At 41.1% G+C, this 70,684-nt stretch overlaps 1 protein-coding gene across 1 annotated transcript; it reads right to left on the minus strand.

Annotated features, from left to right (window-relative positions):
* Positions 1 to 23,111: 23,111 nt before the first annotated feature.
* Positions 23,112 to 60,728, minus strand: LOC126407752 (F-actin-capping protein subunit alpha-2). The gene is made up of 10 exons (XM_050072938.1): positions 60,630 to 60,728; positions 41,211 to 41,274; positions 35,742 to 35,793; positions 34,540 to 34,603; positions 31,889 to 32,095; positions 29,833 to 29,912; positions 27,834 to 27,912; positions 27,069 to 27,140; positions 25,298 to 25,360; positions 23,112 to 23,309 (listed from the first exon to the last, which is right to left on the minus strand). Exons 1-10 carry the CDS (start codon positions 60,711 to 60,713, stop codon positions 23,169 to 23,171), a joined length of 906 nt encoding a protein of 301 aa, XP_049928895.1. The 5' UTR covers positions 60,714 to 60,728; the 3' UTR covers positions 23,112 to 23,168.
* Positions 60,729 to 70,684: the final 9,956 nt, after the last annotated feature.

Here is a 70,684-nt window from a genome sequence, read left to right on the forward strand (position 1 = left end):
CATGGCAGCTCTACTTGTGAACACAAATCGTGGTACGTATGGCTGCTGTATTTAAGACATCTGAATCCTTTTCAGAGCACTAAATCTAAATGATTCAAGTTTTTCTGACTCTTTCAGGATGCGTGGACACTCTGATGTGCATGTCACCAACATGCTGCAAGTGACAAGTCTCATTATTGATGCATACTGTAAAACTTTCATGAAGACCGGAGTATGGAGCCTTCAAATGTAGTAGAGTGCACACACAGCCCAGTAACTGCAGCAGTGGTGCACACTGGGCCAGCTTTGAGCATATGAATGGGTACAGTGGTGAGTCTTTACAACAGCCTGCTAACCTAAATAGATGGGAGGTCAGCCGGACGTCCTTGTGGCCCCCACTGTGAATGGGGTGATGCTAGCTAGCATGTGGATTAGCTCAGCTGCTGAATAGAGGAGCATGTACCGACGGAGGCCTCTGTTCTTTTGTGTCTCACACCCAGTCACCCTCCTCCTCCTCTCCTCCTCCTTACGTCTTTGTCCTTAGAGCACAGGGAAGAGACCCCTTCTCTCCTCCCCTACTCCTGCTGCACACCAGAAAATGTCTGTCTGGCAGAATATTCCAAATATAGAAATCAGGGATGTCTACATCAAGATTTGGCCACAATCTGAGTCCTTTAATAGTGTTTATCTGCCAATATTTAGATTCAATTAAATGCTGATTAAATACAATAATACATTTTATTTATAGAGCTCTTTTCGTAGTACTCAAACACATTTTGCATAAGTTAAAAACGGTCATAAAATAAAATACACTAAAATACACACAATATTATTCACACATAAATATGTATCCAACACGCTGAAATAAAAGCTGTGGCCTACTTAATCTGACACACCATATTTTCCATGAGTTACATGACCCAAATACTGAAGGTCCTGGTTCAAAAATCTTAAATTCATAGCCTTAAATTATTGACATATTATGAATGCAAGATTAACTGGGAAAATGTAACTCCTGAAATTGACGTGACACGATTGGCTAGACAGGAGACGTCTCACTCTGAGGGAGGTGTAGGAACTACAGGAACACTCAGGAGTGTACAGACGCATGTTACAGAGCCGAGGGTCTTCCCTCACAAATGATTTTTGGGGAGGACAGACACGGGCTTGCAGAGAGCACTTTAACCAGACTGAACCAAAGTGTAATTTGAGGCTGCTTTAAAGTTACTCACAGAACTGACATTACTTAGTGACAGCTGATTTGACCTGCTGCTAGTGATGTTTGTGTTAAGGACTTAGCGGGATTTATACTTCTGCAACTTATCAATGCCGTACCTATGGCACAACCTCTGCACAGACGCATACCCTTCGCCATAATGCAGATTTGTAGTTGTGTGTGGGCTCTGCGCAGAGCCTACGCCTACTCTGTAGAGTTTCTATGAAGTGCTGTAAAGTTTAGCTGATTCAAAACACACAAACACACATTAAACACACACTAAACATGGCTTAATGGCGACAATATCAAACACAAGTACACAAATCAGCTTCATTATGAGGACCAAGATACACAGAAAAAACAATTATCTTTTACTGGACACATTTTTCCCCCGAATCCAACATGCTAACATAATTAGCACAAGCCTATGGCATATTACATTGTATAAGTTAGCCTAGGGGCTAGCGGAACTTTCCTCTACTCATACAAAGGTAGGAAAAACGGAAACATTTAACAAAGGTAACTTTACAAAAAATTTGGCTCCATTATAAAGCACAAGGTTCACTATCAAAGCAGCTGTGTTACTATACATATTTCTCCCACAAATACAACATGCTAACGTTATTAGCACAACCCTATGACATTTTGCGTGACCTTTATCAGCCTAGCAGCTAGCAGAGTTTTTCTTCACTCGTATGAAGCCGGGATAAATCACACTCATTTTGTCATCTTCACAATTTACTGTTTCCTAACTGTGAAATAAAGCTTCGTTTTCCACTGAGGGAAGTGGTTTTCATTCAATAAAAAAAACAGGAGGTCTACGTCGCCATGACTTGTGATTACATTTCTGGGGGCTACAGGCTACAACGGAGCTTATACTTCTATGTCAGATTGAGGCCGTACCTACAGCGTAGGCTAGAGCGACACTCTCAATGACTAAAAGTGAGAAGCTGAACATTTTGTTCATTCCTTAAAAAGTTCTCTGAAAGTTAAGCTGAACTGGAATCAAGTGTGACCGTCTGATCCAGCTCAGCTGTTAAGATTTTAAGGCTGAACAAGACTTGTAAAGATTAATGTTCTTTGCAGCGCTGTGTCTCACTCTCCATCCTTACTGAAGACGTCTCCTGAGGTCATGTTAATTACACGAGGGGGCTCTATCTCAAACACCCCCGAGAGGTGAGGAGGAGGTGAGATGGGATCTGCGCGATACACTGCCATCTGTGATCTCATTCAGTGTGATCTGCTCTGATGTCAGCTTTACACAGTCTCTGCCCCTGACTGGCGTTGGTATGATCTGACTGGGGATCAGTAGTTCAGGAGGGAGCTGGGCTAGGCACGAGTCATTTCTCCCAATCAGTGATGTCCCAATCAGGTTTGTTTGGCCCCAAACCCAATTCAGTCATTTAATATTGGGTTTCCGCCGATACCAGGACGGATCTGATGCTTATATTACCTAAATGACATCGCTGTGTTGTGCTGTAACACTCACTCTTGTGTGGTGTTACTGAGCTGGGTCTGCTTGAGTCTGGCTGTCACAAAGGAAAGCAGCTCTGAAACACCAGCAAGCTGAGGAGGACAAAACAAAGTAAAGATAAAATAACAGATTTTGGCTTTATCTTAGCCGAAATGATCCATTAAAATATCTGAATCAGTCCTGACAGTGATGCCTAGGATCCATTTGGGACATCTCTCCTTCCAGAGGTTTGCAAAATCCAGCTTTACACCCACCTAGTTTTCTAGCACCTGGATAAATACACTGAAAAATGCACCACAATATTTTACTCTGTATCTGGACTGCAGCTACTCTACCTGTCAATGCATCTCCTGCCAAAACATCACATGCTTCACTGAGGAAACACACACAGTCACAACCTGTGCTCTGAACTGTTCAAATTACTTAATTTGATTCATAAATCTGAAGCCTCAACAAACTCCCACACAGCACCGCGTTTCGATACAAGTCTTTTTCTGATCCAAACTAATTTAGTAACTAAATAAACTGACTGGGCATCTGGCAGTACAGAGTAAGCTTCCCAATTCTGTGTATTCAGAGGTTTGAACAGTAGAGACCACCACACACAGTTAACAGTACGAATCCTGCATCAATGTCACCTTTAACTAGCTGTGTGTTTATTGTATTTGTTCTATAAAACAACTCTCATGTGTCAGAGTCAGAGCGAAGAGAAAGCAATTTGCCAAACACTGACGAGGCTGCGAGTGAAGAACCTCTCACTGTCACCTTCAGCCTCCTTCTCTTGAGTCAAAGCGTGTTTGAGTCACACATGACCTATAGTTACACGCCCTGGCACCAGGCCCTGCTCTCACTGCCACACTGATAATTAGGATACAGACCCATTGTCACGGCAGCGGTGAAGCCCAGGTGAATAGGGCTGCTAATTGAGTCAGACACTGAGTAATGGAACAATGCAGTCGCTCAGTGGATGCTTTACTTAAAACAGTGCTCTTCACCTCCTCTCTGTCCCCGGTGGAAGTGCATTCATGAGCCATTTATTCCTGAACAATGCACACCTCACCCCGCCCCCGCTTCCATCACTAAATACCACCCCGAAAAAGCATCTCCTCCTGGTTGCTAGGCAACTGAAAATAAGCGTGAGAGGAGTGTGGCCATCCTTCAGTAAGAGGAAAAATGAGGAGAAGGATAAAAGGAGGAGGAGAGGGCAGTCTATTAGACAAGGCTAAGCTGAGGTGCTCCACGAGACTTGATGTTGATGTTGAGGTGAGAAGAGGTGAGAGATCCAGCAAAACATCCCAAAGAACCAAAATGTTCAGATTTGCCATCTGGCTGATGTGTCCTCAGCAACATTTCCTCACATGCTTGACTCATGTTACAAAGACCTACAGGGGTGTAATGATCCACTGATCAGGATCGATATAAAAATTTAATGATCAACAATCCAATATCAGCGAGGCAAGGTGAAAATACGGATCCATATCATCACCTATAGGTTACGCCTTTACGCCTTGTGTCACAGTCAAACAGCAGCAGGCAGATGGCGAGCAGCCAAGAGAAAGACGATTAGGATAAAGTTATTGAGTCAGGAATAAATCAGCAGCGAGGAAACATTTTTGATTTCGGAGAAAATACAGTTCATCAGACAGAGAACACATCAGAGTTTTCCAAACATACATTTATTTGTGGCAGCTCGCCACCATTAAAACATCTGCTGTCAAAAATAGAATTTCTATTTTTAGAGCTGGACTGTTCATTAGGACGCCACTGGAATATATAAATCATCCAGACACACTATCAGAGGCTTACTGAGGGCAGAGACGGAGCAGCAGAACATCAGGTGCATTCAAAGTGAAACGTAGCCGTTCATTCTGCTGGGTCTAAAGTTTGCCTCTGCAGCAGCTGCTCCTCTTAAGCCCAGTTCAGACCAAAGATTCAGACAATACGAGTTGAAACAGGCAGCTACTGTCAACGCTCCGTTCTGCAACGTTCTAAAAACCTGCTGATTCACACAAAGTGACCACAATGAGACGGTACTTTACTCTGCAACGTTCTAAAATGGTTTCATTTTGTTACGAATCTTTGTTCTGAACTGGACTTTATCAATCGATCTGATCTGATCAGCTCTGAACAGATCTACAGATAATTTACTGACCCCGCTGCAAGTCACAAACTACTGCTGTGGAAAAAGGACTCATGGAGAGCTCAGGCTGCACTGCATTCACAGACCCAAAAAACCTCAGAATTTAGAAATGGGACACAGATTGATATCTTATCGTGATGAAACTAGTGATTAGGGCTGCCACGATTAGTCGACTAATCAATGACTAATCGACTATTAAAATAATCGGTGACTATTTTAGTAGTCGACTAATCGGTTTGAGTCATTTTTCATAGAAAAGTACTATAAAAGTACCCCAAAATACTCTTACTGCAGCTTCTTACGTTCAGATATTGGCAGCTTTACACACTCTCCCGTGACAGTGAAATAAAACCCTTTGGCGTGAGTATGAAACAAGACATTAGATGACGTAACTTTGGGGTTTGGGAGAGACAGACCGACATTTTTCAACATTTTAACACATTTTTCGATGAAATGATTAGTCGACTAATCGAAGAAATAATCGACAGATTAGTCGACAATGGAAATAATCGTTAGTGGCAGCCCTACTAGTGATTCACACACCTTAAGACTGAGCACGTTCCAGCATCAATCACAAATGTTCTAAAGAAAACCAATGGGTACATATGTCGACATGTTCTAAGGAAGAATCAGTGAAGAAAAACCCTTTTGCCCTCTCACAACTCCTAAACCACCCAACCAGAGGTGTATGTGCTGGTGGTCAGATTGAGCATTTAACTGGTGGTGATTTCCTGATCTGATGAGAATAAATTTACAGCACTCCAAACCAGCTGCTGTGAAAAATGGATTGTGCCCAACAACATCCACCGAGCAGACAACAGCAGGAACTGGCAGTCCTTTGATTACCAGACAATCATCCCCCCACGTTAGCCTTTCAGAGGAACCAGACTCCACCACAAAAGGAAGGTCGGCGAGGCTTTCATTACCTCCACTGGGTCACAATTCAAACGCAACGGCATCATTCAGCTAACTGGGTCAGGCGCGCTGTGACTGTCACTGCTGACACCAACTGGTCAGAACGGAGAACTGTGTTTCTCCAGCCAGCCAGAGCTGCAATTACCAGCCCACTGATGCATGGGGAACCAATAAAATCAAATTAATTACAGTCTACTGCTTTGATACAGATACATTTAAGCATAAATGTTCAAACATTAAAGCACAACCCTCCAATCTGCTGCAGCTGAAACCCAAGACTAAATTTCCTTTATGAAAAATGTGCTTTAACAGTCATATAACTGCATTAGTGCCTAAAACATTCCCTGCACCGTCAGTAAATTGCTCCACAGACAGAAACCCACTGAAGTGAATGCACAAAGAAAGAAAAGGCTTGATAAGAGACAGGGGCAGTGGGCTGTCACTTCTTCTTCAGCACGTCCTTTGAATGGAACTAATCTGAATTGGTCCAGACAAGCTCAGCTCAGTCAGAGAGGATGATGCAGGAAGGGTGGATTCATTTCTTTTAAACTTCTGTCCAGGACACATTTGCTAAGCACATATTCTCCTTTTCTAGCAGTGTCCCACTTCATTAGGGTGACTCAGAATTATGTCAGTTGAATCATATTCGGGTGTTCAATACGAATAGTCAACAATTCTCATAAAGTTTTAAAGTTTGAGCAATCTCAGCAGCACGTTCAGTGTGACAGCGACATTCATGTAAAATAGTAAACTAGCTAACAGCGCGAACGACGGATCGAAAATGTGCAACAACACTTTTTGCTGACACCAGATATCAACCACAAACCAGAGACTGTGTCGTATTTAATTGCTGTGAACTGTAAATTCATCTCCAAGCAGAAGAGAGAAGACAATGTTCACTTGGAGCCCTATGGTGGAAAGTTTCTCCTCCTCTGTGCTGCTGCATCATGTCAGTACTGAAGAGTGACGTTAAGTCAAGAGCGCTCACTCTGCAGCTAAATCTGGAGACCAAATCGTCCCCAGAAGTACACTGCACAGCACACTGACTAGAAGAAAAACCTGAGTGCTCAACTTGAAACAATCTCAGTTGACTGAGGGGGTCTGAATTGAAAATGTTGATGTTGATAGGAAGGAGTAATCTCTCCATTCATGAACCGTCTTCTTCGTGGTTTATTAGCTGTAACTCAGGACAGCCAGAGCTTATGTTGTCACCACATGACCAAACTGCACCTTCTGTTTAGAAGGTCTGACCTACAGCGACAGTGAACATACTGGCATTTGCACAAAGCGCCACAGCCTCTGATAACACGCCAAATTTGATTTTATAATGACTGCCCTCACACCCATTCACACCTGGGACTGTCCAGTACAACCAGCTTTTGGCTTTAAATTAATACGTCTCCAAAAAAAAAAAGACCATTTGTATATTAAAAGTCATGTTATGTTAACATGAATTTGTAAAAAAAAAAATGCATGCCTTTGTGGAAAATGGCGAACATACTGATATATTGATTGATTAGGGACCGTGTTTAACACCAGCAAAAATACACCAAAACATCCATTTACAAACCCTCACCAAGTCTAATTTATTCAGTCGTATGCTCAGTACCTCCCAAACACGTCAGAGTTTCCCAAACATTCAATTATTTGCAGGGATCCGCCACGATTTAAACATCCGCTGCCACGTTTTGATTTTCTATTTTAGGAGCAGGACCATTCATTAGGAGCGCTGCTGGAATACTGTTTGGTTGTTCATAGCTCCACACCTTCACAGCGCACAGCGTATTCTGGTCACAGACAGAACAGCAGAACGTCAGGTAAAGTGAAAGGGAAACTCAACTCTTCATTGCACTGGGGATGCAGGATAAATATCGGCACATGATGGGTATCGGCTGATATCTGCTTTAAAATGAACAGAATCGTCCAACATGCTTTTTCTTTTGCACAATGAATGAATATTACATATATTGAACAGTATTATATCTCATGTCTCCATCTGCTGGTGGGCCGTCACAATAAGAGTATGCATGTATAATAAGATTCACCTACAGAAGAGACTTGATGATCACTAAAATTAGGTGGGGAAAAGTGAATATATTGATTATATATCGGTTGTCGACCACGTAAGTTGTTACATTTTGGCATACAGGCAAAAAAATCTAATATCGTGCATCCCTACATTCCACTGGTTCTATAAGTTTGCCTCTGCAGCAGCTGCTCCTCTCATCCATCCATCTGATCTGATCAGCTCTGATCGGATCGACTGATCAATAATTCACCCCGCCATTCAAATTCCACAACTGCTGCTGAGGGAAAAATAACCTTATGAAACATTCTGCCCATGCTGCGTTCACAGGCCCACAAAAACCTCCAGATTTAGCGAGGGGACACAGACTGATACACAAGGACACAGACAAGAAATACATTTTCACTAAAACCTTCACTATTTAAAACTGAAATGAAAGTAAAATGTATCTTTTCTCTTTTTAATAGTAGACTCCAACACAGAGGGGTTTTGCTCAGTATTCCTTTTCATACAGTTAAATGTCTTGTATGAGGAAAAACAAACTGATAGATTTGCTGTATTTTGCCATTTTAACAGCAGAACTTCCCCTTCCTTTTCCCCTCTGTATATCCTCTCTGTCCCACTATGAACAACATATTGTACTTAGAACAGAGGCCACTTTTAAACCAAACGTCCAACATACTGGACTGCAGCTTGGCTCAAGTTAAACTGCACAGAGCCTGAGGGTATGCCAACCACTGTGAACCAGAAGTGTGGAAATCCCCTACAGCTGGACACAAAATTACATACTCTATAAAGATATATCCCATATTGTGACTATGGGTCTAAGATGGCAGGACGACTGATGCAGAAGCAAACAAAAAGTGTTAACCACCAGCTGCAGCACAGACAGACAACTCCAAGTCAAAGATGAAATCTAGTGCTACTACAAAACGTAATATTTTGATAAATGTAACAGGACTTATCTGCTCAGAGCTTCAGGCAGACTGAGTCACGTATTAGTAAGGTTAATTGTGTAATCTAGTTTGCATAGATTCAAATATATACGGGCAGTCAAATCTGGAGAATCTTAGGTGTATTTAAATACAGGCCATCAGGCGGGTGATTCATCAAACTGTCTCTGGATGCAAAGTAGAAAGTCAGGATGAAAAGAGGGTAGTGAAACAACAACCACCTGGCTGTGGCTGGTTAACTTATCACTGTACAGAGCTGATTTTCCTATTTGTTACTGGGGCCAACACCTGACATCATTCTTCTGTTGTGGTGGAACGACAAAGGTTAAGCTTTCATTATTCAGCCAGACTCACTGCAAAAGTACATTCGTCCTCCTCAGGTACAGAGTATCAGAACCCCAGCTCCTATAATAGTCCCCACCACAAATGTTTCTGTGAATAAGGGTTACAGCATTGGTTTTAAGGTATACCATGGTTTGAAAACTGACGGTTATTGTACCGTGTACATTTGCTTATTTTAGGGCGGCAAGCTGACCACTCATCTGTCTTGTAATAAAAGCACCAAATCTGGTACATATATACCTTAACACATGTAGAAGACATCTGGATATCGGGGCATCGCAGATTGGCTTTCTGATGACAATGGCGGAAAAATCCAATATAGCCGCCACCTGAGAACCAGATGAGCTGCAAATACAAGCTTGGTGTCTACTTAATGTTTTTTGACCCTGAGAAACACACTGGAATGCTTATTTTTATGACTGGATGCATCAAGACCTCATCCATACAACTCAATCTGGGTGAAAATGTGTGTAAATTAAATTTTTTGGGATAGTGGTCATATTGGTAATATGCAAATTAGAGATCATAAATAAAATATGATTTAAAAATAAATCATAACTGAGTATCCGAATGTGTTTCTAAAGCTTAATATTATGAAATATACACCAAGTTTTCCAATAGAATTTAAAAAAAAAAAAAAAAAAAAAGACTTATTGTAGGTAACCACCATCTTGGAAATATGCAAATTAGAGATGTGTTTTCTTATGGTCAAAAACCATAAAATAGACACCAAGCTTGCATTAGTTGCTCATCTGGTTCAAAAGATATAGCCGAAACGGTTTCAGGTGGCAGTCGCATTGGATTTTGCCCCCATGGTCATCATAATGCCAGTCTGCGATGCCCCAACATCCAGATGTCCTTACATATATGAAGCTGTAGATGAACCAAATTTGGTGCTTTTATCACAAACTCAATGATTGTCTTGATATTATGAGCTATGCCGCGCAACTGTGATTTACAATATTGAGAAAAATAAATAAATAATGCAACTGGACAGAAAATCTCACATTTATTTTACTTATTTTCAAAGATGAGACTTTTTACACAAACGTCCATTAAAAAATGGTTTCAGTTATAGTAATAATACATTTGTTCAAAAAAAAAAAATACTGTAATGCTGTGAAACCGCGGTATTTTCTGGGACAGTTAAAATACCCAGTTTTGGTGGCTAAAAAGACGGTGAAAATACAGCAATGTGTTGGTAAAAAAAAAAATCAATAGCTTTTTGTGGCACTAAACCAGCAGGTAGATCAATGTTTAAGTAAAAAAAAATATCGTTTTCGTGGCTCTCCCCCAAATGGAAACACGGATGCCTCAGTTATAAGCAACCATGTTTGGTGGCTAAAAAGCTGCTGGGAAACATTTTAATGTCTCACTAAATATCAACCAGTTTTGTAGCTGGTCTCCAACTGCGGCCTGCAGTGGTCTGCAGCTTGGCAGGTGTCTTGCCTCGATGCTGCACTATCCACCATCCTCTCCACCTCCCAATGACAGAGTCAGCTCATCACTGTGGTTTGCAGAAACGTACAATACTGAAATATTCTTCTGGTAAGTGAGCTGGAATGATCCCCCTCAGAAAGACACTGCTGGCCAATCTGATAGCAAGTCATCATCTTCTTGAAATTGTTTTATCAATCACTTTGTCACGCAGATGGAGAGGCTACTTTCTCTAACTGCTGATAAGACCAAAATCTACAGCACACAAACATTGCGAAACACTTGTTGACTGCGTTGTGGCCTTGGTCTATGAGTCGGTGTATTTCACAAGGCATTCAATTTTAAGGAAAACGAAATTAAAGTAGCTGCTCTGTTTCCATTTACCTAAAAACACAATCACTTTGAGATGGCACTGATGTCGCAAAATGTCAGAAATCTTCCTTTTACTTCGCTACAGCCCCTTTAACATAATCCACATCTCAACTTTGGCTGAGCTTTAAAAAGTTCTTTAAGTTTCTAAGTCTCCGAGCTTATCCTTATCTCGCTCTCATCGTTCACGACTGCTTTGGACTTAGTGAAGGGGAAACGTTTATGCAGGCTTTTACCTGGATTCACCTCATCACTCTACTTCACCTGCAGACATTTTTTACGGTCGGGGTGCCTACATAGCAGCCTCAACCTTTGCCTCACTTGGCCACAGCCCTCACTGACATGGCGGGTCAGATATTAGAGAGCCAGCTGTGAGGGCTTTGGAGTGTTTGCCTTGAATTACCACTTTGGATGCTTCAAGGTGCAAAAGTCTAAAGAGTGAGCCAGACTTTCTGATGTGGATGTTCTCAGTGGTTACATCTGATTTAATGCATGGATGAAAAACAGACTGTGATTGTGGAGTATTTCCCAGGCAGCGCAGCGTGCCCCGTCAAAGGTAGGGCAAACATTTCTGTCCAAGATTATGTTACTACAGCAGCGCACAGGCTCTAAATAAAGGTTCCTGACCAGTCTGATCTGGCTTTGTGGTGAATATGTGCTGTGTCTGTATGTGGGCTGTTCTGCAGCTCACTCAGAGGGTTTCTTTATATGCTTTGAAAAAATAAAAAATCACGATTAATCACTACATTTGAATATTTGACAGTTTAAAACCTGAGCACATTGGCTTGGTTTCTTTCAAACACATGGGAAGAAGGCAATGAGTCACAACAGAAGAAACGACCCACAAAATTAGCAAGAAATTAATAAAAAAGAGCAAATGAAAAACAAGAAAATTAATTTTTTTAAAAGACGGAAAATAAGTTAAAAACAAACAAACAAGGAAATGACCTAGAAAAAGTGCATAAAATGTCTGTAACATAATTTTAAATATATAATAAATGATAATAAATATAGTTTTTCCCTAGCTTTTTTTTTAAAAAATGATTTTCCAAATGTATTAATTTTTTTGCAACTTGTGGAATATTTCTCACCAAGATGCTCATTGCCTGTTTCCCCCATGTGTTTGAGAGAAATTGGACCAATTAGCTCCGGGCTCAAAGGTTTGAATACTTGTGAAAAAGGTCTAACAGCAGCACAAGAAAAGTGGTGTCACTCCAGTATTCAAAGGGTTACTTGCAATTAATTACATTTTTAATTGCATGTTAAAAATTCGATTACTCTGCATTTCAAAACAGATTTGAAGTCAACATTAACAAGATGAACACATTCTTACCAGAGTGTCTTGATTGGGAATCAAATAAATGCAAATAAATCTACTTAATGATCTTAACTTTTAGATTTATTTATTTCAAATCAGGGCTGCACTGCTACAACAGTGAGGTCTTAGAAAGATGACTCAGCGGTCGGAGACAACTTCAAAGTTCTTATGTCAAATACAGTGTTTGTTTGGTTTCATTTTAAAGGATGAAACTGATCCAAATAAAAGAGTGCAGTTACTCTGATTTAATTCTGATCACAACATGCCAACCTGAGGACGTCCCCTTAATACATAATAAACTTGTGCAGTGGTGTGTCTGTGTCACTCTGCAGTACACCTCCAAAATACAAGACGGTGGTGGAGTTTCTGTGAAGTACTGTAATGTTTGACTGATTCAAAACACACACCTAACACTTGTCTTTATCTGGACACATTTTCCCCACAAATACAGCATGCTAACATTTTTAGCACAAGCCTATGGCATTTTACATTGTATAAATTAGCTTAGGGGCTAGCTCTCTACTCATCCCTAATGTAACACTTAGGCCAGTGTTCAGTGTGGAGATGTTTGTCTTACTGCACTGTGACAGTATAGAAGGAGTAAGCTGATACTTTACTGGATTTATTTGTGTATTTTCAAAGACCATTCCTTGTTTCCAGAGCTGTGGGACGACCTTGTTCTTCGTCTTGAAGCTTCACTGCCCCGTCCCAGACTGGCAATGTTGGAATCTTTTTGCAGTAAAAAGTCTTCAAAGAGGTTTTATTTCTGATGCATGAATTCATTCTCTGGGGAACATGAAGCCAGGGAAAATGCTGAACAGAATGTGTCTGAACCCAGATACAAGTTATTATCAGTGGTGTTCAAGTCTGCCAGCGTTCTCCACAAAAACATAGAGACACATCACATGCCATTTCTTCACTGTCAGCACCGCTCCGATGGTCACAGAGGGTTAGCAGCAGCTGATATGGAACCACAAAATGGTCCGTAAATCTCTCTTTACGCTCTGACCTTTTGAGTCTATGGCTTCGCGTCATAATCATAACTATTCTATCCAGAGTCCAGGACCAGTCACTTTCAGCAACTGTGCCACAAACAGCTTATTGCTGATCTACACAAATTTAATTAGGTCTGCCTCCGTTAAGCTCAGTTTAGTTCAGCCTTCAATGTGCACACTGACCGTTAATCGACTCAGAAGACATGCTAATGCTGGTGCCACAATTTGCCAGGTGGATGATCATTTACACAACATGAACTCTGCACTTTAAGTATGCAGGGCGCAGAGGTATACAAAGGATGGTGCGTTTTTTATCTTGAAGAACGCACACACAGTGAGGTGCAAGCCTGTGTGAGCTTCAGTGCAAGTCTATCCCACAGATGGGAGTTCCACTCATACAAAAGTCTGCTGCATTTTAAATCAAACACTTTCTAAACTAACAGTCTCTACTATCCATGCACGCTGTCCGCTACGTATGCACCCTGCAGCAGCAGCAGCAGCAGCCTGTGAAAAACTTTCCTGAATGTTGCAACTGCAGACGGGCAAAACGAAAATCCCCCTTCATCAACCCTAATCATCTGTTGTTTGGACATGGGAGAGAACAAGTCATATGCAAAGAGTGAAAGAGAGATGTGTCTGCGCTGCCAAGCAACACAAAGATAAAATACCACCATCTGCAGATTGCTAAAAGTGATGCTGCAGCAATTCATCGTACCATGACCACTGCTAAAAAAACAACAACAACTAGCCTATATTTATTTATATGTATATAAATACACATACAAACACGTAACGGATACGGTGGATAAGTATCTATGAAAGATGGAGTGAAAAATACCCAAATACAATAAATAATATAAATATATATATATATATATATATAATAAAAATAATCAAATAACTGTGATCTCGATACTGATCAAAATAATTTTGGGTTATCATTTTGGCAATAATTGCACAGCCCTTGTGCCTCTGGTCAGAAAACACCTACAGATGACATCAAATTCAGCAGAAGGCCTTTAAGCTGTCTGAAACATCATCAGTGAGCAGATCTGGTTAAGAGCTTAAGTTTTTTCAAGAGTCACTGCTTAACACCGGAAGAAACTTCTGATAAAAGCTGTACAGATACAAATATAACCACTGACAGCACCCTAAATACACCACGATGCAAAGCAGTCACAAGATATGCTGCATTTGGACTGATTTTTACCCTCTGACTCTCACCATGTTATTGCTGTGGAAACTGGTGTTTCTGCATATATTATTCATAGATACACTCTGCAGAACAAAGTTGTAAAACTGAAAAGACGATTGCTGCAACACTGACACAGGAAATTTAACATGACAGTGAAGGCAGGGGCCTGTTAATTTACAGGATTATTTTATTTGATGAGTTGGTGGAAATTTACTGGAACCACTCACACTACAGTGGAGAGAGGTTGAAGTCACCACAGATATGAGAATCATAAATGCACATTAATCCTTTCATTGTTTCTGTGGATACAGCTAAATGTGTTTTTACTAGAGGTGTGACAATACATAGATCTTGATCGATACATCTGTTCAATGATCAACAATCCAATATGTTCTATGCAAAGTGAAAAACATTAATACATAGCGTCATCTTTTAGACACACCTTTATTTTGAAATTCCCATGGCACATCTGTGTCACCATTTCCGTCCAAGCGCGGTTCCTTTCTAAACATTTTCAGGCTGGATCCAAATGTCCGGGATTCGCCGCACTTGCAAACTCGCAGACTTTGCAGGCGTGTTCCTGGGAAGTCTGGGAGGGCTAAGCGCTGGCCAACTCCACAATTCCTCCAGTCAACAAGACGCCTAAAGCAGACTTTGTGCAGACTTCCAGGGAGTCCACTTGGGGCACAGACTTCAGCAGACTTCTAGGGCTGTAGTCTCCTGGTCGACTGGTCGATTATTTGGTCGATATGCTCTCGTCCGACTAAATTCTCATTGGTCGAATAATCGCCGTGTTACTTTCATAAGGAGAAAAGGACCATTTCCCTCAGTGGAAACGTAGCTTGTATTTACTTGTATCTCACAGATAAGAAACAATAAATTGTGAAGACAGTAAAGCCTCCACTAAAATAGCATTTTAAGTCGTGTGTGTGATTTATCCTTCAGGGATTTATACTTCAGGATTTATCCTGGCTTTTTTTATGACTAATCGATTAGTTGAAGATATCTAATTCCCCTTGAAGAGGCAGTGTAGAAGAAGTTTCTATGTCCCATAAGCTGTTGGCACTGTGGCTGTCTACCAAAGTAGGCAATGGATCACTTTCACATTTTATATATATTCTATCTCATCTAATAACAACAGTTTCCTGTGGTCCAGTTGGCTAAAGGTAGACTAGAAACAGACCTTCTTGGCAGTTACAGTGTAGTTTGACTTAAGATCTCAAGTAAAACATCAATAAAAAAAGTCAGATTTTGTCCTCAGTCTCTCAGCAGAGCTCATAAATATGTTTTACGCCAATACACAGGAAGATATCAAACGAAAAAGGACATCAAACAAAAGTAGACTTGACTTGAATCTATTCACACAAAGAAGCCACTCAACATGTTGGCTGCAGGTAAAGGACGCAACACTTGCCTTATTCCTAAAGTGAGATCTGTCTCACTTCTAATGCTAATTCAACCTAAGCTGTACGCCTGAAACAGGACCAGGCAAGTTCTGTCGAAGATGCCAAGAGTCAAACTGAGAAATGAAAGACACCACTAACTAAATTAAATTTAGAGGAAGTTGAGAGAAAGTGGCTGATGTAATAGACTGCCGATAGCTTTGAGGGGGAATCCCACAGTTCATAGATCAAAATGTTGATAGTAAAGGGGAAGAAGGACGTACTGTATACTGGTGTTCATGAGGAACAAGAAGTGAAAGTGTGTCATTAATGTAAAACACTACTCTCAGTTTAAAGTGTGTAACATGAGGTCAGTCAGAGACAGGTACAGAGCAGCTGGAGCTTTTCAGCCCAACATCCCACTGTGGAGTTACCTGCAGTAATACCTGCAGCACAGAGCGATTACCTGCGGGGCATTAGTCAAATCTGACGAGGGAGGCAAATACTAAAACTACACTCAACCAAGGTCAAAAACTTCATTTAGCTTTGACGTTGTGGCCGACAGGAAACAGCACAGTATATTTATAAAGCGTGTTTGTCCATCCTGATCTACATACACACGGCACAGATCGTGCCAAATGTGGCGTATCAGCAAAAGGTTAATTTGATTATGAAAATCTGCTGTTGCTGTTCATAGTGTCACAATTTACATTTTGACTCATAAGCTAAATGTCCTGTCACAAAACATTTCACCCTGCTGTAACACCTCACACAGGAGGTTTGTGACACAACTTCAACATCCTGCAAGTTTTCATTTCACCATAAACTGAAGACAAATTGTTTTAGTACTATATTAAAGGTCTGATGACACTATAAAACTCTAAAGACTGTATTAAATCAAGACGTTCACATATATCAGCCTGTTTATTGGGTGATCACAGCACATCTATCTGCCATTAGGTGCTCAGCAGAACTGTCTGACTGTGTCAGCAGTATAAGATTGGGTTACAGCCCTGGTGCCCATCGTGGGGGTCCCGACCTTCACTACGAGTCACAAAAGCTTCCAGCACGAATCCTTCTTGACTTTAACCCCTTAAAACCTGGAGTGACATCACTTTTCTTCCGCTGCTTTCAGACATCTTTTGCAAGTATTTAAACCTTTAAACTCTGAGCAAAATGGTGCCATTTCTTTCAAAACCTGGGAAAAAGGCAATATGCAACTTGGTAAAAATGTCCCACAGATTGCAATTTAAAAAAAAAAAAAAAAAAAAAATTAAGAAAAATTAATATTTAGAAAATTATTTTTTTTTAAAATAGGGAAAAAGAAAAAGCTATAGAAAACTATATTTATAATAAAAATAATTAATGGGTTTTTTTAGATTTTAAATTATGTTACAGAGTTATTGTAATTTCTAAGCACTCTTTCTATGTCTTTACCATTTATGTCTGTCTTATTTAGTTTTATTTACTTTCTTTTTTACAAATTTTCTTGTTTTTATTTTCTCTTTTAACTAATTTCTTGCCATTTTTTTGGGTCATTTCTTCTTTCATTGGTTGTTGCCTTCTTGCCATGTTTTCAAGAGAAATCAAGCCAATTTGCTCAGGTTTAGGTTTCAAAGGGTTAAGGCTGAAAACTAAAATAAATATACAGCAGGCATGTCTCTGCATGTCAATTATTTCTTTGATGAAGACTAAATGATGTTGAATAAATGTTATTTTTAAAATTAAGATATAAATTTAAAATTCCATCTCACAGGATGAGGGCACAGTTAATTCTGTTGTTTAAATGGATTTTAATTTGGTGCAGGGTGCTTTATGACTCCTTTAAGAACTCAAAGTTTAGGACTCTCGACTTGTAAACCTTCCCAGTTCGCCACCAACGTCTTTCGACAAGGTTGTGACTTCAGGTGACCAACGTCAGGACAGCTTCTAATGCCAATGTCAACTAATGTAAAATACAGATGACATTAATGTTTTGTTTTGAGTTGTGTTGTTATGTAACCATATTCCAATGTCTTCCAAACATCTCATGCCAACGTTATCTTGAAGTAGAATACCAACATTTAGTCATAAGGTAAACAGAACAAACCCTAACGTCTGAAGTTCAAATGTTGTTAGACATTTAAAATAGCATCGACACAATTATCATTCCAACCAAAATCTTAAGTCTGTCCCAACCTACGAGTTTTTGTGTCTTTTGTGACATCATTTTGACGTCCAGTGCCAGCTCGGTTGACTTGGGACTTGAGTGCAAACACTTGAGAGTTACTTGTGACTTGCAAAACAATGACTTGGGGGCACCCAGTGGCTCACCTGGTCAGCAGGTGCCCCATTTACTAAGGCTATGTTGTTGCCACAGTGGCTGCAAGCTCTCCCTTTCTCTCCCCCCTTCACCCTGATCTGTCCTATCAAATAATCATAACTCTGGGATAATAGTTATAAATGTTTGGAGCAATGTCTAGTAACTTTTAAAGAGATAGAAATGTTAAAAATAATCTTCCATGCTGTCTCAGACTGATGCAGGAGGTCTGGGGTTTGTCACAGTGCCAGTTCAGAGGCACCAGCAGTGTACACACTGTACATTAACGCCTTGCCTGTGCAAGAAGTGACAAGGTGAGACTCTGCAACACGACTGCCACATTAAACCTGACACACACACACCTCCAGCACCCATGCATTTGGGTCATGGCTGCTCAGATCCAACACATACATACATACACTACTATTAAGCCTCCTCCAGCAGCCCTGTGTGTGCCTACAGGCTCTCCTGCCCTCTCTCCAGCCAGAGCCAGCTGGCTTTCTGAAAGAGCACATTCTTCCATCTGCTGCTCAGCACACAGTCACAGGAGACTCATCACTTGGTGCTGTGAGAGCAAAGCGACCCATAATGCCAACTCGACCACAGAGTCCACACTGAATGCCCAGCAGAGGTAAACACTCAGGTCCAGCAGGCTAACAGGCAGCGGTGAAAATGGGATCCAAGTACACTGCTCTCACAGTCTGCTTTAGATGCAGCTCTGACACAGAGTTTCCCTCCGGTAGGAAAGACAGAGCCTGACAGTGTGAGGTAAAACACCGGGACATAAACTGTGCAGCACCACATCATAAACTGACTCAACAACACATCACTGCTCCTTCAGCTGCTCCGCAATCAAACTAATCACACAGCAGCTCTCATCATCTTATCGATGCTCCACTCCTCTGTGCATTTCACCACGCACCTTTCCACGCGTGAGGATTTCCATTTAAACTCGGCTAACCGTTAGCCGCTCACCCTGCTAGCTAACTGCTAACAGGAGCTGGCTAACAGAAACTTTTTTTAAAGTGGAGGCAGAGTGAGCGGCACCGTCTGCGGGGTTATTAAAGCCACGGGTGTGTGTGTGTGAGAGAGAGAGAGAGAGAGAGAGAGCTCACCTCAGTGTGTGTTAGTATGAAAGCCAGTTAGACCCTTATTCGTAGCGAGCATTTCTTCCAGCAGCAGTTCAACGTGTGTGTGTGTTATCCTCCTCCTCCAGCAGCAGCAGCAGCAGCAGCAGCAGCGGACTGTCTGTAGACGTGTCTGCTAACGTTAGCTTAACTGTTACCAGTTAGCCACCGGCTCGCTAACCTGGACAGTTAGCTCCCGCCGCCTCGAGATGTCGCTGTTAACGATTTACCTGTTTATATTAAGACCAGTGTAACTAACAGTCACTTAAAACAGGTCATAACATATCATATCATGTTCTGTTTTTAGCTAAATAATATGTTACAAAATAAAAAGACACACGCTTGTTAAAACGAGCCCTGATTGAGACGAGCATTAGCAAGAAGCTAACTGTCAAATAGCTGTCAAAACTTCATCCTACTGCGCAGGCGCTGTTTTCTGTGCACGAGGCTCAGACCAAATATAAAACAATAAGGGACTGTGCGTTATTTATGAGGGACAATAAGAGGGAGACATGTTAGATATTTTTTAAACATTAAAAAAGGACTTTTTTATTTTGTCTTAGTGACGGAGCACACAACTTTAAATGGTTGTATTTCAGATTTATTTTAAAGGTCCCACATTGTGCTCATATTTAGGTTCATACTTGTATTTTGGGTTTCTACTAGAACTTGTTTACATGCTTCAGTGTTGAATAAACACATTATTTTCCCCTTAGTGTCTGCCTGATTAGCAAATCAGTGTTTATCTTCAGTAACTTCCAGGTGGAAAATCCTTGTCACATACATAAACTCAAATGTCACACTCAAAATGTTATGACATATAAGTAAATAATTATAATAATAATAGCTTTTATTTATATAGCGCCTTTCAAGAGACCCAAGGATGCTTCACAAACAAATAAACAAACAAAACAAGACAGAGCAAGATAAACATACTAGCTGCCAAAGGCCTGTGTGAATAAGTCTTTTCAGCGTAGACTTGAAAGTGTCCAGAGATGGAGCAAGGCAAATCTCCTTTGGAATAGAGTTCCAGAGGGTGGGGGCCGCCACACTGTAGGCTCTATCCCCAAAGGTCCGCCTGTTGGTCGTGATGGGGTATGCTGGTGGATAAGGTCCGATGGGTACGGTGGAGCGAGGTTGTGGAGCGATTTTTAGGCAAGCAGAAGTTGTTTGTAGGTTATGCGGAACTTAACCGGAAGCCAGTGCAGGTGAATGAGAGTGGGGGTGATGTGCTGCCAGTTTTGCACTTACTGGAGCCTGTGGAGGGCTTTATTGGGGACCAAAGAACAGGACTCCGTTGCAATAATCCAGCCGGGATGTGATGAAGGCATGGAGCAGGGTCTCAGCCACAGAATCTGAGAGCAAAAGGCTGAGTCTGAAATGTTTTTAAGGTGGAAAAAAGGCAGATTAGGTGACAGATTTGATGTGTGACTCGTATGATAAAAATGTTATGTCACATGTAGGGTGAAGTCAGCCCAGTCAGTATTTGTATGTGGGCCCCATGTGGTTAGTAAATGAGCTTAAAAATGGGCCCTATATGGGAAGCGTATTGCATTCACTTGACAAATAAAAAAAGCCCTGTTTTTCTGAGTAATTTTTTTTTTGTTTTTCGGAGTCATTTATTTATTTTTCTGTTTTTTGGTGTAATTGTTTTCCTGTTTTTCTGAGTAATATTTTCTGGGTTTTTTTGAGTAATATGTTCTGTTTTTCATGGTAATTTTTTGTTTTGTTTTTCGGGGTATTTTTTTTCGTTTTTTTGTGGTAATGTTTTTCTGTTTTTCATGATAATTTTTTTTCCTGAACGAGGAGACGAGATACTTCAAAATCTCGCGAGAAGCTCCCACCTGGCACCTGCAAGTGACCCTGCATCCATGGTGACTCCTGCTCATGGATGTATTTTGCATCCGTGCTCCTGCTCCTAGACAGTTTCAACTACAGGATCAATAAGGGTAAGGCACGTTATTAGTTACACACAGGGTATGATAATCTAGCTATGTTTTCCACTGCATCCTTCTAGTGTAGGCCTATTGCTCAATTTAACAGGTTAGGTTAGTAACAGGTTGTAACAACGTTAGCAGACAAACATGTATGGGCATGATTTCAGTTGTCACGTAACGTTAAGCTAACAGTTTTTTTCCATCATGCTGGACCTTGTTACTCATCACAAATTTGTCAGCTAACGTTGTTACAACCTGTTACTAACCTAACCTGTTACACTGAGCGATAGGCCTACACTAGAAGGATGCCTGTGGACATTGCTCGTTTGATCCCTCTGCTGATGGAAGGTTGAGACGGACCAAAGTCATCGCTGCTGCACTTCAAGTATCTCAGTGTTGTGATCATTTTATTTCTGGTGTTATATCGTTATACTGTGTGGTGGGACATGTGTGTGTATTCCTGGTGAGAACAGCTTCAAATATTATCCCTGCACCATCTGACCTGTAGCATTGTATTAACTTACCGTCACTCAGCGTTTGGAGAATATTTCTCCTTCTTCTGTGTGTTTCCACCATTTTCTCCTCTGATTAAGAAACTCTTAGACGTCTTAGAGTGCTCCTCCCTGCTCCAAAGTTTTTCACCTTAGGAGCTCTCTTACAGGCTGAGATGCTGTGTGAATAACTGATCTTTACCACAACCTAGTCTTAACTTTAAGGGGAAATTCTAAGAGAACATCATAAGAATTTTCCCAAGAATTTCGTCACTAGGAGCAACTCTTTGTACCAGGAAGCTTTGTGAATACGGCCCCAGATCTGCACTTAATGTTGATACCTTAAAAACAGTGATCAGCACCAACTTACATGTTCAGCGTTCTCACCATCTGTTGACTCCACATATCTTCTTTAATTTTGTTAAAGAGGCCCCGGGCAGAGCAAGCTGAGTGTCCGCTGGTTCAGGACCTCAAAGAACCCTAACTAACAGTTTTTTTAATACTGCTCCTTTAGTTTATTGTTTATTCTTCATTTCTGCATCACAGCAAACGTCATCAGAAATTATGAGTGAGCCGGTAAATAGAAAATTTGTCATTTAATGCAACATAATTGTGACTGAATTACAATTAATCTCATGGAAATAAATCACCAAACTGACAGACAGGATGTTTCATACAGGTATATATTACAATGTGCCTTGTTATATAATACAGTCAGGTTCTGTTTTTAATAAAAATAAGCGCTGGAGGAGGATGTGATACGTTTTGATTTTATTGTAAATTGGACATTATGCACATTACTTAGCGACCGATGACTTGTTAATTAAGCTTGTTAAGTGGTCAGGGAACTCCCTGCGCTGAGTGAGAGTTCAGACGATGTCAAGTCAAAAAGGCAATTTAGCCAGGAGCGCTGCGAGCTTGAGATCTCACGTACAGGACAAACGGTGAGGGAAGTACCAAGATGAGGGAACAAGAACATTGAGTTGCTGACAGTGGTGACTGTTTGTGCCAAAGATACCATCCAATGAACACAAAGAACTGTTGGGGTTTTTTTCTTTGACCATACGGGACGTTAACCGTGAAGTGAAGCTTCTTTCAGCCAAATATCTTTAGTAACCGCAACAGAAAATTCTCCCAAAGTTGATTTGTTTCACGTCATAGCAAATTCAAACCATTTTTTTTGTTTTGTTCAGCAGGTCAAATAAAAGGCGTGGTCTCACTGACACAATAAATATTGCACACGTGATATTCTATAAGGATGTTTTTGCATACAAGTGTTCGCCCCCTTTCCTATGTCTCGTAATATTTCCTCAAGTTATATTTTCCCAAATACGATTATCACCATAGATTGAATATACAGAGGAGTTAACAGTGTCTGTATAAAAACAAAATAACATCAATAAAAGTCGACATCCAACGTGTAATGTGACATCTGGCTGTGAGACCAAAACCTTTCTTTGTCCCAGTTTCTCTAATTTCTGTACAAAGACGATACAACTATCCAGTCATGCAACGTTGTTTGGGAGGGGGTGGGGTGGGGGTGGGGGGTTGTCTGTTATGTTCTCCGCTGTTTTTAAGCATTCTGCATCTCCTTGCCGATCTTGTAGCTCAGGATCTTGTTCCAGTCGATCTTGGTGCGTGTCACAGGAAGCTGGCGGCGTAAGGCTTTGAAGGTAGTGTCCGACATGGTCTGGTAATTCTCGTTGATGGCCGTCTGGAGGGAGAAACATAGGGACGGGGAGAGATGGAGAGATGAGGGAGGAGGAGATTTATGAATAAATAAAGTGTATTAAACATTTATTTAAATGCATTTAAATTATTTCCAGGTGAAAAGTCTGAGTGTTGTGTGATCAGATTGCAGGTAATGGAGAGTCAAATAAGGGTTCAAGGCCCTGACACACTGAGCCGACGGTCGGCCAATGTTGGACCGTAAGCGAGCGTCTGTCACCTCAGGCGCCAAGAAGAGAAGAGAAATGGCAGTTAACGGACATAAACCGTGATATTCATTTTTATTTCCCTGGTCATTCTTTCCGCCATGCACTTTAAATACCAGATGCCTCTTAGCCCAGGGCTCTGCTGGAACTGCCCTGTCTTATATTCATGTACATATGCATATATATCTATATATATTTTTTATCTTTTTATTTTTATACTTGTACGTGTCTGATGGCACCTTGGGGTTGTGAGAAAGCGCAATTTCGTTCCCATGTACTTTGTATGTGGAAATGGCAATAAAGTTCAACTTGACTTAACAAACAGGTCCATGTTAGACCATCAGTGAGCATCTGTCACTCTAACTGGTGCGGTGTGTCCCACACTGTTGCCCCTCGTTGGCATTCTTGGCTAATTTAGCGCGTTGAATCAGCAGCAGCGATGGCAAAGCCCACTGGTGAGTGAAATCAGTCTGATTGTCAGCTCAGCTCAGCTCACGAAACGAGGAACAAAGGTGAGGAAAGTAAACAAAGAGCTAAAGTCCAGAGGGAGTGAGACCAAAACAAACTCATTCCTTAAGGTTAGATTATTTTTCTTCAGCAGAAATGTTTCCTGATGGTTTGTGTTATTGTTCACTGGCGCTCAGTAAATATGCTCTGATTGTGTTGTTAATGTGCTAACTGGCTAACTAGCATCAAGACAGTCTGCCTGTTTCCCTTTTTGAATTACAATTATAGACAACCGCCGTCTGCTTCTGTGGAGAGTTATTTTCTCTCACACAGGTGCAGAACATACGTGTTGGTTGATCATCAGCTGGAGGATTTGCAGTGTGTTCATGTGCACAGATGTGCTAGTTCTTTCAGGTTTGGTGTGTCTGGGCCTTAAAAGCTTGATGTAATGAGGAAAATCCTGTGATGGGGTCTGCAGAGTAAAAGCCTTTGCACAGCAAGTCTGTTTTTTTCGTCCAAAATTGTTGCACGTCTAAAAATAAATATAACTTCACATTGTGTCAATCAGTCCAAAACATTCGTCTGTCATTGAAATTTTTGGAACAGGTTCGATTTTCTGTGTTTTTCGCCTCCATCAGAGCCTTCAGAGACGTTTGACCAAGAATCAGTGAAGAAAATGTGGCAGCGGGACACAGCGGGACACAGCGGGACAGGGGAGCACAGATTCATTTTATAACCCAGACAGCTACTTTCAGCAGGTCAGATAGTAATATTAGAGATATTATATTAATATCATAATAGAGAGCGAAGACAGCTCCGCCCCTTCATGCCGCTGTGGTGCCAAATGCAGGACAGGGAGGAGTGATGACAGTCAGATAGGTAACTCCAGCAGAGAGAGGCAAAGGAGGGAATGTGTCCTTTACATTTTGTCACGTGTTGCAAATTTTCACAACAAATAGAACAATAAAACACATCAGAATCAGTGTGCAACGTTACTGTGTGTAACAATTTCTTTCTGCTGACAGATTTTTAAAAAAAGGAAAAAAAAGGGTATCTGGTAAAAACTGACTCTTTAAAAGTGAAGGATTTCATCATTTAATCCAGACAAGAGTAAAACATGGGCTCCTGAAGATGTTGTATTTTTAGTCAACTGCATCAATCACAGCAAAACTTCTAATCAATAATTCAGTACAATAAAATTTCAGCTAAGTGTGGGAACCACTGATCTGCTTCATGTACATGTCAGTTAAAAACCACCGGCAAACATGATCTGTTGGTTCCTCTGCAAAAACCAGTCTGTAATCAGCATTTTAAAACATACCTGATAGTCGTTCTCTGCAGCCTCCATGATCTTAACGAACTCCTTTGCAGTTGAAGCCTCATTCTGAAAGATGACAAGACATAATTAATTCAAGAGATAAAGTGTCGTGAACAAAATACTTCAGAAATAACACTAACTGGCACGTCCACACTGTGAGAAAACATCCCCAGGGAGCTGTCAGCAAATTGAAACAGCATTAAGGAAAAACCAGAGATACAATCACCATGAATTAATTAAACTAATAATGAGAATATGTTTAACGTATGAGACGTCACAGTCATATCTGAGAGGACTAGAAGGGCTCGAATAGAACCTGCTGCCTGCTGTATCCTGTATCTGAGGTCCAGAGGGTCCTTCCAGGTAGGAAGTTCATCAAACTCTGAATCTAATCCTGAACTCTGTGTTGACTTACCCTGAGCTGGGAGACAGCTGATTTGAATTAGTTCAATCAACTCTGAGTAGGTACACCTTGAGTTAAGCGCGTGCACAACCACAATAAAAAGCCATCATCAGTGGAGCCCCGATACCTCGATTCACCATGGCAACCGGAGAGAAAAAGCGGTCAACTTATTTTACACCTGTGGCATTGGAGGTGCTCATGAATGCCTACAGAGAATATGAGCATGTATTTCATAAAAACAGTAACACTGCTAAAGCTGCCAAGCAGAGAGAGGTGGCATGTGAAATTTAGCAAGCAGAATTGTCCTTGACGGGATGTTGGTGGCGTAGTGGATAGAGCAGGTGTCGCATATATATTGGTTTTGCCGCAGCAGCCCGGGTTTGACTCCGGCCTGTGGCACCTTGCTGCATGTCACTCCCTTTGTCTCTCTCCCCCTTTCACGCGTAACTGTCCTGTAAGGCAAAATGTCCCTCCCAGAAATAATAAAAAAGAATCCTTGCTTATTTCAGCAGCTATTTTAAGCACATATAGATGGTTGATGACTCATTTGAATTTTGAATCCCCCCTCCCTTCGCCACCCAGCAACAATCTCACTCTGAACTGACATCAAAACTTGAGAGCCCTGCCATTAATTCACATTTAACCACACTTAATTAAATCGTAGCTTACAGGTGGAAAAGTGGTTTTGAGTAAAATCTGATTTCATGTAGGTGCAATCTCACAGGGGAAAAACACACTTGAAAGCAGCTTAAAATGAAATATAAAAACATCATTCAAACAGGTAAGGCATGTTTTACTTGGCCATGACTGTACCTCTCTTTAGTTTGATTCATATTTGATTTATTAAACAAAGTAGCTTAAATAACCTGTCATTCAGTGGCTATGTCATTATGTACTGTAGGCCACCAATATCATATAAAAAGCTACCGTTCACAAAAAAACGTAGCGCGATGCACACTCGCTCTGATGAGAGCGCACGTCCATGGTGTGTCAGATTTGATATGTGTGGCCGGTAAATGATTGAGCCTAATGAAAAAATGGTACGGTTCAAACAGATATTCACTGGGGAAAGACAGTACATCTAAACAGGGTCTGAAGTTTCTCTCCCGGCGTAAAGCATTGTGAATTAATTCTGCCTCAATATCGATCAGATTTCCTACATACGGACAACCCATGTGTGTCTGCCAGCTTGCTTCAGGCTCGGCAGTAGGGAGGAGACAGGGTGAACTCAGGGTTTCTTACAGAAAACCTGCCAGCGAGCAGGTTTGGTTCACAGAGTCACCTCTCTTTCTGGATTCTTTTCTCTTTCTGGGTTAACATACTCAGAGTTTTGTTCTGGAATACCCCCCAGGTGTGTTTGGTCATACTCACAGAGATTGACATGGACTCCTGAACCTCTTTGTGGCTCACCAGTTGAACGTTGCCGTCTTCATAGTAATGAACCTGCAACAATTAAGAGGTTTAATTTGTCTGCATTGTGAACATGAAATTCCTTCTGCAACTCAAAACAATGAGACATGAAGAAGAGGAGAAAAACAAGCTGTGTGGGTGACACAATGAAATCCCAACGGACCAACAAAAACGAAAGAAAGAAAACTAAAATTACCGCCCTGTGGTTTTACGCCTCAGCGCTCCAGTAAAGCTTCACACACGGAAGATCTATACAATCAGCACAGTTTCAAGATTAGAGTCACCAATTCAGTATCTGATGATCATGATGATGTCACAGTCAAACTGACCTTTGACCTTTTGGATATATAATGTCAACACTTCTTCATTTTATCCTGTTGGACATTTGAGTGGAATTGTTTCTCATTTAGCACAAGAATTACTGAGTTATGGCCAAAAACATATTTGTGAGGTCACTCTGACATTTGACCTTCGACCATGAAATTCACATCAGTTTATTCTTCAATCCAAGTGGACGTTTGTGTCACATTTAAAGAAATTCCCTCTCAGCGTCCTTGAGACATCACGTTCACAAGAATGGGACAGACAGGTATAGGTGTGAAGAAACACTTTATATTGAAGCATGTGTTGAATTTGTGTGTAGTCTGCACACACGGTTCATACACTCTCACACACAGACCCATCTGTCTCTTCACTCCTCTCACAGAGTAGATTTAAACAGGATACCTGGATTTTCATGATTCCTGCCACCTGAGTGGTCGAGGGGGAGATGGTGAACTTCCATTCTGACCTCCAGCGTCCATTCCTGTGCAGAGAAGAAGAAAATCAGACTTTAATCACGTTACAGCTCTGTACTGTAGGGATGGGTACCAAACCCCAGTATTAAACCGGCCCCGGGTCCGAATTATTAAAGACCGCAGCATTGATAAGCTCTAATGTTGAGTATTGGAGAAAATAGGAGGATATATTTCGTGGTTATTTAGGGTTACATATATGTTATCTTGTAAAATTATTATTTCACCCACTCTGTTTCTAATTTGCGATAAGATAAAGATTTGTCACTGATGCATTTTTGGTGTTCAATCCAGAGCAGAGCTCTCTGTGATGGAGTCGCACAGCCTGCTGCATGTGCGAGGGTCGAGGCCAGCTCTGCCACTGTGTCACACACACACACACACACACACACACACTCATTAGTTTAAGGTCCACACACTTTAAGTTTTTTAACGTCATACTTGTGTTTGGTCATGTCGTCAAGCTAGTTTTCTGTCTCTGTCAAGTAGATTGAAACAGCCACAAGGTCACAGTGACCTTGACCTTCGACTACAAAATTTTAATCAGTTTATTCTTCAATCCAAGTGGACGTTTGTGCCAAATTTAAAGAAATTCCCTTAAGGTGTTCGTGAGATATCGTGTTCACGAGAATAAGACTGAAAAGATCACACTGACCTTGACCTTTGACCATTGAAATCTTATCAGTTCAACACTGAATCAAAGTGGATGTTTGTGCCGAATTTTAAGAATTCCTTTAAGGAGTTCTTGAGATATCATGTTCATGAGATTGAAACGGACATAAGATCAAAGCGACCTTGACCTCTGACCACAAAATTCGAATCAGTTTATTCTTCAATACAAGTGGATGTCTGTGCCAAATTTAAAAAAAAAAAATCCCTCACAGTGTTCTTCACAAAAATGAGACAGATATGGTCACATAGACCCTATCCTTTGACCACTAAAATCTAATCAGTTCATCAATGAGTCCAAGAGAATGTTTGTGCCAAATTTTAAGAAATGTACAGACGTACAGACAACCCAAAAACATAATGTCTCCAATCATGGCTGTCGCTGGTGCAGAGGCATAACAAACTGTGAATATACGAGTGGAGAAACGTAACAAAAGCAGGGGGATCACAGGGATTTGCTGAATTTGCGTTAACTGTTGCGATCGTAACATCGCAGAATCCTGGTGTGGTGACAAATTTGGGGGTTTATTGGGAAAGTTTATTCTGAAGCCCCGAATCATATAACATGCTTTAATCCAGGTACCACAAAAATAATTCCAGCTCTTTATTCTTGTTTTCTTTACGTGTGCATTAGACGTTGAATCAAAAAACTGAACATTAAAAGTATACACGATCCGTCAGCTTCAGTTTCATACCCTCATCTTATCCCAATCTGCCCCACAGGTTCCTCATTACTGAAACATGGCAGCTAATGGTGGCCGTCACTTACAGGAGCTGTGGGATCATTACACCCAACAACCCATAAGCCCAGTAAAACCCAGCAGCAAAGAGGATTGGTGCACTTCTTATCCAATTAGATTAACCCGATCAGAAACAGCTTAGCGATGCTTACCACGGCCAACAGTCCAACACTCTACAGTTAAGTGGTAATTACAGTGATGCCTTTGAAGCATCTCATACGTATCAAACAACAGTTCAGGCTTTTTAAGCTCGTTCAGTGTTCTAACATCTTTTTAAGATAAAGTGATTGAGAAACCATCGCTGGGAGTTCTACAGGCCCTGCTGGTCTTCCTTAAACTGAGGGAAATTTCTGAGTCTGTCCTGTCATCTTTAGTCTGTCCTAAAACTGGAGAGGCTCTTCTAGAATCAGTGTACTGCTGTGTGAACAATGTGTTTCCTCATCATTACCAGATGTCACAAATCCAAGTGGTGCAAACATAAGAATAATAAATCACTCTGAATACTAAGTGTCTAAAACGTACCAGAAGTTTTTTGGTTGAAACTGATGGCACTCGATGCACACGATGATGGTTTGATGTCCGTCGATGGTTTTCCCGTAAATCTAAAGGAAGAAGAACAAAAACACTCTCAGATTTCATGTGTAAGGAGCTTTTTCTTCTCACAGCTGACGATCAGTCTTAAGTTCCACTTTACTGCTGTACATGTGAAGGAATTAAATGTGACAGAGGTTTGTGGTTAACATCGACCAAATTAAACTCATTGCTGACGTGCGACTGAGAGACTGTTGTATATTAAACATGCTCAGAGGCGATTTGGCAAACCACACGCAACAAATTCACAGAGCAACTCTGTCGTGTCTGCAGCAGAACAGCACTGTTCACTTTGCATTAATAAATAAGGAGCACAACAGGAGCTTTGTAAAACAACATACTGTCGACCATTAGTTCCTCCTGTAAAAAGTCAAACTGCACAACACATGACATGATTCAAATACTTTTTTTTAACAGGTGGAAATCCCACATTTTAACTCAACATGTCCTTGTAATAATCTGTGATATTAAAGGAGGGATGGGTGGTTTCATTTTGGCGTCACTGTACAAAAATCCCACAAAAAACTTTGAGCATATTTTAATTTAAGTGGACTGAGAGGAAGCTAGACTTCTGTTCCTCCTCTTGGCTCTGTTTTCAGGCAAGCTAAGCCAATCACAACTCATTTCAGAGAGAGGGCGTTCCTGTTGGCTTCATGTACAGTTGCACATGTCTTCAGTGATTCAGTGGTGGCAAATCCTGCAGAAAAAGTTGTCAGTTGCCTGACACACCAAGCCAAGGGTCCGGTAAAGTCAATTTGGGCCGTCGGTGAGAGTCTGCCGCCCTAGTCACCCCCATGTGTCCCGCACCGTTGGCCCTCGTCTGCTTTTATTCAGCCAATTCAGCATGTTGATTTGGCGATGGCGGAGCCTGTCTATGAGTGAAATCACTTACATTCATATGTATTTATTTTGATTTTTGTTATTTTTATTTACTTTGTCTATTTAGTTTGCCATCATCATTTTTTGTATGTTAATTTTGTGCTCTACATAACATTGTGAAATTTTGAAATTTAGGTGGAGGCTTCAAATAAGCCTACTGGGTTTTTCGCCTCTTCCTGCACCATGTACTATTTATCTGTTATTCTTGTGTACTTCTAAACTGTGCAAAATAAACTAAACTAAACTAAACTCTGACCGTCAGTTTAACTCAGCGCACGAGAAGAGACATAAAGGTGAGGAAAGTAAACAAAAGTCCAGAGTGAGACCAAAACAAACTTGTTCCATAAGGTCAGATTATTTTTCTCTTTAGCAGCAATGTTTCCTGATGGTTTGTGTTATTGTTCACTGGCACATGGTAAATATGCTCTGTTCTTTTACAATGGATTGTGTTGTTAAAATGCTAACTGGCTAACTAACGTCATGATGGTCATCCAGTTCCCCTTTTTGAAAGATGAATGCTGAACACGGACGACTGCCGCCTGCTGGTGTGGAGAGTTACTCATGCAGGAGCACAACGCATGTGCTAGTTGGCCGTCAGCTGTAGTCTTTGCAGTGTGTTATTTGACATTACACACAGACACAGACGATATGATGCGACATCTGGTGTTTGTTGCCGCTAGTTCTTTGAAGTCTGTTCGACTTGTCTTGGCCTTTGGTCTTGCATAGACAGACTTATCTCCAAACTTTATTTTAGTGCTGTGCCAGTGCTGCAAAAAGTCTGGTTGAACCCATCATAATTCTGCACTGAGGGGAAAAACACTCTTGAGTTGTTTGTATTTCTTTAAACCAATCACAGCTGTCTTGGGTGGCGCTAAACCCAAGATGCTGTGACACGGGTGCCTTTGCAAGTTAGCACTGGGACGGAACTTGTTTTGGTGCAAAAGCGAGCCGTGGCGTTAAAATGGCTTAATTGCTGCAAAAGAAAACACCACATTAAACATTGAAAGACGTTTTAGTGAGCAGGTTGCTGTTGCTTCGTGCAAAGTGCTTAAACGACACGTGGAGATAGATCTGCATCATTGTAGTAACAGTGTAGGCTGAGACGTACGGTGCAGACTCCATTGGGATAGTGCTCCTTGACGTAGGCCCTGACAGCTGAGTCCACAGCGCTCCTCCAGCCCTCTATGGAGCTGTCAACGTCGTGGGGCCGTGGGTCGCTGGCCTCCTTCCTCAGGTGGTCGAACTTGAAGGAGATCTTGTTCTTAGGGTCCAGGACCCGGCCGTTCTCAAGGTCACCATGCTCTGTGATTAAGACCTGCAAGGAACAAAGAAAAGGAGAGTGAATGAAAGAGTGAGACAAGAGGTAACAGGAGGAAGAGGAGTCAAAAAATGCAACAGAGCAGAGAGGAAGACAGAAAAAGTTAACAACAAGACAAAGACACGGATGAACAACAGAGAGAAGAGAAGTGGAAAAGACAGGAACATGACCAGAAGGCAGAAGATTCTGTGGATAAGAATCAGGAGATTAATTAACGGGATGTGAGAAGAAAAACAAGAACGAAGGAAGAGAGTGATGAACACAAAGGACAGGAACACAAACGTCAGCCTGAACTTTCCATCGACTGTCTTCCACCTCAGCACTGGGCTCGGCCTGCTGGGTGTCAGACAGGGGAATTTCAACCTGTTATGTGGGAACAGAGGGACATGATGACATCTTTACATAAGACGCTGCAACCATTACCGAAGCTTACGTTCATTCACCACCATGTTCAACCTTCACAAACACTCACAGGCAGCGAGCACAGTGACATTTAAATAAAGACGTGTTGTGATCTTGTTTCCTGTGAAAGCAGCAGAGAACTCTGGGACTTGTTTGATCCTTTAATCCCCCCTTTCTGCTTTAATGCCTATAAGAACATAATATTAGTGCAATAACAATAATGAAAACTGAATAAGCTTGTTGACTTCACTGCTCCTGTGTCTCTTAATGATGCAGGTTATATTTTTTATGTTATTGGCTCTTCTTACCACTGTTTTAACATTTGTAAAGCGCGAGCATATGATGTGTGTTGGCAAGAATCTGGCACTACTATACACATCAAGATATAAGGATTAGGATTCATTATGTTGCAGGACAATTTCAGAAAACCTGTCATATTATAAAGAACATATGACCACAGGCGTTAAATCTGATATAAAAAGTTTACGTTTTTATGCAACAGTGTGTTCTGCATTTGTATTTTTTTAAAATCCCTGTAACATGCAAGCGATATGTGGCTATATTGGAGTAGAAGAGTCAAATGGCTAACGATAAATCACTACAATAAGAATCTAGTATTCTGGGGTTTAAACAACACAAAATTAACCACTGCGACGAATATTTACAAGTGAACACTTAATTAGAAATTGTTGTGTTTTTGAGAATCAATACCAAGGTTTCCAACACATTCATTTATTTGTGGCGGCCTGCCAAGATTAAAAGATCCTCCGCCACAAATAGATTTTCTATTTTTGAGACTGGACTGTTCATTAGGAGCAGCACTGGAATATATAAACCATTCAGTTATTTATAGCACCACATTGTCAGAATGCAGAGCTCACTCAGGGCAGATACGGAGCCGCAGAAGGTCAGGCACATTGAAAGTAAAACTTAACCATTTGTTCTGCTGGGTCTAAGTTTGTATTCACTTGCTGCAGCTGCTCCTCTCTGACCTAATCAGCTCTGAATGGTTTGACAGGTCAATTATCCACCCTGTGAGTCACAAACTGCAGCTGAAGAAAAGAAAGAAGTCATGGAGAGCTCCGTCTGCGCTGCGTTCATTGACCTGCAAAAACCTCTGAATTTAGAGAGGTGACACAGAATGATACCAAGGGACACACAGGCATTTAAAAGAAGTATTATCAGCTACATCCACACATACACTCTCATTCTGTGGGAAACACTGAATACAGTATCACAAAACATAATACGGTGAAACTCAAGTGTATCGATGTTTTCTTACACCCCTACTATACACTGAATGTTTCACGCTCTGAGAGAAAAACTCTTTGGTCTTGATTTTTTGTTGAATTTCAGATAAACTGCAATTGCTATACAAACCTTGACTTTTTTATACAACTTTTTTTTTTAGTTTTCATGTTGTGGTTCTGTACTGGTGCTGAATGTGTGAGAAGAAACACCATAAAACAGTTTTTATTGCCTGCATGTGCAAAAACACGTGACAAGATAAAGTTATAAACTGCACATTACATCTTTGTCTGATGTGCATCAGCTATAGCGATACTACACTGCAGTACTTTGTCTTATTTTAATTCCTCTTAATATGTTCATTGTATGTTTAATATGTACCAAAAAAAGGAAGCAAATTCCTTGTACGTGAAAACCTACTTGGCAATAAATCCTCTTCTGATTCTCTAAATAATCAAACATTATAGATATTACCATATATATTTTTTATTTTGAACAGTGCAATGAAACGTTGACACCTCTGGAGTACGCCAAAGCCTTTAAAGGAAAATCCTAATTTAAAATTAATTGAGATGTCCCCACTCTGAGGTTATCAACAGGTTCTCATGTGACATGGACTGAATGAACATGTCTTAAATAAGCGTGCTGAATGTGGTGCAGAGTTTGGGGAGCAACAAGTAAAGTGGGAGAAATTAACCAGTCAGCAGATTCAGACCTGTGATGTCATCCCATTTCATTTAACCTCTAATTTGCCACCATCACCTCAAGTTGAAGGCGAAGAATAATCTCACCTGTTCTTCGTAGCCCTCGATTTTCACCGGGGTAAACTGGTCCAAGTTGTACTGTGCAAATGCACTGCGGAGAGACAGAGACAACACGTTACTTCGTACACTCCAAATTAAATACTTGATACAAACATATTTCTACTCTGGGCTGGATTTAAAGATTTTAGTCTACGTGATATAAGTAGTTTGGACAATACAGACATAAGGCTGAAGTAGTGACACAGAAGCTCAGCTAATGTACTGCTGTGGAATGGGGCAGCAGCAGATTATATTTTAGTCACCAAAAAAAATCAATATCAATTTAAGTGTACGCTACATTATGAATATTTTCACTGCTTTACCTTTCTGTCAGACAGCCCTTTCTGAGGAGGAATGGAAGCTGCTACCTATGCTGTCTTCAAAGCCACCAGACTCCTTTGACAAAAAGTAATTTTTCCTCACAGAACAAAAAGAGCTGCAGGTCCAAACTAAGCCTTTAAAACACCAAAGTCACACAATAACACAAACAAACCGACCGATCGAGGCGGTGGTAGACTAGCAGCTCCTGTGTTCAACAAGGTAAAATAAATGTTTTTGTCTGGTGCCTTTGGAGAGAGTGATAAAACAACTTCAGTTAGCCGTCATAAATCACTGTCTGACCCTGAGGTAGGGCGGTGAGAATATTTTAAATATAGCATCCACTTAGACTGATATTGATTTTTTTTTAGGTGGCTAAAATAAGTTTTGCTGCTGCTCCCGTAAGCGTCGCTGAGCTCTACTGCAGGTGATAAACTGGGTGCTTCTCAAATATCAAGGAAGGATCCTTAAACGGCTGAATTTTGAGGAGGCAATGTCAGCAAAGGACTGGTCAATGTCAAGGATCCTTTAAATTTTAACGAGGATATTTGCTTCCCTCAGAGAATTTTCAGGGATGCATGTGTGTATCCTCAGCAGATACAAAGTACCCACAATTCTTTGCGCACACCTGGGCACTTGCTAGCCTGTTGCAATGTGTTTTTTTACCAAATGCTAGGAGGGAGTCTTATCGAGCCTCTGTGGGACCTGACTTGGGAGGACCTGTCCTACCAAGGAAGCATCCTTGACTTTGAGAAGCACTGACTACAGATAAGTACCTCATACAACCCTTCCTCAAAAAATCTGAAAGATCCTCTTAAAGTCTTTCTGCAAACTAAAAGCAAAAACTTATTAGTGTGAGAGGGGAGACTTACTTCGCTGCACCTTCCCTGAGAAGATTGTCATCGTTGAGCAGTAATCGCACATCTGAGGACAAAAAAAGTCAAGATCATTAGAGGGAGAAGAGGAAGAAGGAGAAAAAGACAGAGAGGAGAGGAAGACGACAGGTACAGCAGATTAGCACCATGACACACACACGCACACGCACAAACACAAAAGACAAAGCTGCCTGCAGTCAATCTTTTCAACATTTATGCCAGAGGAGCAAAGCAGACATGGTAAATTAGCTCAGTGGAAAAGGCTGTAAATTCACACAGAGATGAAAGAGGACAAAGTGGCAAGAGGGGACTGTATTTTAGACACTGTGTGTGTGTGTGTGTGTGTGTGTGTGTGTGTGGCTGTCAGGCTGTGATAAGAGGCAGACAGACAGCCCGCCGGCGCTCCTCTGAGGTGACGACATTTATCGAGGTCGGAAGAGGCTTTAACGATGCCAAAACACATACACACACACTCTCTCGAGGGGCAACTCTTTGACAGCATGGTGTCAACACTGGCGCTGCAGGGCGAGCGGCAATTTGGCCAAAACATCATAAACTCATTTTGCTTTCTAGGTGGCCACAGTGGTATGATAAGTAACACAGGAACACAAATAATTTTCCATTTCAGCTGCTGTTTAGCAACCGCAAAAACAATTATAGAGACAGCATTGTGAAAATATGCCCAGTTTCACAACAATATACTTTGATTTAACAAGCCTCCGCCCACCGATACAGTGTGTCTCCCCTTCTGTTCCTGAGATATGACGTTAAAACATGATGATGTCACAGTCAAGCTGACCTTTGACCTTTTGGATAAGAGGTCATCACTTCATTATTTTATCCTGTTAGATATTAATGTGAAATTCTGTAATAATTAGCCAGTAAATTCTTGAGTTATGGCCAAAAACACGTTTTATTTGACCATCACCTTTGACCATCAAATTCTAATCAGTTCATTCTTGAGTCAAAGTGAACGTTTGTGCCAAATTTGAAAAAAAACCTTAAGGTGTTCTTGAGATATTACGTTCACAAGAATGAGACAGATGCTAGGTCACAGTGACCTATCACGACTCTAGTCAGTTTATTTTTGAGTTCAAGAAGACGCTAATGCCATATTTGAAAAAAGTCCCTCAAGGCTTTTTTGAGAAACTGCATTTGTGAGAATCAGAGTGACGCAAGGTTACAGAGACCTTGACCTTTGACCACCAAAATCTTATCAGTTCTATCATTATCAAAATGAACAGTTGTGCCAAATTTGAAAAAAATTCCTTAAGGTGTTGTTGAGATATTGCGTTCAAGAGAATGAGATAGATGCAAGGTCACAGCAACCTTGACCTTTGACTACCAAAATTAGTTCATCTTCGAGTCCAAGTCAACCTTTGAGCCAAATCTGAAGGTGTTCTTGAGATATCGTGTTCACAAGAATGAGACAGATGAAGTATCATGACCAAAATCTAATGAGTTCATTGTTGAGTCCAAGTGGATGTTTGTGCCAACTGAAGAAATCCCCTCTAGGCATTTAGGAGACATCACGTTCAAAAGAATGGAACAGACGTACGAACCGACAACCTGAAAACATAATGCCTATGGCCACAGCTATCGCCAGCGTGGAGGCACAAATTGTATACATGTTTTACCAATTGGTAGTAAGTCAAATAAGTAGGGTTGAGTCAAGTACTCTGATAAAACAAGTATCCTGTACACTTAATGTACTTTTTATGAGTACAAGTATGAGTAACCGAGTAAAATGTGTCAACATCTGTACTGCTGATGAAGGAAAATCTTTATTTGGGTCGCTGTGTTCCCTTCTGATCAAACCTGATCTGAAGTTCAATCCTTGTTTTGTACATAAAATAAATAAATACAGCAACTTCTGATCAATTTCAGGGTTAAAATAACAACTCGTCGTTTCCACAACAACTTCTGGTTCAAACTCCACCCATTCAGAGCACATTTATGAACACAAATAATTTCATTGGCTGAACAGATACAGATTGGTGTACTTGCTCATCCTTACAAGTAAGATCAATGTATTCTGTAATACTGTAGTACAATGTAAAAACACTTTTCCACGAAATCCTCTAAATTTAATTATCCCCCCTTTTTTATTTCAGAAACTTGAAGGAGATGTGAAACATTGGTTTTTAAAAGGCAGCAGTCTAATCAGTCTGAATCAACTTCAACCTACAACGTCCTGTGTCTTTGAAACTGCAGCAGTCAGTATGACTATCTCCATACGCCTACAGTGCCAAAAATAAACTTGTGGTTCAACTGCTAAGGGTCACTGAACTTAAAACCAACCCAGCTCATTTAGCTTGTAAACTATTATGTAATAGTCAAAGTGTGGCTGTTATTCATTAAAAATAACAGTAAGTGTTTGGTGGGCTCTCATGAGAAGAGTTTAGACTCGTCACAACAGGAAGTAATAATATTAAAGATGGCTTCACTCCATTTATGCGTGCCAGTGAGCCGTGCCATGAGCTGGCACTCATATTATCAGTGTCCTGGCACTGGAACTGACATGAAATCAATGTTATTAGTTACACCTGTGTTTGACAAGTGAACTGTCTGTTCCTCTGATTCACTCTGCTGCACTGGTGTCAGGGTTTGTTAACCATTCTGTCCACATGCAGATTTTCTTTAAAAACTCTGGTCTGTGACAAAATACTACTAAAGGGGTTATGACAGGTTCTTAAAGCTCAAAGAAGCAGCTTTGTTTCCATGTCAAACTGTTCTTCAAGATGGAGGCACCGACACCTGATAGTATGCTAAATTTAAACACACATGTTTGAATACTGCAGTGTCCACAGAGATGGAGACTTGCTCCACAGCGATTCAAGACGTCATCCTAAACCTTTTAGCAATGCAGAGAATCTTTGAGGAATTGAGTTGCAAAACTAATTCAATCCAAAATATTCAATTCTCTCCAAACAGGGTGTCTACAGGTATCAGATGCTCACATTTTGCACTTTACAGATATTTTTTAAGATATTCTTAACCAAATTTAAGACTACCTTGCAACCCACAGGACTCAAAGGTTCCATCGCCCATGCCCTGGTGCCAGACACCACAGGACACTCCCAGAAGTCTTGTGTTCATGCCTTGGCAGGTCGGATGCTCCACTGTGGACTGGATCGAGCTCTGACGTGTTGAGGCATGGACACAGGACCTCTGGGGTACTGGTATATCCCACAGATGCTACAATGGATTGAGATCTGGGGAAATTGGAGGCCAAGTCAACGCCTTGAGCTCTCTAATATGTTTCACTGGCCATGTCTGAGCAGTTTTTGCGGTGTCGCATGAAGTATTGTCCTGATTGGGAGTGCCGTCACCGTGAGGGGTTGTATGTAGTCTGCAACTGAACTATGACAGGTGGTGCACATCAAGCCAATGTTTCCCAGGAGAGCACAGCTGATTGGTGTATATGTTTTCCCGAGTTTGATGTAGAAAGCACTGATCTATTCTAAAGTTCTATTCTGCTTTTATCGAGTCTGTTCTTTCCTTCAACGTCGTCTGTTCGTTTGGTAATCTTTGCATTAAAAACAAGAACATATTGGAAACAGTGGTCAAGTTGTGCTGTAATATCACTGACGTTACTTTCAATAACTTCCGGCTTCTGTATGAAGAGAGGGTCACCTCTAAAGCTCAGACTCTTAACATCTCCTTCATGTTGAGTTTCAGATGCTTCCATCAGGGTGGAGGTTTAGCCTCCTTAAATGTAGCACAAAGCGTTACAGATCGTCTTTTATCCCGTCTGCTATCGCCTATCTTACCCAGCAGTGACCCTTCATGTCCATGATTTACACCTGTGTGATAGTGGACACTGTGTGTTATGTATTTGTATTTGTCTGTTTTCTTGTACTCATGACTACTGTCTGTTTCTCAAAATGCCCATCTGGGACATTAAAGTTTTACCTTACCCTACCTGTTAGGTTAATCTACATTTTGCCAACAAGTAAGTTTATGCATGAAGTAGAGAGACAGTATTAGGTTCAGTGGTGGGTTTAAAGATTTGTAACATCAGCAGTGTGGACTTTATTGCAGAAGAGTTTGACTCATTTTGACAAAAACAAATTACATTTTTGTGGCAATTAAGACCTCATTAATTCATGTTTAAGACTAATGAATGACTTTAAAGACCTAATATTTATACACGTACATTTAGGACATTTGACATCTTCTTACGGACCTGCAGACAATGACAAATTCATGATACAGAATATTTCTTCTTTAATGTTGCCTGGTGTAAAAAACACATCTGCTTAAGTGGATGTTAACTGACCAAGTTTGTTAACTACAGCTTTGATTGCAATTTTTTTTTTATGTGCTTAGACACATAACAAGCTGCATATCTTCGCAAAATAGGGCTGCACGATTAACCAAAATATTATCGAAATTGCAACATGGCCAATATCCAAATATCAAAAACGGCAATTATTTTAGAAAGGTAAAATGTGTCACAAAATACTTTTTAAAATGAAGCGTTGTGGTGTCTTTACCACAGATACCCTTGCCAAAAGAATCATATTCCAGATGTAAAGAAACATGATTGTGTGGTACAGACCCCAGCAAAGATCACATCATCATCTTTTTTTTTTCAATGAAAATGAAATGCAAAAAGTAAACTGGGTTTATTACTTATTTATTCAATTGGGTGGTAAATAGACTGGGGATAGTTGTAAATTAGTTGTAAATAAATTTGGGAATTTGTTGAAATAATATAAAAGTTAAAAGAAGAAATGTAAGAGGGTAGGGAGATTTAAGTTTTACTTCTACCTACTCTATAGACAATCATCCATTCATTCAAAAATTACCACTCTGATCAAAACTGCAATTCATATCACAATCACATTATTTTGAATAATCATGGTAATATGATTTTTTTTTTGTATAATGTGCAGCCCTTTTGCAAAATTTATCACATATTATATTCAAGCAGAGCCAGTTCTTGTATCTGTGCATTGTGGGGGCATTTCTGCCTGTATTTAAATGAGGACAGTAGAGATGTGACAGGTAAAGAGCGGAGGAGGAGGAGGAAGAGGAGGAGGAGGAGGGATGAAAATACCAGGCTGGATATTTCTGAGCAATAACCCCCACACAATAGAACAGCAGCTCCAGACTGGTGCAGCCACAGGGTCCAGATTTCTCCTTAGTCATTAGTTCAAGGTCCACAGAGCTGAATAAATTCAGCGTCATACTTGCATTTGGCCGTGTTGTCAAGCTAGTTTGCTGTCTGTGTTAAGCAGCTTTCTATTATTCACTCACTCTACAGCAGGAAACGGCACTTCAAAATAAAAGCCCTGTGCCTGGCCATCACTGTACTTCAAAATGAAGTGTGTTTTTTATAAACTTGACACATTCACAGGTCACTTGCGGTCCATTCAGAGTGGACCCGTGACCCACTTTTGGACCATGACCCACCAGTTGGTAACCACTGATACAGAAGAAGAGAAACAGAACACTCACCATTGAAAACTTCATTGAACTCTCCTGGCGGGGCGTGGATGACAAAGTTAGCTGCTATGCGTACCTGCAGATGACAAACAAGGTCCAGGTTAAGACTGGAAGTGACTGATCTCACACAAAAAACATTGAGATGATTGAAACAATATCTGCTGCACATCACAGACATTTGATTTAATTCGCATTTTTTATTATTCTTTTTATTTGACAGTTTGCAGTACACAATTCCCCTAATTTTTTTCATCATGAAATTTAAGTTGTGACTCCTTTTAAAGTCCGCCAAAGTTCGACCTCACCTTAGTGCTGCACTTATTGTGAGTGCACTAACTTATTGCATAAACTTCACAGTGTAAACACGGACTATGTGTCGCGCTGTGGCCAACAGAGGGTGTAATCTTACTGTGTCACCGGTGTGGAGGGCGGAGTGAGGCAACTCAGTCTCTCTCTCAGTCTACGGTGCATCTGAGCACAGTCATTTTTCCCCTTCCTCACTTCTCTTCTGCTGCTGCACCACAACACTTCCTGTTTCCAGGTCACATGTCAAACTGACAGCGAGACAACCGGCCCCTCCCTCCCCCGCATGGTTTGCGACCATATAAGGACATAAAAATGTGCTGAGGACTCTAGTACACATTTTCTCTCTCGGCCTACCTCGACATCTCTCTGCCCCTCTCGATCAGCAGCAGGGTGATGACACTCAGTCAGGTCCCCTCCAATCTCAGTGTATCAGGGAAGGTGTTCATGTACACGTCTGTGTGACAGAGCGTGTGTGTTTGTGTGTGTGTCTGTCCCCCGGGCCCTTATTAGCAGTGTGTGTATACAAGTGCTCTGGCACTCGCGTCGAGCTGCAGATTGATTCTTGCTAATGAGCGATGCTGAGAGAAAGGAAGCCACTCAGGGAGGAACATGTGTGTGTGTCTGTGTGTGTGATGTTCAGATCAAAGTTTATCTGCAGTCGTCTAATCCTCTGTCATGAGGTCGTCATGACCCACTTGTGTTGAACGATTGAAAAGTCCTAACACAATAAAGGTGTGTGTGTCTGTGTGAGCACACGACACATACACACACTTTGTTAAACAGCTAGTGGAGAATCGTGTGTGTGTGTTTGTGTGACATCCCTGTGGGAAGACTCATTTGCATCGGGTCTCCCTCATTACGCTGGACGGCAGTGTAAACAGACTCTTATATGCAGAGTGAGCGTCTCCCAGACACTCCCGGGGCCTGTTCCAGGACGCAGGTTCACATGTTTGTGAACCAAAGGGATCCCGACTGGTTATCAGATCAGCTTACATCAGCATGTGTCACATGAAAACTTCTGTTGTGGGTTTTATTCAGCGTCTTCCTGGAACAGGCCCCGATGACTGAGGCTGTAACTCAGAAACACTTCGATCTGTAGCTCATGTGAACTTAAGAGAAAAGATCAGATATGAAAGATGTGCGATAAGCCATCACTACTTCTAAGCCAGAAAACAAAACAAAGATGTTTTGTCTTTATCAGAGCAGGACTGCTGACTTTCTCAGAATCTCAACTGAAATGATTCATAACAGTGAAAACATTTTGATCTTAATCTACCTGTTCATACATTGCTATAGTCCATCTTGGGCTATTTAAAACACCACAGATACATTTGATGAAGTTATTTTCCTTTGCTTTGGTCTCCTATCCTCACTGCATATCAATCTTTTAAATATATTTTAAATATTAGCACTTTAATTATTAGTGATTGGCTGGTAGTTCAACAGAAAATTAATCAACAACTATTTTAATAACCATTTATGTTGTTAATCAAGCCAGTGGTTCCTGCCGATAAACTGTTAGGTAGACAAACAAGCAATCCGACCATCTTATGCTATGGAAAGTTGCAGCAAGAAATGCAATGAACATTTCTAGACATTTCATCAATAAAATCAGTGATTCTCAACCTTGTTGCCCCACAGCCCCATCAGATGAACTCACGTACCTCTTCATTGGTTTCAAATGTATGTTAGAAATGTATACGTAACCATTTAAACTGGTAACCATACAACTACTACTACTATTTGGAGTGAAGCTGAATGTTGCAAGTTGCAACCCTTCACAAATTACTGCAAGTTACATATTTCAACTTTTTATCCATTACTTTTAACTATTTTACCATGTCACCATAACTTTAAGCAAATACTTATTCTTTTTATATACTTTTTAGTTAGTTATTTTAGCCGTCAATGATTTATCCGTTACTTTTGGTGACCCGTTTAAACTTCTGTGCTCACCTGCTAACTTGTTTTCACACACTCTTTCATAACTGCACCATTTTGAGCCTGTTTACACCTGGTACCAACATGTGTCTTGGGTGAGCCGATCACAGGTGGACAGTGCTAAATACGTGTGTAAACGACTACCAAGACAAATTGGACTCCACGTCACTTAAACCACTTGCCCAGATGGTCTGGGATGCATTTCACCACATATCTTTTGTAGAGTCAACGCTAATGAGTCCTGATGCGACTCCAACTATAAGGACCAAGTCATCAGTGTGGAGCGTGGTAGGTTTTTTGTAGGGCTGTACCCAAATATTCGGATATTCGAATATTCGTTTCTATAGGTAGGTATTCGTTATGAAAATTTGGTATTCGATATTCGTTTTTTTATTATATTTTTTTTTACATATTTTATTGGTGCTAAATGTAGTCTTTTTGTTGTTGGTAAATGTAGGTTATCAATAAAAATCAAAACTTTTTAATTGCATTGTTAAAAATGTGAAAATATAGTATAGCCTACCAACGGAGCTTGTGCGCACGGCACGCTTGAGCGCATCCGTCTGAGGCTGTGGATCAATGCCAAGTTTTACCACTTTATCACTATTCCCTCCAACTTGTAGCTGTTTTTTCGTTATCTTTTGAATTTAATATGAATTATGGAACCGTTTTTGTCAACGTTTGTTCCCCTTGCACATTTTACAACCATCTGGATGAAGTCTTGCATGACTGTCCATCGTTTTACCCTTTGGAAGAAGACAGCAATATCTCCAGCTGTACCAATACTGCTAACATGACTAGCAAGCAGCCAGAAAGCAGCTAGCAAGAGTGTGGATGTAATAACTGTGCGCGGGGCCCTTTGACCTTCTAGGGCACATGACAGGCAGGTGGGTAGTAATGAAATCTGAACACAAGTGCTCAGCTGCAGACGCTCATTTGACACAGGTGTGAATGGCGAAGCATCTTGATTGTCCACTTGTGTTCAGGTTGCTGCAATGCTTGTTAATACCAGGTGTAAACGGGCTCATAGTGTTCAGGTGTGACAGTTGACCTCTGGATCTACTTTTTTAATTAATTCATAGTCTGTTTAGTTTGTTGAGCTGCTCTACAATCTTTCCACATAACCCTAAGCAACTGTAGAAGTACAAGTACCCCAGGGCGGGAGTCACTGAATTAAATGATTGATTATTCTGAAAAGTGATGAATAATACAAATAAACATTAGCTGCAGTCCTGAGGAATGAATTTTAAAATGCTAATCAAATATTTTCGAAAAAACATGGACATAAAAAAAGTCTCCATTATCAGATTTTTCTGCATTATTGTGAACATTTAGTTTTATTCATCACTTTATCTGGTAGTACGGAAGTTACAGACACATGAAGTGGTTAATAACTATGAGAAGTGCCATTAATACGGGTGTGTCAATGATAAACAGAGAGCACCTCATCGAGTTCAAATACCTGACACAAAACTGAACTCCCTCTGTGCCCTGATCTGGTTTCAATAAAGTCTATTAATAGAGTTTAAGTTCAGCAGGACCACTGTAACTCCTGCTGGACTCTGAGCATACAGTCTCACAGTCACAAATAACATCACACGATGCTTTTCAATGTGTCTTGCTGTTTCAATGTAATATGATCCTGTAATGATACCCATAAATCCATTATCTGACCCTCTTATTCTATTCAGGGTCGCAGGGGGCCTGAGCCTTACCCAGCATGCCTTTGGAAAGAGGAAGGCTGCACCCTTTATAGGTAAGCAGTGTATTACAGGGCTAACACACACACACACACACACACACACACAAACACACAGAAAGACAAATACAGTCACACCTACAGGAAATTCAGTTTACAATTCACCTGCGTCAAGACAGGCAGGTTACGGAAAAAATCTCAACAGACCACTGTTGTGACATCTCCAGCCTGACAGGAATAAAGAAACGCTGAACGCACACAAATAGTTTGGCTTAAAACCAGATTTCAAGACACTAAACGCTTAACACATTATCTTTAACACTGCTGACCATGGATATTTTAATCCCGCTGTGAACAACTGTGTGAGCTCGCAGAGTGAATTGTGTAGCGCCTACAGCTGGGGTGAGACCAGGAAAGACTGTCCAGCAATGGACAGGGACGGTTTTACAATCACATCTGACAGTGGACTGTTTCAGGAGGCATGGAGAGGAGAGGAGAGGAGAGGAGAGCGGTGTGGTCTAAAATGAATCACTGACAGGAGCAGCAGGAGCAGCAGGAGATGGATACTCCATTAGCAGATTATGAGTAAGGCATTGACTGTTAAAAGAAAGGTAGAAACACAGTAATACTTCCTCTTCCTCTAAGTACCTCAAACCAGTTCTACTAATGCACTGAGACAGCAGCCTACATCCTCCTTGGGAAACACAGGAAATAAACACTGAAATAAAAACAAAAGGATTCAATTTTATTCCTTCTTCTTGCAGATTTTTTTTTACATGTTTAACATTATAACTCGATGTTTAGATACAAATACTGTTTTAGATTCAGATTTTTTAGGGGGGGTTGTATTATCTACAGTAGATGTCAGTTGGCACACCCCCAGTTTGGAGAAACAGGCTGGAGTCCAATGTGGAACCTAAGCAATCTACGGCTTTAAAGGGGATCAGCAACAAAATGCATTCTAGCCACCTAAAAAAAAGTCCCACCTAAAACAAAATTAATATCGGTTAAGTGTACACTTTATTTAGAATATTTCACTGCTTTACCTTACAGTGATATTCAATGAGAAAATGAAGCTGTTACTTCGCCCTCTTCAAAGCCAGACTCCACTGAGAAAAACAGTGATTAAACATCACAGAACACAGGAGCTGCTGGTCTACTGCTGCCTCTATCAGTTTTTTGTTTGTTATTGTGCGACTGGAAAAGGGTTAGTTCAGCTTCACCAAAGTCACACAGTCAGTAACACAAACTAAGTAACTTATTGAAGCATAGAAGACCAGTAGCTCCTGTGTTCTGCAAGCTAAAATTTTTGTCAATGGAGTCTGGTGGCTTTGACGAGAGCATAGACGGGGAAGTGAAGCTGTTAACAGCTACCCCGTCAGAACGGGCTGTCTGACAGAAAGATAAAGCGGTGAAAACACTCTCAATACAGGTTGGACTTAAAGTGATATTGATCCTTTTAGATAAGACTTTTTTTTTTTTTACAAGGCTAAAATATATTCTGTTGTTGATCCCCGTCCACAGCAGTACATTACTTAGCTTCTATGTCAGCCTCTCGTCTGCCTCTCCAAACTGAGTGCATGCAGACACTGTATGTAAAACACTCAGACTCCTTTGCAGAGGTAATTACTGTATAGCAGGGACTTGAATGTTGAGCTGGAAGGTTAAGTATTCCTTCTGATGGCAGACTGTTACACTGGGACACAGGCTACTGGGACACTTCACAGCTCTGAGACCTAGTTTTAGCCCTGAGCACCGGCTGCTCAGCGAAGGGCTGAGTTCGAGGCAAAGAGTCTCTGTGGGGAACTTTATTAACTAACTCGCAGTGCTTTAACCCTGTGAGACAAACTTCCCCACATTCTCTGACTACACTAATGCTGATCAACTGTATTGAGCCCCAAAACATTTAAACAACAGGATTTCTACAACTCCAGCACCACTGAAGATGTTTGTCAGTTTGTAAGGAAGACCATGTTGAACAATGTTTCGGCTCACCGCCAAGAATATTCTTGCCGGTTATGCATGTCTGTCTATAGGTTAATTTGCATACACACACATTCTGCTCACACATTGAGAGACCTGCTGCCACCAGTATAACACCACAGCATTATGATTCAACTTGTGGTTGGGGACAACCACACCCCAGTTCATCTCACTTGTCATTTACTTGCCTGACAGCCACAGATAGACACAGTCAGAAACACAGCCTCTGATTGGTCAACAAAGGCATCATGGACTGAGCTCACAGTGTCACTAGGTACAGACGGAGCAACAGAATGCCAGGTGCAGTGAAAGTGAAACTTGGGCGCTGGGTATAAAAGTTGCTCTTTTTATCCATCAATCTGATTTGATCATGTTTGATACTTTCACTGATCAATTATCATACTATGACTCAAGCTCTGCAAACCGCTGCTGATGAAAAAAGGAAGTCAGGTCACAGAGTTCCTCCTGCGCTGCGTTTATGGACCCATAGACACCTCAGAATTTCCGCACTTTCCTTGCCTTGGGCAAGTGTTCCTGTTGAGCTCTGGCGCTGCTTGTATTTCATGCTATGATGCGTTTATTTTTTTCTTTAAAAAATAACAGGTTAGTTACTAACATCACTGAATCAAATCTACAGATGGAAAAAAGCCTGATTAATCAGTGTGTGCTGTTTCAGTGCTAGTAATCAAAGTCTAAAGGCCCCGACACACCAAGCTGAAGGTTGACTGTTTGTCAAAGTTGAGTGGTTGGGGAGTATCTGCTGCCCTCGTCGTTGGCCCTCATTGGTGCTAGTTAGCTTTTTTCCCGCCGATTCAACATGATGAATCGGCGTTGGCACAGTGAAGCCCGTCGGGGAATAAAATCACTAATTGTCAGTTCAGTTCTGCGCACCAGAAGAGAAACGAAGTGACAAGCTAAAGTGGAGAGGCAGTGAGATCACAACAAACTTGTTATATAAGGTAAGATTGTTTTTCTTTATCCATTGAGCTCGGGCGGAGAGACATTTCGTGATGGTTTGTTTTATCATTCACTGGTGCATGCTAAATATGCTGTTCTTTTAGCATTGTATCGTGTTGTTAATATGCTAACAGGCTAACTAGCATCAAGATAGTCTTTTGGTATCCCTTTTTGAATGACGATTACAGACGACCATCTTCTGCTGGTATAGAGGGGTATGTCCTCTCATGTAGGTGCAGAACATACGTGCTTGCTGGCAATCAGTTTGGTGGTTGATGTGCAACTTTTTGGCCAAGACACGGCGACATGAGGCAACGCAGCAGGGGGCTCTCATTGCCACAAGTTCTCTGACGTCGGTTTGGTATGTTTGGGCCTTAAAGCTGCTTTCATACCGCTGGTTTGTAACTGCCCTGACAACTGCCAACTTAGAAAAATGTCTCTCCAAAAAGCAAAGTGCTTTTGAAAGCAGCTGCTGCCACGATGGTCCATGGTTGCGATGACAGGCAGGTGCTTCTGTGAACACCGCCAGAAGTGCAAGCTAGCTTGTAGCGGCATACTGTAGCAAGACAATGGAAACAACTCCTGGTACTCAGCCACCAACATTATCAGCTCCTCCATCTTGTCTTCTTTCTGGCTCTGTGATGCCTGCTACAGCTAATTTGATTGTCCCAAACCAGGCGACAACCACCAGAAGTTCAACACAGTGAACTCATTAAACCTCATTAGAATGACTGGAGGCAGCGAGTTACCATGTGGCAGTGTAGAAGTAGCTTAATATCAATATCTGACACTTTGGAGAGGGCTGATGAGTTTTGCACTTACGAGGAATTTTCACAGAAAATCAGTCCCCGAAGAGAAATAATGAACCACATTTTATGGAGGGTGCAGCTTTGGAAAATTGTAGTACGCCCTGAGATCTCTTTGCATAAACACACTTTAACATCCAAACAGCTTTGTGCAGTTGAGACAGAAGAGCCGACTGTAGTTTGGTCATTTCACAGGAACAGAGACAGAAAACGAGGTTGACAATTGCCACTGCTTGTGTTTTGGTTTGTGAGTGCTATCTAAATATGACTCAATCACTGTCATCGTCATCCTGTTCTTGGACAAAGTCTTGCATTTGCTGGAAATAAGGACTTTTTTATCTTCCACAGTCAATTCCCTTATCTTTCTATGGATTCTTAGAGGATTTTGAGGAACTTGCGTGCGGGCATGAGCTAACCAAAGAGTTGGAATAACAATACTGGAGCTAACAGACACACACACAAAGAAGATGGGACATAACACCCCCTGTAGTGTGGGATCCTGGTGTCTTTGTGCTCTCTTGGCCTAGACACCAGCTGGTCTCTTTTCTTTCAACTTGCTCACTGTATATTCATCCTCATATTACCCAGCAGCCCCTCCTTTCCTTCCAACAGACACTTCCACTGCACTATCCCAACACCAACCCCACAATCCACCCTCTTAGGGAGCACTCTTTCTTAATCCCAAACGACACCCGCTGACACTGAAACCACACATAACCTAATCCTGGCATCAAAATCGCCTTATCGTGCCAATCCAGAGCCATGAAAATAATGATAATAGCACAAAAAACACAGCAGGAGTAAACTGAAGCAATATTTTGGCCCACGGGCATTTTAAGCTGCATCATCTCTTTGAGTTTGATCCCCTTCCCTGGCATGCCTCCATTTCAATATCCTAGATAGAAAGAGAAAAGCGGGTCCTGGCACCTTGAAATGCTGCAGCAGAGACGGGGCCAAGTTTAGAGGAAAACCTGTCTGATGTTGGTGAATATTTGGGGGAGAGGGGTTTGGGTGATGGGCTGGGGTGAGGGTGCAATATTTTATGAATAATAAGTCCACAGCTTGATGGCAGAGAGAGGAGGAGGACCGTCAGGCAGCCGTAGGCTAACTAGAAATGTTCCTGTGCTAATCAAAATGAGGAGTTGGCGGCCGGTCGGCTGAAGATTAAACTGAAGAAATAGGTCTGTGATGTTGGGTATAAATACTGTCAGAAGCAGGAGCTTTACTCACGGGGGTTCCTTAACAGTAAAGATCATGACTGTTTTAAATAATTGTGACACCATGTTATACAGACTAATGACTTTCTGGGGCACTTTGTTCTTTTTATACCAGCTCAGTGCTTTATATTCCCTCAGATTGACACAACGCCACCTGCTCCACTGCTTTAGCTGCAGGTTCATATCATACCAGGGATTTTGCAAGTTTCAGCCCATTAACTACAAATCACACAGACTGCAGATTATAAATGGCAATGCTAATGACCATTGCAAGTTTTCAGATTGGTTTCCTTCCCTCCAGGCAGCCACCAGTTTGAGTTTATCACAGTCGAGCAGTAACGTTAACTTGTGGAGGCGTCAGACTTGCCTCGTGATCAGTAGTGAAAATTTTATCATCTTTATTTTCCTGTCAAACGAAGTCGAAAGTTTTGAGGTAATGCAGCTGTGGCAAAACTCTGATTGGTTCCTTTTAATGCCCTTGAGATATTAGCCCCTTTACACTTCCTGTTTAAGGGGGGAATATCTCTCTGTTATTCCGCCTTACCACGATGTACTGTATATAAGGTACAATCACGGAATAGGGGGGCAGAGGGGTCTAACCAATGTCTGTGTCTGTAAACAGGACAGCCAGCAGGACGGGATCATGGGCAGGTCAGGTGTGATGTTTTTTGTTTTTTTTTAAAGATATTTTTTTGGCCATTTTGCCTTTAATGGACAGGACAGATAAGCGTGAAGGGGGAGAGAGAGAGGGGGGATGACATGCAGGGCCACAGGCTGGATTCGAACCCGGGCCGCTGCGGCAACAGCCTTGTATATGGGGCGCCTGCTCTACCACTAAGCCACCGGCGCCACAGGTGTGATGTTTTTAACATATGTTATGCATGCTACCTACCAGGAGATTTAAAAAGTAGCTGTTAGCAGTTGGCAGCTAGCTCAAGAAGAAGAATAGCAGTCAAAAACAATGAGATTCAGGAGTTTCTTACCCTCCAAGCTTAGGATGAGATCAGCTGTCATAATACATGGACGGTAAATGATTGTAATTGCCATGTTAATGCCATAGTTACTGTTTATGAAGCGCTGCCAACGCATATGGCTGATGCTGTGGTGTAACATGTCTCGCCCATCACGCCTTTTTTTGTTTTGTTTTTTGTTTAAATTATGGATGACTACAAATACAGAGTGCTATGATTTAAAGGTGTCAAGTTGTCACATTGAGAGAAATAAATCCTGTATTGAAATAAAATATTTTGATGCATCAAAATGCATCAATAATCATTTTATCATCGAATCATAGTCCTCTGAATCGTAATTAAATTGAATTGCAAGGTGCATGGAGATTCTCACCTCTACTGATCTGACAGATTATGTCAAAGCATGTCATTTTAAATATCTGACAAATCGCTCCATAAAAGCCAAAGTCTGGCTGTGAAGTTTTTTGTACATTTGAAGAGTCAGAACAGTTTTTTGTTGTTGTTGTTGTGTTAGCAATGTGATGCGAGTTAGATTTGGTTGAGTGTGAGCCATGGGATAATACACAAATTAAGTTTTGAACTTCTTGTTATAATACAAAAATGTAAAATACTCAGTAATCGTCCAAAAAAAGATCAAGTCTTGTTGAAAATAAAACATACATGCAGGATACCTTTGCAGGGGTCAAACTTTGTGCTTACTGGACAGACTCTCGCTCTGCTGTATAAACCTGAATAATGCTGCCTTGTCTACTTTAGATGCTCACATTTGTCACTTTCAGCCTCCATTCAGTGACTTCTCATTATACTGTGCGATTAAATCTAGTGTCACTTTACCCCGAGTAGCCAGCTGTGCAATTTATGGAATATCACTGTCTTGCATTACCTCCTCCAGTATGCGGACACCACAGTGTAAAGCCACCGGTCTTTGCACATCAACATCTATCATTATATAGGAAACTCCTGGGTCAAACAGGTTGCAATCCGCTCTAACTCTAACATGGCATCCGTTTGGGGCACCTTATAGCTTGGTATTCTACCCAAGTATTTAGACATTAAAACACACATCTCCAGATCTCTTAACACTGCTGCAGCTGCAGGCATGTACAGATAGCACTCCTCAATCGGTGCATTCTTCAGCTAAAGAAAGATGCCGTGAAGTTTTCAGCATTAAACTATGTTGTATCCCTCTGGTCTCAGACAGCTGCTCACAAGCCAAGCCCAGGAACACATACGGGGCTGCTGGGAGTTTCTGATGGCTCACCTCATAAAGGCCCAGACACACCAAACCCACATCAAGGAAACAGAAGCAGCAAAGGCAGATTGTTGCGTCGTCTTACGTTTCCTGTGTCTCAGCCATAAAGTTGCACCTGAAAACACTGCGAAGACTGCAGCCAACGCACAACTAGCACGTACATTGTGAGCCGACGTGAGAGGAAACAACTCAGGTGACCGACAGGAAGGATTCAAGAAGCTATTTAGCACAACACAACCAACATTTACCATGCTCTAGAAAAACAATATCACAACTATTACGATCTGTTTCTGCAAAGAAGCTCGATGACTACAAAGAAGCCATCTTGACTTTGGCTGTTTTGTTTCTTCTGTGGTGTCACTCACCAACAGGCTCCGGTGGGTCCAATTCAACATACTGAATATTGAACAGCCGATGAAGGTCAACTGGTGCCAACAGTGTGGGATACACCTCAAAATCTAGGGCGACAGATGCTCACCGATGGCCCACAGTGACCAACGGCCAGTTGATAGCTCGGTGTGTCGGGGTTTTGAGGGTTAGCCTATACTTCATCTGAGGTTTCATTATTACCATTCTTGCCCAGCAATAAAACTTCCAAATTGGAAAATTCAAGCAAAAAAACCCCCCATCAACTGAGGTCCTGTATTCTCAAGTGTAACTGAGTCATTAGGTAAGTTGGTCTATATGAGAACTTATGTTTTTCTATCTCCCATCACAATAAGAATATATTCTATGTCTATTTCTCAAATGTATTGTATTACATGGACCACAAATGTCTCTATCTAAAGGTTGATGTTTTTCTGCCATGCTAATCTTTGCACAGATCCGGTCAGATACATAGCCTAAATATCTGGATAAGCTTTATTCTATACATGGGATTTAGTGGATGCTTTCATCTATAATGCTTTACTGTACCGTGACGACATGCATTATTTACACTGGTGCCCCTCGCAGGATCAAGCCACTATCCCTGGTATTGTCAGCACTATGCTAAGCTCTGCAAACTTAAACACACTCAACAACTCAGGTAAAGCAGGTTTGGGCCAAATACCACACACAGTGTTGATTACTTCTCTCAAAAGTTGAACAGGTGCTGTGTGTCATATCTCATCATGGAAATTGATTGGCCTGAGGCGGAGCTGTAACATTTATTTAGCTTCCTCATTTATCTCTGCTCACCGACAGAGGCAACGGCAGTTAAAAAACCGATGTGTGCTCTGTTCTCCTGACAACTGCCACTTCAGTGTTAACATCCTGACAATCAATCAATCATAATTTATTTGTCACATGGAATTATACAAAGTACAGCTCCAGTGAAATCTGATCCATCAGCTCCTTTAACTTGTGCTCTGTAATTTAGTCCTTTTTGCTTCTTCTTACATTGTTGGCTGCTGCTTTATAATTGTCCATGTTTCCGGATGGTTTTGGTGATCCATGGTTTCTGATTGTGGAATGATTTAACCGTCCACACTTCCCAACCTCATCAAGACGGCCGCAAGGTCGCTCCTCTCAAACATGGACTGTTTTGCTCTGAAGCCGTCTCTGAATGGGCCACAACAGGAACGGGACAGCACCTCACATTCCCACTGTCACACCAGCCCTTATTCACCGTAAAGCACATGCTTTCCCTCGCCAGAGTCCTCTGCTCTGTCAGATCAGCATGTAGAAAAAGAGTCACATGGTCGAATGGTGCTGTCTAGGATTTAGCCAATGTATTGTACACCAATGTTTTGGTGTATCAAAGGATATTGCAATTTCTGATTTTCCCTCGGAAACTGATTCGGTACAGAGGTCATTCAGTTTATTTCCAACACCTGTACAACAACTAACAGGATGCTAGTTCAGCTGGTGCCCATTTTCTCCATCTCCATCATCATCACATGACACCACCTACAAGCCAACTACAAAAAGCACTGCAGAGACTTTCAAAATAGACATAACAGCATAAATTTTGCATAAATTTAGCAGAGCTGACAGAGAGACCACTGGAAATGCCAACGTCATAACATTATTTCAAGTATTCTTGGTCAATAATCTAGCATACATATTCCACAAAGTGATTCTTAACTTAAAGAAAACTCCACCAGGCATCATCTCACTGTATTAGCGTCTCTTTTTCCAACAAACTACGATTAAAAACAAATGGTGCAACTCTGAAACATGCTGACACCTTTATTGGAGAATTCACAGAAATCTACAACTGATCACTTCAGCATGTGTACAAAAGAATATAATCAACAGCACCTCAGCAGCATCATATCAGTAAAACTTGGGGAGAACTAACACTATACATACACCATATTACTTCCCCTCTCAAATATATGCCCTTTAGGGATGGGCAACACAAGCAAAAACACCCACTTTTTGCTGACAGAAAGGTCTGCTCCTTTCTGAAACAGGAACCACAGATCAGACACCTCAGGTTTTCTTTTCACTTATCGCAACTTAAGAAAGGCAAGCAAAGAACGTGTAAAGATACAATGTCGACTACACAGTAGAAGTGTAAGATACACCCAACAAGATGAGCAACTGCCACTTGCTCATAAATCTAGGTTGTGGGTGGTGAGTTTGTCTACTCCATCAGTAAACTGACCATGTACCAGATCGTTGTTTCAGGTCTTTCGTTATAGTATGAAACAATCAAGTTGACAGGTAAAAGAGTACACACTGCTTGGTTTCTGCTACCTGCTCAGACACTTCAGTACAGACAAAGGAACTGACACACGAGTAATGTCAGTTTCCTGTAATACCCATGTGTGGTTTCTTTGCTGTAATCAGGAAGTTTGCAGGCCGGCGCCAAAGTGACTCAGAAAGACAAGGAGAAGTACTTGGTATCTGTGGCGGAGATGTGACTCCTCACTGTTTAATCATTCACAAATGGAAGAGACTTCATAGCAATTCCCCATCAGGGAGCTCTTGGGTCTTTTTCTGGAACAGCAAAGTGACACTGACAGCCACAACAGCAACAGGACAGAAATTTCTCAATCCCCTGGGAAACATTTGGGGAGTTTTTCACACAGACAAACTCAAAGCTATTTATTGTACTCGACACAGAGGCAATCTTGCGACCAAAAAGAAATGTCCGAGGTTAACTTTTCTAAGGCTTCCTATCAAAACAATGTCTCCATGCTGCTTTAAAAGACGGTAATGTCAGATCATAGCAAGTCACCGACCCCACAAAAGCAAGTCTGCAGATTTGTCATTCATTGTGGGAAAGTACGGACAGCTGAGTGCCAGGAGGTTCTGGCTGTAGCTGATGCTTTTATCCACTTTACCAATCTCTGGCAGGTCACCAAACATCATTTGGGGGTTTCCTTTTATTCTACAAATCATGGTTAGCCAGTGATTTAAATTGACTGGTGAATTTTGGTAAATATTACCCGCTGTCACTGTGTTAGGCAGGTGAAAATGCTCATTTCCTCCCTTTGCAGTTTTGATCTGAGCTGCTCAAAAAAGGCTGAGGGGCCAGAGCAGATGGCTGATTGCTCTGAGCTAATGCACTGGAGAGACGGCCCTCAAAGTACAAAATGCAACTGTGGAAATGTGGTGCTCTTAACAGCACGACATACAGTTGATGGATGCATAATGTAACTCACTTGGTCCCACACCAATCATGTTCAGAGATGGAAATAAACAGCCTCCACTAGCTAAACACTGTGCGTCAGCTGTGCCTGTTAAGGTGGATTTATAGTTGTGCATTCGCTCTACACAGAGCCTACACAGTAGCCTACACACGTTGCCGTTAAACTAGTCGGCGTGGCGATTTCTGTGAAGCGCTGTAAAGTTTGACTGATCGAAAAAACACCTAAACACGCATAAATCGTGGCTTAATAGCAACAATATCAAACACAAGTACACAAAGTGGCTTCAAAATACCCTGCAAGCTTCACAGACAAAACACTTTGATTTTGACGGACACATTTTGCCCACAAATACAATATGCTAATGTTATGAGCAAAAGCCTATGCAATTTTACACTGTATTAGCCAAGGGGCTAGCAGAGTTTTACTTTGGTCATATGAAACCAGAAACAACAGCAACATTTAAAAAAAAGTAAACTTTGCAAAATTTGTCTCCATTACAGCTCACAAGGTTCACTGACAAAACAATACTAAACATGTTTTCCCCACAAATACAACATGCTAACATTATTAACCAAAGTCTATGACATTTTCCATTGAAAATAGTTAGCACTGGGGCTAGTGGAGTTTTTCTCTACTCATACGAAGCCAGGATAAATCACACACAGGAATTAAAATGCAGTTTTGTGAGGGCTTTATTATTTTCACAAATAAAAGTAAATTAAAGCTTCATTTCCACTGAGGGAATGGTTTCAGCTTTTAAAAATAAACAGGTCGTCTGTGTCGCTGGTTATATTTCTGAGGAGCTGCATGTCCAGCTAAGGTGTAGGGTAGATGTCAACACAGAGTCTACATCGTGGGTATGGAGTCGCTTCCATACAGAAGTATAAATCCTCCTTTACTCTACTCGTCAGCCTGGCAGGTTGCTAACCATCATTCTTTCAGTGTTACAAAAATAAACTGTCTGGTCAAAAGTGATAGTGGCTTCACATAAAGTGGAAACCAATGTGGTTAGAGATGAAAGGCTTCCCATCCTCTTCACAACACCAACGTCTAAAGCTGTTAATACTTTGACCACAGCTTCATGTTATGAGCATATACCTGAAAACATTGTTTACGGTGAAGTACATAACTAAATCACAACATGGCCAGGTCACAGTCACCCACACACCCTGGCCCTGTAATGAAATGCTTAGCTAACAGCTGATGCCTGTGTGTTGATGAGAATGACGCAGTCGCACCCGCGGGTCAATGAGCTGCCTGAACTCTAAAAAACTTCTGACTCAAGCTGATGGGGAAAAGAGCGAAATAAAACCAGGCCTTGTTCTGACTCTGAATGGTGTATTACATAACCCACAGAGTGGCAGCTGAAGAGCTCACAAGCATTTATCAAGAGGAATGCTCATAATGGTTTACTGTGATATTAACAAGCCTGCTAGGAAATCTGACCGCAAGGTCAGGAGGGACGCAACACAGTGTATCAGGTACACATGTACACACATACCTCCGTGTATTTTAATCTTAAGAATGATAAGAACATTACCACAATCTCTTGTTTTTCCTCTTCATTCATTTACAGGCTATTTTTGTATTTACGTGCAGAGTAATTTAATTTACAAGTCATTTAAAGGTTCAGTGTGGATTTAGGGGGATAAACTGGCAGAATCAGAATATAATACGGATGTTTTCTTTAGTGTATAATCACCTGAAAATAAGATTTGTTCTGTATTTATTACCTTAGAATGATCCATTTAAATCTACACAGGAAGCAGGTCATTGTCTAAGGAGATCACCATATTACTACAGTAGCCCAGAATGGACAAACCCAACATCAGCTAACATTAAACTGCTTTATTCAGTGTTTTTACCGGATTAAATCAGTGGGTCTGATTGTTTTTGTAGAAGAGGAGACTTCTGTGGGTAATTCAGCTCTCTGTAAAATCTCTATAACAAAGAACACTATAGGAATTCTAACCGGGAGAAGATTCAGCTGGTTGCAATCTGCAATCCTCACCAATAGATGCCACTTAATGCTCCAAAATCTTGCACACTGGACCTTTAAAATCAGAGCTTATGGAGATGTCTAAAATTTGCTTACAAAGTCTGACCAACAGTGACCAAACAAAGTTTTACATTTACAATAATTTAAAGAAAAGGAAAATAAGTGAATTTTCACATCTGTAATTCTTCGCATTTTTTAACCAATTATTTGACAAATCAGCAGCAGCGCTTCAGGCAGCGGTTAACACACTGATATGCATCACTCAAAGCTGTTTCCAATGCATCTAACCAAAAGAAGAACAAAGCTTAACAGAGACCAAAATGTGCCGTGAAACTGAGGCTGCCAAATAAAATCAGTCCATTGAGCAGGACATTAAAACCAAAGGCAAGACGGATCCCTGCAGACAGCTCAGACAGACACATGCAGTTGAACATTCATGTTGTCTCAGCGTATTGGCTGTGCGTGTGTGTGTGTGTGTGTGTGTGTGTGCTCTTTTAAGGAAATGAGAAAATGAACAGAGCTAGTTCTGTCAGACACTAGCAGGGGTGTAATGAGGTATAAACCAGGCTAACAGTACGAGCCCGTCTACCTAATTTGCATAACAGTTTTTGGTTATACCATTTTAAAAAAAACAAAACAAATGTTGGTATGAGACCTTTACAGTTATAGGTACAGACTTTTATATGGGAAGAGCACATGAATACAAACTCTAAACTATAAATGCTTCATGTTGGGTCTTTTCCTTCATGTCGTGTCAGACACTTTGAGTCAACAGACTGGCACTTAGACTTAACTCACCCGTCAGCAGTTTTAATTCCATAATTTATTATAATTCAACTGTGCAACAGGGACTTAAAGGCACAACAGTTCTTTATAACTCTGTCTTAAGTATACAATAGTCTGTACAATTATTTGACTACGTAATATTCTTCCCACTCTTAGATGTATTTAGTGTATGCAGTGAATTTCACACTTCAATAACTTTTTAAAAAAAATAAATAAATTAAATAAATGTGTTCAATGAATTCTGGTGGAAGAGAAGTAAGGAAGGATGTGGGAGGGAGTGGGTTGTTGTGACAGTGACGAAACCCACCTTTCATTGTATAATTGTGCACGGACTTCAGCAATAAAGTTTAACAGATGTGTACACAGAGTCTGAATCAAAATGATGAACAGGAAAATGTGCATGTGAAATTGTGCAATAAATATGCTTACACTAGCCTTTATCAGAGATAAGATGTGTTGTCCCTATCACCCAAATGTTACAGGAAACCAGTATGTCGCACCTCATTGGAATATGATAATATCTTATTTCCTCCTCAAATGGATAGGGAACATGTCAAAACATATTTTCAGCACTGGGGAGGGACTCATGTTTTTGTATTTTGGCTTAGGGGAGGGGCGTATAAGTTTAAATGGTTGTATTTTGAATTTATTTTACCGCCGCTTTTAAAGCTGTGGGTTTGGAAAGTATGTTTCCTATAACAATCACGAAAATTACACCATTTATCACAGCAGTAGCAACACAGTAAAAACAGAAATTACTGTTGGATTTTCAAATTTGCGATGCTCATTAAACACATCATATGGAACAGACACTTGCTTAAAAATAGATATGCCATGTCTCATTTAAAAAACATAAACCATTTGCACAATCTAACCAGCGTGCATGACAAGAGTGAACAATTAACTTTAAGTTTTTCACACCAAATACATGGAACAAGTTACAAGAAGTATTTAAATTGAACAGGTACGTGTCATTAGATTATTTCAAGTGTATGCTAGATAATATGGTTTTTTACAGTGTTCCTGTTTTGGTGAATTGACACACAGCAGTCACTCAGGGAGGCTCTAGGAAGAATATTTGTAGCTTGGGGAGGGTCACACCCCAGCCGACCCCTCCTCTGACAAGTAAAGAACAGTCCCTTACAAAATTGGTTGGGTCAAACTTGCAGAAGGAGGAAATCAAAAAACTGTCACCCTCAATATTTTATTTATATTTTTACAGACTCCTATTTCTCCTTCTACAGTTCTCTGAGCTTTGCGTCACAGTTTCCTCCCGGGGATCAATAAAGTATTTCTGATCATCTGCAGCTCACAGTTGTCACATCTCTTTACTGTCTGTTAAACGACACTTACCAGAGGTACAGTAATTAGCCTACTAGCTTGTATAACACGTATGGCTGCTGTCACTCGGCTAATTAAACTCTGTTCTGTATAAAACACTTTGACAACCCTCCACTCTCAGTGTAAGTTATTCAGTGTGACAGAACAGCGGTATCAAACAGCGAAAGGGCGTGTTAGTGAAGTCAAGCTAACTGTTAGCAGGCTATGCTAAACTAACAAGCTAGCGACGTTAGGTGTGTGAAAACTTCCCCAACACCAACAACCGGAGACCCGGAGCCAAACCGACACGTCCCCGGGACCAAAAGGCAGCGGGAGGTGAATTTGTAATATGTACACGGTTCCTATTTTGAGTCAGGACCGTACAAGGAGCCTCCGTTTGAGATTCGCAAATGAGCGGAAGTTGAGCTAAAAATAATAAGAGCAGAAGCAGCAGCGGTTCTGCTGAGGCCCGGCGTTTCTCCTAATTACGTTCCGCCGGTCGACACCGGGATGCACCGGAGACACCGAACGCAGATGCACTCAAAATGCGAGCGCTAACGTTTCGCTTCCCGAAGACTGAGTTTATCTTGTAATTAAATTGCCATCTTACCTTTTCCTCGTCGGATAGCTGCTCCTCATGATCCGCCATCTTTTCTTCCGGCACCACCAGCTTGTCAGAGCCCCGTGACGTCATCGCATGGGTGGATTCCCAGCTCGGTTGAGCTCAGAGAGCTCTGCAGATTCCTCACCGATCATATCTCTAAAGACTTTCCTTTATCACGGGGTAATAAAGTGTTTGATGTCTTAAAAACCTAACAAAATAATACAAATATTTTACAAATTAATTTGATCAGTATATTGGTAATTTTTAATCGGTTATATTCAATCATTTATCAGAATCAGAAATACTTCATTGACTCTCGAGGGGGAATTTTCGATGTAAAGAATAGAGAATTACAAGAATTAGGAGTATCAAATAGAAATATGTAAATAAAAAGTAATAAAATAGAAATATACCATAGTACTTAAAATATTAAGAAAAATATGTATATCTTCACTGTGTGAGTCTGTAAGAAGGTAAAACTATACAAATATGTGCATTATGCTACACTCCACTGTATAAACTAGTGTTATATGCATTCATTCAAACCTTTATTTAAGATTCAGGAAATCAGTTGAGGGAGACCCTCATTTTCAGTGATGCAGAGCAATTCAGAATTAATCAGAAAACAATATATACATTAAAACAAGAATAAAAATAAGCAGAAATATGTACAGTTATGTGCACTGTATGTTGAATAAATATATACATTCAAGTGGTGCTGGTGAGAATTAAGTCATATAGCCTACTGAAGAATATTGCACCCTATAAAAAAAAAAGGAAGTACGTTAAGTCACTATTGCACAGTAGAAACATAAAAGATAATTATGAATTATAAATGCAGGTAGGTGAATTAGGTCTATGGCAATTTAAAAAAAAAAAAAAAAAAAGGCCGCTGTTTTCCTGACAGATTTCTGACACTACTTTCTAATTCAACCCACAAAAAGAAATCATATGAGACCCTGTGTCTTCATATGAGGACATCACATTTTGGGTTTACTTGACCTTATACTTTATTCTGACCTGCTGTCCTCATTTGTGGACACTTTTTTGTGCCATCTAGTGGTAGTAAGAGCACAATACACCAAGTCAGCCTGGATCCTGACACGAAAGTGGACAAGGTCCAAGACCTGGAGCTTGTTTATTTATCACTGATAATGTTTGTAGTATGGCAACAAATTTGACCAACTCTAGCAACAGTAACAATACGCTGTTAACTAGATAGATATATATACTTTATTTAATCCCCAGGGGGGAAATTTAAAATGTCCTCAGCAGCAGGGGCAATAATGACAAAAAAAGACACAGGTCACAAGAACACAGCACACATACAGACACAAGAAAAATCCTAAAAGTACATAAGATCACAAGGTGTGTATCTGGTGCTGAATGTGCTCTTGAGTGTGTCCAGTGTTTTATGGAGAGGATGGGTGGTGTTGTATATGATCCTATTGAATTTGGCCTGGATTCTGTCCTCCACCACCTCCTCAAGAGTGCTCAGCTTCAGGCCAACAACAGACTGGGCCTTCTTAACCAGCTTGTTGAGCCTGTTGGCATCCTTTTTCTTAACACCCGCCCCCCAGCACACCACGGCAAAGAAAAGAGTGCTAGCTACAACAGTCTGGTAAAACATTTGCAGCATCTTGTTGCATACATTAAAGGACCTGAGCCTTCTCAAAAAATACAGCCGACTCAGGCCCTTCTTGTACACTGCCTCTGTGTTTGTGGACCATTCAAGTTTATTGTCCAGTAGGACACCCAGGTACTTGTACTGCTCCACAATCTCCACGTCACTCCCACTGATACAGACAGGAGAAGCTGGGGGCTTTTTCTTCCTGTAGTCCACCACAATCTCCTTTGTTTTTGCTACGTTGAGTAGCAGACAGTTTTCCTCGCTCCACTGCACAAATTTGTCTATCACCCCCCTGTACTCCTCTTCTTGACCCCCCTCCACACACCCAACCACGACTGTGTCATCTGAAAACTTTTGGATGTGGCATGACTCTGAGCTGTACTTAAAGTCAGATGTGTACATGGTGAACGTGTTTGAGGACATTGGGACTTTATTATCGTTGACAATGTTTCATTTTTTATACTTAGAGGGTCCTCCTGATCCCAAACAGCCAGGAGAAATAAGAAATGCATACCATGGAAAATGCATAACAGCTCTCTGTAGCAGTCCTGGGACGAGACAATCATTTCACTGCAGTGTGTTTTTATATATCTACCGAAATATCTACCTACCTACTCCATCCATCCATCCATGAATCAAGAATTCCATTATGTTATTCCCATGGCAGAGGAAAGTTCAGTTATTATTTGTGAACATGAGCTCTTCTCTCTCAGAGCCAGACACCAGAGATGTAAGTCTCCAACGTGTGATGTCATCTGGTATAAAGTGGAGCTGCTCCACAGATGATTAATGGGAGACAGATTTTATGGACCCACAGAATGTTTGTTTTCTTGTTTATATCCAGATGAGCTTTATTTTATTGTTCTCAGTTGTCAGTCCTGAAACAGAAATTGTCCCCTTGTACCCATGAACAATCCTGTGGCTGCTCTCAGTGTCAATTCTAACATCATTCACCATTCATTGTCTGTGGAGCAGCTCCAGACTTTAGACCCTATGACAGTGGTTCCCAACATGTGGGTCGCGGTCCAAAGGCTGGTCACGGGCCCATTCTAAATGGACTGCAAGGGACTTGCAATCATGTCAAGTTTGTAAAAAACTAATTTTATTTTTAGGTACAGTGCATTTCAGGCACACAGATTTTATTTTGAAGTGTTGTTTCCTGCTGTAGAATGAGTGGCTAACAGACAGGTATTTCACAGAGACAGGAAAGTAGCTTGACGACACGACCAAACGCAAGTATGACACTGAATAAATTAAACTGTGTGGACCTTGAACTAATGACTAAGGAGAAATCTGGACCTCATGGCTGGACCAGATGGGAACCTCTGGTCTAGAGTGTGCAGTCTTTAATGTTAATGTGTGTCACCTGTTATCACCTGTAAATCAGCACAAATAAAGCACGATGAAGAGTCTTTGGATTGTTTAAAATATATCAGAGTATAGCTTCTTTTGTCAAAATCAACTCACATTCTATCACAGCAAGATCTTCTTTATGTTAATAGTCCAGGGATACTCAACTCGCTTTGCCAAGGGGCCACATTTGCAAAACGCCAGGAGGCCAGGGGCCAGTTAATAACAAACTTTATTAATTGATATATTAATAATTACACTGGATCTCTGTCAAGGAGTCCAGGGGATCTTCACCTGGCACTTTTTTTGATAAATAAGTAAATAAATAAGCCCTAGTTTGATGCTTTTAATGCACTTTGGCATCTTAATTATTTTCAAAGTACAAAAAAATCCTAGTGTGATCACTTAAAATTTTATTGTGAATTAGAAAATGGTCAGCAGGCTTCCCACAAGTTAAGTATCACTAATAGTCTCTCACACTTACACCTGAGCTTCAGTGTCTGGCTCAAGGCACCTTGGTGTCAGATGCAACAGACAAGAGGTGTTAAAAGAAAACATTCCTCTTGCACCCATTAATAGAATGTTTTAAGGTATGAGCATGTCTTCATCATCATCCCAGAAACCTGGGGAAGCCCTGTGATTATCCAGAGATGCGGTCACACGGTGTATGCCATGGTTTTCACCACTAGATGGCGCACTAAGACTATTTGTTTAAACATCATACTTTGCTGCCTGAGAGAGGAATGAGCTCAGTTTCAGTGTCTGACTCACTGTTTCTCACACTGCCAGCTTAAGAAAAAAAAAAGATGACATGTAACTTAATCCTGAATACAAATGGCCACACTGAGACAGAGGGAGGGTGAGACAGAGAGGTTTGTTAAATATTATCACAGATGGTGACATGACTGTTGGCTTTAGGAGGTTCAAAGAATCCAGTTTAAGCACTGCGGAGAAGGAAGTCTGGCTGAAGGGGTTGTTTTAGTCACTGAGGTCTTGTTCACTGAATCCTCCTGATCCACGCACTGTGACTTTTCACTACATCATAAGAAACACTTATCTCCAGTGTTAGATGGACCGTTCAGCCCCAAATTAAAAATAAATATGTTTGCTGTACCTGTCCATGTATTGTAAAGGATTTTTGACTACAGTCAGAGAGCCTCAGATGCATGTTTGGACTGCCTGCTTGTATCATGGACTTTTACACTGAGTGAGCTGCCAGTCATTGTTTTTTCATCTTTATGTGATGTTTGCCAGATTATAAAAGACTCAGAGGACTTACTCAATAATGCCAGAGTTGGAACTACTTAAAAAGATGCATGCAAATTGTTACCTTAATTTCTTTAGCAAGAACCAGTGGATTATTTTGAGAGTGAAACATAATGTAGTGAAGCAGAATTATGAAGTTGCAACATACTTTTTACCCCAGGAGTAAAGACTGTAAAGCTAAACACAAGACAGTGCTGTAAACTTTTAACAGAAGTTTTATTAAACTTTCCACGTCCTCTGTAACATTATTAAAACGCCTGAAGCTGCAGCGCAACTTTCCCCTCTCTGTTTTTCTGGCGAGGTTGTTATTCACAGGTAGATTTGTGAGGTAATGCTATGGCTCCCATTGTGCTGCAAAATGAACCCTTCAAACTAAACTACTGCCTGACGGCTACGTTCTTCCCCAGTGCCTCGCTCCTTCCCTCTCCCTCCAAGACTGTAATTTATACCTCCTTTGAAAAGACTCGGTCTTCATGTGATGCCAACACTGTAGCTCTGTGTTTGTTTGGGTGGGGTCACTTCATGTTGAAACCCTATTATACCCCTCGTACAGGGCGACAGCGGCTGATAATAATCCGTCTCACAACAAGCCTGACTCTGTCCATCCTTCACCTTCTCTTTCATCCATGTGCCATTACTCTATCTATCATTACAGACCTGATACATGTCCAACCTTTTCATCTTCATTTGTTGGATCTGTTTCTCACTTGTGTTATTTCCGTAACATTTCATTCCTTCCTGTGCTCAGCATACCTTGTTCTTTATACACAAAGGCTAAAATGATGATTTATGAAGCTCTACATTATCACAGCCTTTATCTCCTTTCTTAGTGAGGCCCCGCCACTATCACAAGTGTCTGAATAATTGTGCTGCTCCCTGATTTGGGATGACGAGGCACGCTGGAGGATCAAGCCAAGGGATTTTAAAAGCCCTGTAATCTGCAGAGAACTTGAATGGCCCGCAGTGCCGCCATTGTGTCGACACTGGAGCCACTCATCACCTCTGGGGACCAAAGGGGGCATTGAGAACGCTGCATCTGAAAAGGGGCCCGCAGTGTGAGTCACCCTCAGCCACTGGTTAGTCACCTCGGATACTCATTACACTGCTCCCCCTTGGACAATAATCACCCAGCAGACTCAATAGACACCGAAACGCTGAGATATTAAAGATGCAGAATGATTTAGTGTTAAGATAAAGAAGACCAAGCAGCCCAACTTTTGTGTGCGAGTATCATTTTGGTAACGCCACGCTGAGTGATCATGTCCCTCTCTGTTCTCCGGCCGTCTGAGTATCAGTGTGAGAAATGTCTTCTTGGCAGTGCATGAAAGTGGAAGGAGGAGGCAGCGCCATGGAGACGATTGAGAGTGTATTTCCACACCTCCTGACAGTATCTGGTGGAGTCTGCTTTGTGCCAGTTCAATAGCTGCTGTGTTGAAATGCTGGCAGCAGTGATGCAGATGGATGAGGGTTTGCAGAGTTGAGCTAACACGGGGGCTTGAACCTGCAGGTAGGAACCTCTGGGTGGAGTCAGGATGTGGTTTTTTTTTTTCTTTTCTTTTAGTTGTTGTTGTTGCTCTGTTGCGATAGCAATGTCTGTCAGTGGGTTGCACTTCGGTCCAGACTGAGGTATCTCGACAACTACTAGATGAATTATCACAGAGTTTTGTGCAGACATTCATGATCACTGGATGATCACTTTCAAAGATTTCGGTGATCTCCTGAATTCACCTGTGGGACTATCAGCAGGTTAAAATTCTCATGTATCCCAAGAAATGTCTTTCCATGGATGGTACAAAGTCCCAGACAATGAATTGAGACAGTTGAATTTGTTGGCTGTAAATAAAATGTCTATAATTGAATAAAATTAAGATCAGACGTTAAAGAAGGCTACATGTACAGCTCCCCTCAGGATGACTCATAATAACTCTGGTGATCCCTCGACTTCTCCCCTCCTGCAAAATCTAATTTTTTCCCCTATAGTTTGGTTTGTGTATAAAATATCTGCAAAACCAGTCACATTCCCATCAGCCTCAGCTGTACTTTGTGTTGAGTGCTAATTAGCATGTCAGCATGCTAAAACAGTAAACTAAGACACTGAACATCCACATGTTGCATTGTCATTATGAGCAATCTGCCCTGCGCTACCAAGTGGCAACCTCTGAGGCTGAAAAATGAAGCCAGTGCAGTTCCTCTAATGTCCACTGGAGGCTGGCTCTAAGTCCCCACAGATCCCCATGTTAAACTGTCCAACTTTACAGCAGAAATAAACATGTTTACAGCCTGGAACGAAAAACTGTTTTGGTCTCTGTAGCTAATTTCAACATTTGTGACAACTGTACAGGTGTGAATTTATATAGAACTCACCTTTTTACATTTTATTGAGGTTTAAAGTTACGCATAATTAAGGGCAGGACGCTTTGAGTGACAGGCTGTCTGCCGATAGTGTTCTAACTTCTGGCTCCAAAAACCCCCAGATGGCGACAGCTGAAATGCCATAATCCAGGTTTCAAGATGGGGGTCTGAAAACTGATGGGTGACGTCTCAATAGCTACGTATAGTTATAGACTCTTTAGCTTTGTTAATACTCACATGAGACACTGTGGTGCGGACATCAGTAGACAGCGCAAGCTATGTGCATGTACAGAGGTGTCAACGCCTTGTTTGTTGCATGCTCCAAAATGCCAGGGAGCGTCAAACTAAATGTTCTGAAGATAAGCAAGAAGTCAACGAGTGGTACCAGAAGAATGTTAACACAAAGCAGGCTGCCTGGCAGTAGTGAACAAGGACGTACTGCCAAACATTACATTTGTGTACAGTTAATATAACTGTTACTGAGTCAAAATCATTCTAAGCCAGGTTCTTTCCATGAGACCGTTTTTAGTTCTTACAGCGATTTCTCATGTTTTTCCACATCCTGTGGCTCTTCTTTCCACAGTGAGGTGGGACGTTGTACCAATGTAGTGCACACCCAGGGTACCTTGCACGTCATATCTCGACATGGGAAGTCCATGACCAAGTGTCGATATGCGACGAGGTCGTTTTGGAGCTTAATTGTCACAGAGCTGTATTTTTTCAAACTTTCCATAATTGTGAAAAAATAATCTGACTTGTGTTAAGATGCTTCAGTTTTACAAATAGGTCTGGATTAATTGCAACGTATGGTTCAACAATTTTATTTTATTTTTTTAATTTCTTTGCATGTTATTGTTCTGCTTTGCTGCTGCATCCGTCACCTCCACGTGTGGATACAGAAGGACTTGAACTTCTCCCTGGCTGAACATGTTAAGACTCACTGGTTTACAAAAATACCACATCCACCTCCAGACTCTCCACATGGCCTTGTGGGACTTTGGTGCCCCACTAAACCACAGATATGGGCTTTCAACGCCAGTCTAGCTGTGATCACACTCCCCTGGAATTCCTCGGTACACCAGCTCTCCCTGATTATCCGTCCTTTCACAGCGATTACATTTTTGTCTGGGTGATTGAGGAGTTATTCTAGCGAGGGGGCTTTAAACCACACTGGTTGGTCAATGAGAAATTTGAGAATTCAACTTTTAATTTCTAGATTAAGTTCTCAGACACTTTCAAGCCACAACGAAATGACTGTTTGACGGTGAATTTCTCAAGTGTCACATCCTGTATGTATCAGGTTTTTCTCTTTCACCTATCACAGTGTGACACTGTTAAAGCCTTTCTCAATGACAAACTTTTCTAAACTCATCTCCAGGGTCACACAGGAGGATCCGCGAACCTCGGAGGAGATTGGATGCTGAAATGAACATCCTCAGCCAACAAGCCTGTAGGTCTGAGCTGAAGAGGTTCTCACCATACATGGACCACGTGTGGAGTTATGGATCTAGGCCTCACACACACACACACACACACACACACACACACATTGCAGCTGAAGGTGAAAATGTGTAGCATGTCAAATTTGATTTGTTGAAAGCAGAAACAGGTCGGTGTGTGATAGATAGTGTCTCGCGAGGGAGGAAGAAACACGTTCCAAAATGAGACGCTCATCAGCTGGAAACACATTGTGATGATTTATCCTGAAGGAAAATACAGAAATCATGTCATGTTTTAACAGAATGGACGACTGAAGCCTTTGGTTGCAGCGCTTAAATCAGCTTGATGTTTCTAATCTTAGAAATATTGACATAAACATAATATTTGTAAAAATAAAACTCCATATGTCTAAACACAAAATGTACATACCAGAGGACATCCAGATCACATGGGAGAAAACCGCCTGAATCAAGGGTCACAACTGGGTCTTCTTCTTTTTCTGCTTTTATTTGATTTCATTATATTTTATTTTATTTAAAGGAGCAGTGTGTGAGGTTTACGGGGACTTAGTTGCGGCTTCCACCTCACCATCTGCTTCGTCAATTTCTTGTCTCCAAAATGTTCATAAGCAAAGTTTCTCACATCAAGTCTGTTATAGATCACAAGTTTTCTGATGAAAGTGGCGTACGCCTCTTTAAGGCTTCATTTTGTGCATACATAGTTTATAAATGAGACCCCTGGTGATTAAAGCAGGTAAAACACTGAATAAAGCAGCTTCATGTTAAATAATCAGAGTTTTTCCTACCTGTTCTGCATGTCGCAGGCGGCCTGCTTGCCCCTCACCTCTTTCTTATTTTCTCTGATAATGTAATGTTTTCTCTCCTTATTTATAATCCAGACGTTCAGGAGGTTTTTACTGGGAGCTGAATTATCCACAGAGGTCTCTTTTTCCCTAAAACAAACAGACCAGGTGATTTAAACCGGTAAAAACACTGAATAAAACAGTTTCATGGTTAAAAAAATCAGTGTTTTTCTGACACCGTTCATCATGGGAGGCTGTTAACAAGGGGCGTAAATACAGACAGTGCAGGCAGTGTGATATTACTGGGGCCCCTGGAATGGGGAGGCTCAGATTGCCAACTTGGAATATACCTGTGTTCAAAGAAACGATTACGAAAAAGAATATTATTAATTTAAAACGGTGCAATTTGCTGTTTATGTCCTAGAAAAGGCAAACCCATCTGTTTCATGGTTTTCTTTTTTCTTTTTCTTTTTTTAAATAGTCAGTAGCTATCTAAAACAAAATGATATGTTTTTTCTATAAGCAATAATAAAACTGGCCAATTAAACGATTAATTAATACTCTCTGATATTTTTGTCAGATCTGCAGTGATGACTGTTCGGTAATATGTATGTTGATGTTGTCCAATGTTAAATCTCTATTTGTGTCAAGTTATGCCAACTCATTCTCACTCTGACCTCGCCACATGTCCACGTTTGGTCATGGGCTTTCCACGTCCACATTTGACGTCCAAGGTACCCTGGGTGTGTTGGTTGTTGACGATCTGGGACACCGTGTCAAGTTCTCTTCTTTCAAGATACACTTCCATTTTCACAGGAAATTTCAAAATAAGAGCACTATGTCAGTACAACACTACGAATTGACTTTTTTTCCATCAACAACAAAAACATGTGGTTACGTTTAGGAATAAAAAACAGGGTTTGGCTTTATAATCTTATGGGTCGCGAACACTGCTCTCTTGGGTGAAAGTTGGTGTATGTTGGACCCGCCCCACATGGACTTTCGCCAGCTTAAAGGGATAGTGCACCCAAAAATGAAAATTCAGCCATTATCTACTCACCCATATGCCCAGGTAAAGTTTTAGAGTCCTCACATCCCTTGCAGAGATCCAAGGGGAGAGGAGGTAGCAGCACAACTCCACCTAATGGAGGCTGACGGCGCCCCAGATTCAAACGTCCAAAAACACATAATTGAAACCACAAAATATCTCCATACTGCTCG

The sequence above is a fragment of the Epinephelus moara genome, chromosome 20 (genome assembly GCF_006386435.1).
Source record: "Epinephelus moara isolate mb chromosome 20, YSFRI_EMoa_1.0, whole genome shotgun sequence".
Taxonomy (NCBI): Eukaryota; Metazoa; Chordata; class Actinopteri; order Perciformes; family Serranidae; genus Epinephelus; species Epinephelus moara.

What these genes read in the sequence shown, in the direction of transcription:
- LOC126407752 (XM_050072938.1), bottom strand. Translation starts at nt 60,713, where the DNA reads ATGACGTCACGGGGCTCTGACAAGCTGGTGGTGCCGGAAGAAAAGATG. An exon ending in CAGGAATCATGAAAATCCAG is followed by an intron (nt 27,141 to 27,833) that starts GTATCCTGTTTA and finishes TAATTGTTGCAG; the next exon opens with GTTCATTACTATGAAGACGG. An exon ending in AGGAGTCCATGTCAATCTCT is followed by an intron (nt 25,361 to 27,068) that starts GTGAGTATGACC and finishes GTCATCTTTCAG; the next exon opens with AATGAGGCTTCAACTGCAAA.